Genomic DNA, 66523 nt, shown 5'->3' with positions numbered 1-66523 from the left:
AAAACAGCCATGGGCAGTAAGTACATGGCTGTGCTCCAATAACACTGTATTTACAGAAATATGTGGCTAGTGCCCTGGCCAGTGTGGCTTGGTTGGGCAACATCCCACAGGGTACAAGGTTGCCAGTTCAATTCCTGGTCAGGGCACACGCCTGGGTTGTGGGTTCAGTCCCAGTCAGAGTGCACACAAGACACATCCTGTCAATGTTTCCCTCCTCTAAAAATAAGTAAGTAAAATCATTAAAAAAGATGGGGAGCGATACATGTGGCTAGTCAGCTTTGGCCTGCAGGCTATATATAGTCATCCCTCACTATATCACAGTTCACTTATTGTGGCTTCACTGTATCGTGGCTTTTTAAAGCCACAATAAGTGAACCGCGATATAGCAAGGGACAACTGTATACTTCACTGGTGAGTACTCATATAGAATTGTGTATGTTAAAATTACATAGGTTTAAGAGTAGAAAGTGTTTGAGAGCATATGAAGTGTTTATAAGAGTGTGGGAAAGGTTAATAAGAGAGTGGGAAAGGTTTATAGGAGTGTGGAAAGGGTTTATAAAGTCTTAAAATATATGTAAATAATAAATATAACGCTGGTACTTGGCAGATTTTTACCTCTTGCAGGGGTCTCTGGAACGTAACTCCCGCGATAGGCTAGGGATCACTGTAGTTCGCTGGTCCCTGATACAGAGCCTGTGGATTTAGTTTAAAGAATTAGGATTCTAAATACAGTGGGAAAGTCCTTGCAGAATTTTAAGCAGAGAAGTGACATGGTCTAATTTATGTTTTGTTGGTTGATTCAGGGTTTTTTATTACTCCGATTGTTTTGTTTCCATGGGGGAGAGATGAATAGATGCCAGGAAGCCATTTTGGAAGCTGTAGCAGTTATTGAAGTCAAGCACCAATATGGCGATTAATGATGAGGATAAGAAGTACTTGTTTTCAGGGCATGTTTTACCAAGCAAACAGTGGTGCTTGTTGATGGGATACTGTGGCAGTATTTTGCTCTAACATCTATTTGACAAATATTATCTGAGACCTATGATAGACTGTATTTTGCTTAGCACGTAGGGATTCAAAAATGGAGAAAACGCTATCCATTTTTGTTTTGTTTTAGGGGGGAGTTAAATGATTTTACAGAGAGAAACATTGATTTGTTGATCCACTTGTTTATGCATTCTTGATTGTTTCTTGTGTTTGCCCTGACCAGGGATCAAACCTGCAACCATGGCGTATCAGGACGACACTAACCACTGAGCTACCCCACCAAGGCTATCCATTTCTTTAAGAGGCTTAGAAAGTAACTAGTTGAAGACATATTAAAAATGATTGTCTTTTTAGAAGGCCTTCCCAAAATCCTATTGGATACTTAAGTAACCTTCCAACTGCCACAACCAAATTCTGCCTGAGGTAAGGGGAGAATAGGTGTATGATCTTACTCAAAAGCACCTCTGTATATAGTATCTTATTTGGTCTGATCATTCTGGGATGAAAGCAGGTCAGATACTAAAGTTTAAAGATGACAAATTGATGCCGGTTGCAGTGTTCTAGCTGTACCAGAGGGCTTCTGATTATGAGTAAGCTCATCTAATTTTTGTCAGAATTGAAAGGTTCTGTTCCATAATTTATGAAATACCTGTGGTGCTGTGCTGTGTGGAAGATGCTAGGAATATGAATGTAAGGCAGCCAGCTGCCTATTAGGAATTAGTCTATTTGCTATTGTTATCAGGTACCTACTCTATTACTAGGTACTTAGCTTTTGATATATTTTAAGTGTAAGCTGAACAGTGTTAAACTAGTGGAATGGTGCACCTTATTTGTGGCTTTACAGTTTACCAGACTCTTCTTCCATTTATGCCATTGGCTAGCACATTCACACTTAATATATAAAGTAGGTATTATTTCTGTTTTATGATTTTTTTAATAAACTTCAGAGGATACAGCTTATCCAAGATTTCTCTCTTCTAAATGGCAGGCGCAAACTGACAATTTTGGAATTTTGCAGTATATCGGGGCAGAGAGGTGGGGGGGTGGGGAAAGAAAAACTAGAGATGCTGTGAAATGGACTAGAAATCACTTAACTAGCTAAAAAAGTATGTCATACCTTTACCTTGTAAACAGCAGTCAGGCCTTATTGGCCCTTGGGCATCAGTGTGGTGGTACAGGGTTCTCTTTGTAGCAGAGGTCACCCTGATGGAAAAAAGTGCACAATTGTCTAAATGAAGTAGACCATTTGCTTTGAAACTACATAGGTCATCAACTCATCAACTGAAACTGGGTTGCCTGTATAACCTATGAGGTGCAGAGAGAGAAAAGGATTTGCCAAGGTTCTTAATATACCCTGTGCTCAAGATTGATAACTGCAGCAGCTTGGAGAAACACATAATTGGAAAAGATGGTGGTCTCATATAATTTTTACCTGCTTCTACATTCAAATTTACCTGGCAGAGATTGTGAGGTAGTATTGTTTTGAATATTTCTCAAATCCCTCAAAAAAGTGCACAGACCAGTTGTGGTAGCAAAACAAAACCTTGGGCAACAGTACAGGAGAATTAGGTATCCCCATGAGCCAAAAGAAGGTATGTAGAATTAAAGCACCAATAGTGACAAGACCTACATGGTATCACATGTTCCAGGGGAAGCAATGGAACATCCAATGACCGCTCCAAAACAAGTACTCACTTGAAAGTTCAGTGAGCCAATTTGAGGACAAGCCAAAATTTGAGAAGGGTTTGCAGTGGGTACCAAGGGTGCTTGGTTAGGCCAAGGGTCTGGAGTAGCCTGGGCCCAAAATAACTTCTAACCAGCAAAGCCCCCAGGACAGAGCTCCACATTGACAAGTTAGTAACAGCAAGACAGTCAACATAAAGATGGGGTTTGGGGTTCATGTTCAGTGAAGTATTTGAAGGAGTGAAACTAAAATTGTCCCAGTAAATCCTGGATACATTGTCCTGGGAACACTATAAGGATATTAAATAACTTATCTTGTTCTTTTATTCCTGGAAGTTAAAACCTTGGCTGTTGTGGCTCAGTGGATTGAGCACTGGCCTGCAAACCAAAATTCACTGGTTCAATTCCCAGTCAGGGCACACACATGCTGGGTTGAAGGCCAGATCCCAAGCTGGGGGGATGTAAGGCAACCTACTGCACATTGATGTTTCCCTTCCTCCCTTGTCTTCTCTCTAAAAATAAAATCTTTTTAAAAAAGAAACAGTTTAAAGTCCTACCACATTCTGTGCTGAATTCAAACAATTGTTCGTACATTTCATATTTAATATACAAAAAATACTGTAGAAACTTGAAACTAGAAAACTCATAAATCATGTCTCCTGAAAATTGCAGAAAAACTAAAATACAAATATGGGTAACAGAAAGGACCCAGTCAAGTGCCAAAGAAATGAGCAGAATAATATCCCCACAGATGATAAAAGCATGCTAAAGATGTGCAGATAAGCAAAATGATGCATCCAAAAACTAGGAATATGGGGATACCTCAACTTGATAAGGAATGGCTACAAAAAACCTGTAGCTAACATCCTTAGATGAAAGAGACTAGAAGCTTTGATACTAAGATCAGAAATGAGCTAAGGATATTCACTCCCCATTCTCACAATATTTGTACTGGAAGTCCTAGCTAATGCAATAGGAACAAGAAAGGGAAATAAGTGTACAGACGGAAGAAGTAAAATTTTGTTCACAGATGACAGTGTCTTGAAGAAAATCTAAAAAGAACACTTGTAAAACTAATAAATGATAGCAAGGTTGTAGGATACAAGATTAATATACAAATTTAATCACTATCCTGTATACCAACAATATATGATTGGAATTTGAAAATTAAAGTAACATGTACATTAGCACCCAAAAGAATGAAACAAATCTAGCAAAGTATGTACAGGAACTATATGACAACTACAAAAACTAATAAGAGAAGAACTAAATAAAAGGATTTCATGGCCATGGATAGGAAAACTCAATGTTAGGAAGTCAGTTCTCAACTTGATCTGTAGATTCATAACCCAATCAAAATCCCAGCAAGTTATTTTGAGTCATACTAAGTTTGTGTTAAGTAAAAGAACCAGAATAGCTAACACAGTATCAGTAGAGAAGAACAAAGTCAGGACTAATCCTATCTGACTTAGAGAATTAATATAAAGCTACAGTAATCAAGACTGTTATTGAAATAGTAGACAAAGAGATCAGTGGAACAGATTGCAAAGCCCAGAAATATACCCACACAGTCGACCGATGCTTGACCAACAGAGGCAATACAATAGAGAAAAGACAAGTTTTCAACAAATGGTGCTAGACCAAACTGGACATCCACATGCAAAAAAAAAAAAAAATTCAAACACAGCCCTCATACCATGCACAAAATTTAACTGAAAATGGATCACAGACCTAAACGTGAAAAACAAAACAATCAAACACCCAGAAGATAACAGGAGAAAGTCTAGAGAGTCTGGCATTGACTTAAAAAAAAAAAAAAAAAACCTTAATGATATTCCCTTATTTCCCTATTCCCACCCCCACCCATTGGATTTTGTTTCTGGCATTGACTTTTAGTTGCAACACCAAACCACCATTCATGAAAGAAATAATTGGTAAGCTAGACTTCATTAAAATTCTCCACAAAAGACACTATAAAGAAAATGAAAAAAACTATAGTCTGGAAGAAAATATTTGCAAAATACATATCTGATGAAAGACTTAAAACTCAGCAATAAAACAACCTAAAGCAATCTACAGATTCAATGCAGTCCTTATCAAAATTTGTCTTTTTTTTTTTTACAGAAATAGATAAGTATTACTATAAAGCCTTAGTAATCAAAACAGTATGGTGTTAGCTTAAAAACAGACATAGATCAATAGAACAGAATAGAGAGCTCAGAAATAAACCCATACATACATGGTCACTTTTTTCACATTAGACTTTTTAATATTTCTTAAAGTAATTATAGTGCATTTAGGAACCCAACCTTCCAAACCCCACTAGGAGAGCCCCTACCCATACCCTCCTACCCCTTTTGAGGGCCCCAGGGTATAGAGTGGAGGAAGGAAGGTAACTGCCATCTAGGACTGACCCCAGAGACTTCCTGCCCTGCCTCACTCTCCCCAGAGGTTAGGGGTTAACACCCAGGCACAACCCTCCATGAGCCCCTCTGTCCCTGCCTGTGCACATATACATACTGTGGTTCCTCACTGAGTTGTTCAGCTCCTGCAGGACCTCTACTCAACAGCACCGAGTGGGATGGGGGCAAAGAGGTCTAAGCTAAGGATACCCTGAGAAGGAAGAGGCTCCAGCTATAGAATGTTACAGAAATGCAGGAGGGATAGATTGGGGGCCTCCACCTCATTCATCTCCCAGAGAGTCTCTGGCAGTCCTCAAATTCCCCTGTGGCTGGTGATTATAAGCAGGAGGGTAGGAAAGCAAATGTTCCAGGCATGCTTCCCCTTAGGCAACCCCAGGGTCTGATGATAGAGTTCTGAATAGGGGCTATGTCCCAGCATTTGGAAGGCTGGGAACAGGGCTCACAACCAAAAGGACAACAAATTTAAAAGCAAAAAATCATCAGAACTGCCAGAAAATCAAACTGTGTGGAAGTCCAACAACAAAGGAGTTAAAGAGAAACATCAAGACCCGTAGGAGGAGCAGAGACATGCAACTGGAGTGGAGAGGACTCAAGGCAAGGTGGCGGCTGGAGGACTGGGCTGGTGAGGTGGCAGCAGGCACTTCCACATTTGCGTTCAGATAAATTGGGAGGAACGACTGGGGAGAAAGGCAGACCGCACAACCCAGGGTTCCAGCACAGATAAATAAAACCTCAAAATCTCTGACTGAAAAAACCTGTAGGTGTTGAGGCAGCAGGAGAAACTCCCAGCCTCACAAGAGAATTCATTGGAAAGACCCACAGGGTCCTAGAACATACACAAACCCACCCACACAGGAATCAGTACTAGAAGGGCCCAATTGGCTTATGGATAGCGGAGGAAGTGACTGAAAACAACGGGAGATCTCAGCAAGCAGCATCATCCCCTCTCAGACCCCTCCCCCACATACAGCACCACAACACAGCCATGTGCATTGCCCCATCTTGTTGAATACCTAAGGCTCCACCCCTTACTACATAACAGGCATGCTAAGACAAAAAAATATGGCCCAGATGAAAGAACAGATCAAAGCTCCAGAAAAATACAACTAAGCACTGAAGAGATAGCCAGATGCAGAGTTCAAAACACTGGTAATCAGAATGCCCACAGAAATAGTTGAGTATGGTCACAAAATAGAGGGAAAAAGTGAAGGCTATGAAAAGTGAAATAAAATGTACAGGGAACCAACAGTGAAGAGAAGGAAAGCAGAACTCAAATCAACGATTTGGAACAGAAGGAAGAAATAAATATTCAATCAGAACATAATGAAGAAACAAGAATTTTGAAAAATGAAGACAGGTTTAGTAACCTCCAGGACAACTTTAAACATTCCAACATCTGAATCATAGGGGTACCAGAAGGAGAATAGGAAGAGCAAGAAATTGAAAACATAATGGAGAACTTCCCTAATCTGGCAAAGGAAAATAGACTTCCAGGAAGTCCAGGAAGCTCAGAGAGTCCCAAAGAAGTTGGACTCAAGGAAGCACACACCAAAGCACATCATAATTACATTACCAAGATTGAAGATAAGGAGAGAATCTTAAAAGCGGCAAGAGAAAAGGAGACAGTTACCTACAAATGAGTGCCCTTAAGACTATCAGCTGATTTCTCAAAAGAAAGCTTGCAGGCGAGAAGGGGCTGGAAAGAAGTATTCCAAGTCATGAAAGGCAAGGACCTACATCCAAGATTACTCTATCCAGCAAAGCTCTCATTTAGATGGAAGGGTAGATAGATAAAGTGCTTCCCAGATAAGGTCAAGTTAAAGGAGTTCATCATCACCAAGCCCTTATTATATGAAATGTTAAGGGACTTATCTAAGAAAAAGATCAAAACTATGAACAGTAAAATGACAACAAACTTGCAACTATCAACAACTGAACTGGAAAAAAAAAAACAAAAACAAACTAAGCAAACAATTAGAACAAGAACAGAATTACAGAAATGGAGATCACATGGAAGGGAGGGGAGAGAGTGCAGGGGAAAGTACAGAGAACAAGAAGCATAAATGGTAGGTACAAAATAGACTGGGTGAGGTTAAGAATAGTATAGGAAATGGAGAAGCCAAAGAACTTACATGTATGACCCGTGGATGTGAACTAAAGAGGGGGAATGCTGGTGGAAGGTGTGGTGCAGGGCAGAGGGGAATAAAAGGGAGAAAAGTAGGACAACTGTAATAGCATAATCAATAAAATACATTTTTTAAAAAATACTGTAGGAGGGCCACATGCAGGTGGTGAGGACCAGCCAGTCTGTGTATAGAGATTACGGTCAATTTTTAACAAAGGTGCCAAGAGTATACAACCAGTGCTTGGAAAACTGGACATGCAGAATAAAGCTGGACCACTATCAAACACCATACACAACCCTGGCTGGTGTAGCTCAATGCCTTGAGCATGGGCCTGCAAACGAAAGCATCACCAGTTCAGTTCCCAGTAAGAGCGCATGCCCGGGTTGCGGGCCAGGCCCCCAGTAGCAGGGCGCGAGAGGCAACCACACATTGATGTTTCATCCCTCTATTTCTCCTTCCTTTCCCCTTTCTCTAAAAATAAATACAATCTTAAAAAATTTACACCCAGACACAAAAAAATTAACTCAAATGGATTAATAAGACAAGTTTAAGACTGAAATCATAAAAATATGAGAAGAAAACATAGGTGGTAAGCTCTGTGACAGCAGTTTTGGGGACAATCTTATGAAGCTGACACCAAACAAAGGCCAAGAAAACAAGCAAAAATACACAAGTGAGACTACTTCAAATTGTGAAGCTGCACGGCACAGGCAACCTATGGAATGGAAGAAAATGCTAGTCATATATCTGATAAGAGGTCACTTGTATATGAACTCGTACAACTCATAACAAAAAAAGTCCATTTAAAATGGTTAGAGGATATGAATAGATATTTTCCAAGAAGACATACAGATTGTCAACCTGCACATAAAATAGTGCTCAAACTTCACTAATCATCAAGAAAATGCAAATCAAAACCATAATTAATTACTCAAAATTATACATGTGTAATATTTAGCCCCATACTTACACAATAATTTAAGACACATCTTTACTAAATAAAATTTCATACAATTTCAAACAGAATCATCATGAAATATCGCCTCGTTCCTGTCAGAGTGGCTGTGACCAAAAGGACAAGTGGCAGCAAGTGTCAAGGAGGGTGTGGTGGGAAGGCACCCCTCGAGCACTGTTGGTGGGAGTGCAAATCACTGCCACTGTGGACAACAGTGTGAAAGTCCCTCAAGAAATGAAAATAGAACTGCATATAATCCAGCAATCCCACTCTGGGTAATTATCCAAAGGGAAATAAAAATGCTAACCAAAAAATACCTGCACCCCCATGTTCATTGCAGCATTATTTACAGTAGTGGAGATATGGACACAACCTGAGTATCCATTGAAGGATGCATGGATTTTTTTTTAATGTGTAGATACACACAATGCAGTGTTATTCAGCCATAACAAAGAAAGAAATCCTGGCATTTGCCACCACATGGGTGGAACCTTGAGGGCATTATTCTAAATGGCATGTCAAAAAGATAAGTACCATGTGATCTCACTGATGTGTAGAACCTTAAACACAAGAATAAAGTGAACTCATGGCTACAGAAAACATATGGGTGGTTGCCAAAGGCCTGGGTTGGGGCCTGGGGTGGCAAGATGGGTTAATGTTATTGAAACGTCGAACTTGCAGTTTTAGAATAAGTCTTAGTGATGTACAGCATGGTGACTAGTTGATAATACTGTATGTGTATTTCCAGGTTGCAAAAAAGAGTAAATCTTTAAAGTTATCATCACAAAATTTTGTAACGGTGGTGAAGGATGTCAGACATTGTGGCTATCATTTCACAACAGGTACATATATTGAATCATGTTGTATACCTGAAGCTAATGTTTTATGTCAGTTATATCTCAATTTCAAACAAACGGGGTGAATGCAACAGTGTGTGTGCATAGCCTTCATGCTTTAGATCCAGCCTATACTTCAAACCTTATTTCCTCTACTTAAATCTTTTATGTCTCCCAATACAATTATAATTTCCTTATGGTCAGGATTTTACTGTTTATTCTCCACAGTTTTGCATACAGGATATGCTTAATTATTTGAGAAAGTGACAGAAGGGATGTGAGAGGGAAAGGAGAGATTTAACCTCCTGGAGGAAATAAGTGGATTTTCCTAATATCTTAGAAGATCCAGTAGATAAAGTTAAGGTCGTAAAGTACAAGTTAAGGAAAACTCCTACTGAAAGAAACATGAAAAAAAAAAAAAAGAAACAATGGTGAGGAAAAGGGGTTGTGTTCAATTTACTAATGAAAGCTTTAGTGAATCAATCGGCACATTGGTTTTTAAAGGCTCTTCTTAAAGATGCATAAATGTTAAGGTCCAATGGTGTTAATACCTACCAGTAGGTATAAACCTACTAGAGTTCAATAAAGTTTCATGTGTGGTTAAATGCAGAATTTTTTTTTAAATCACATCCCTGGCAAGAAAACAACCATTTCCTTTTTAAATGGCAAAAGATTTGAACAGACACCTCACTTGCAGATGGCAAATAAGCATATGAAGTGATGCTCAGTATCATATCATGTGGTCCTTAGGGAATTGCAAATTAAAACAGTACTGAGCTGTCAGTAGATAACTGTTATAATGGCTAAAATCCAAAACACTGACAACACCAAATGCTGGTGAGGATTGGAGCAGCAGGAATGCAAAACGGTACAGGTACTTTGGAAGATAGTGTGGCAGTTTATTTTTAAAAAACGAAATATACTCTTAGGCATATGATCCAGGCATCGTACTTATCAGTATTTACCCACAGAAGTTGAAAATGTACGTCCACACAGAAACTTGTACATGAATGACTACAACAGTTTATTAATAACTGCCAAAACTTGGAAGCATCCCAGAAGTCCTTCAGTAGGTGAATGGACACATAAACTGGTACAATGCAGAAATGGAATATTCAGCGCTAAAATGAAATGAGGTTATCAAGCCATGAAAAAAACATGTTGAAATGTCTATCATTATTGCCAGTAGTAAGAGAAGCCAGAACTGTATGGTTCCAATTACAATCATGCACCACAGAGCAATGTTTTAGTGAGTGACAGACCACATACATGATGGTGGTCCCATAAGATTCTAGTGGAACTGAAAATTTTTATTGCCTAGTGACATCGTGGCTGTTCTAACATTGTAGAGCAGTGTGTTGTCCTTAGGTTTGTGCTGATGCTGGGCTAACAGTAATGCTAATGATGTAAAAGTATAGCACATACTAGATGTTTTGTGTACAGTACATGATACTTGCCAATAATAATACATTACTAAGGAACTGGTTTATGTATTTACTATACTATATGTTTATTGTTATTTTAGAGTTTACTCTTTCTACTTATAAAAAAAAGTTTGCCGCCCTGGCTGGTGTGGCTCAGTGGATTGAGCATCGGCCTGCAAACCAAAGGGTCGCCGGATCAATTCCCAGTCAAGGCACATGCCTGGGTTGTGGGCCATGTCCCCAGTAGGAGTGTGTGAGAGGCAACCACCCATTGATGTTTGTATTCCCTCTCTTTCTCCCTCCCTTCCCTTCTGTCCAAAAATAATAACTAAATATTTTTTTAAAAAAAGAAGTTTACAGTAAAATACATGCGTGTTTACGCCAACAGCAGCCTCATCTCATATTCATTGCATGCACCTTTTGATTGTATTTTCTTTTGTGCTTGACTTAATCTTGTGTCGTTTTGTGCAGTGACATGCTGGACTGACTTGTAACCTAGGAGCAGTAGCTATGCCCCATAGCCTAGGTGTTAGGGGGACTATACCACCCAGGTTTGCGTAAGTGCACTCTGACGTTCGCACAAAACGAAGTTGATGACCACAGTCAATAAGCAGTGCAGACGGTAGATGACATTCTAGAAAATGCAAACTATTGGAACAGTAAAAAGATTGGTTGCCAGTGGTTTGGGTTAGAGAAACAAATGGACAGGGCACAGGATTATTCGGATGGTGAAACTATTTTGCATGATACTGTAACAGTAGGTACATGTCATACATTTGTCCAAGCCCATAGAACACACACCACCAAGAGTGAAGCCTAATATAAACTGTGGATTTGGGGTGAAGTGATTCGCCAGTGTAGGTTCATCAAGTAGTAACAAATGCACCACTTCCGTAGCGGGTATTATTAATGTAGGGGACAGTGTGTGTCAGGCAGGGAGAATATGGGAAATCTCTGTACTTTCTGCTCAATTTTGCTGTGAACCTAAAACTTCTCTTTTAAAGAGGTGACAAATATAGAAGACAGGCAAAAATAAAAAGACACAGCAAGTGTATAAAGACAAAAACAAGGGAACAGAACAAATGTCAAAAATTACAATTCAAGAAAGCATTCCTGAAATATTTTAAACTATAAATTGGAAGAGCATATTGCATACCTAGTAAATTTTACCCAGAATGACCAAATACCAAGACATCCTAGTAAAATTGTGGGAGCTTAAAGAAACAGAAGAAATTTTGGGTGCCCAGGTCCCCCACAAAGTTACTTATAATGGAGGGAAAATTAAGTGTTGGCAGGAACACTCAATGGCAAAAGAAAATGGATTGATATAGAGACTGAGCCTAGAGTCTCGTACCAGTTGGATTGACTTTCCAGCATCGTAGCAGCAAACTCTCAGCACTATGCCAGAACTTGGGGGCTTTTATTTCCATTAACTCTTCCTTAGGACTCTATTAGAAACTGAGCTTGTGACAACCAAACTGTCTTGAGAAACATAACATAAAGTCTGGTATTGGGTTAACTATGTCATTAGCTACATGCAGAACTAAGATTAAATGAGGGATATAAGGAAACAGTGTAGTATAAAATGGTTTATGTGATCTGGGCAATTAGGTAACAGTGTGACTATAAAAATAAACAGAAAATATTTTTTGGTAATCATATCATTGGTAGTATATCTGAGAGCTTTAATGTAGGGAAAAGCAAATGAATCCGATGTCCTTGAGAATCGAATTCTCAGTGCAGGGGAATGAGGGAATATATATGTTAAAATATAAGATGTTAAGCCAAAACCTTCCATGTATCACTATTAACTCATGAGGTATTTTATTATAGTAGATAAGTCACATATCTATATATGTTTTGTGTCTATGACATGTACACTTGCTCCCTCCCACTTATATAGTGTCTGTGTCTTAGCCTTGTCAACTGGGAAGGTTTAGAAATGGGGCTTCTTAGAGAAATGGCTGATTCTGAGGGAGGAAATAAGTGTACAAGACCAGCCCGGAACATGTTATACCAGAGAGCAAGGGTATTATCAGATAATTATGGTTAGGTTTAAAAGAATCATATCAACCTAAGGCACCTTCTACTGACTAACAATGGGACATTTTAAGCATTAATTAGGATAATAAATATAGTGGACCAAATACATGAAATATGCTTAAATCCACGAGTTCTAGTGGTACAAGACATAATCATTGTTCATCTCTGGAGGTGCTTTCCAGCACCTCCGGATCTGTGTGTATGCCCACAGCTGCCTCAGCAGTTGTTTCTTCTTCCTTCCTTCCTTCCTTCCTTCCTTCCTTCCTTCCTTCCTTCCTTCCTTCCTTCCTTCCTTCCTTCCTCCCCCCTCCCTCCCTCCCTCCCTTCCTTCCTTCCCTCCCTCCTTCCTTTTCTTTCTTTCTTTCTCTCTCTCTTTCTTTCTTTCTTTCTTTTTCTTCTTTCCTTCTTTCCTTCTTTCTTTTTTTCTTTCTTCTACCTAAGTGAACTTGAAAGCTGCTTCAAACTAGAACTCTATGTGACACTTTCAGTCTGGTGAAATCTACCAACTTTGTCCTCCTGTTACCATTAGTCACTTCTCAAGTGAGAGTTCTCTGTGTCACCTGGCTGCACAGTGATCTTTACTCTTATAATGTGTCTCTGTCCCTTCCTTTCTACCACACTCTCTGGACACCTTTTATTTCTTTGTTTATATGTTTGTTTGTCTGTCTGTCTGTTTGTTTTTTTGTTTGGAGAGGAGAACAAAGTATTTTATTACCAAAAGTTCAAATAAAGGAAGTCTCAAGCCTGATGCAACCTGGTAATGAGACACTAGACATGGAAGCCTACTGTCCCATTAACAAAACCTACACATGAATCTACACATTGGGTCACTCAGAGATGTGTCTTTTCCTTGCTATACAAACCTTCATGTTGTCTGTTGGCATTCACTGAGATACAGTTCTCTCCCCTTAGGACACCACCACCTTTGCAGCCCTTTTAGTGGAGACTGTTCCTTCTCTCCCGTCCTGTTGCATGGAGGTTCTCCCCCAATGTTTCCAGAAAAATACATCTTGTCTCTCAGATAAAAAATTCCTATTGCTCTTGAAGCACACGGCGTCCAGTTTTTGCACTGTTAACCCTATTCATTGCTGTCATCTTTCAACCTTCCAGTCACTCTCATTCTTTGATTTGTGGATAAACTGACTCCTCTTCATTCCAATTTCTGCCATTTGGGTGAACATCCTAATCAGGGTGCTTTGCAAAGTATTCAAGAGTTACCCAGGATAGCCAGGCCAAACACTGAGTTTTCTAACCATAATCTACTGTCCTCCCAGCTCTTTCATGCAAACTTGAGTCCCTTAAGTCCCTTAGTTTCTCTATATTCTCCATCTGCCTGTCCCATTCTGGGCTCTTCTTTTTAATACCCAACCCACATGTCATTGCGAATCTCTGAACCACTCGCAGGACACATGGCTTACCTTGCACCTACCTCTCAATCTACCATCAACCTTCTCTGTGCCCACCCTTCTGTCTGTTGGTGCTACCACAAATTCATGGTCATCCATTAGTCCTTTACATATACTTGGACAGCTCCTTTAGCAACTCTTCCAGACTTTCCTCATTCTTCTCAAACCCCCTGCTCATTCTCTTCTCTCTGAGTATCCAATCTTGCCTCCTGCTTCACTGAGGAAAGGATGTTAACAGGCAAGGGATCCCTAAACCTCACACTTCCCTCTACTCTAAAAAGAGGCTTCCTATCCTCTTCCATTAGTCAACCTCTCTTTATCATTAAATTTTTTACTGGCCATGACCTATGAACAACCAGAACTCTTCAATATTTAAAGAAAGAAATTCCACATTCTCTGGATTACATGCTGATCCTTGCCCACTACTGGGCCACTTTGTATACTTTATATTTCCTGAATGAATCCAGTCATATCCCCTTATCTTCACTTCTTCAAAAAGTGATCTTCACGCAGTCACCTCCCATTCTCTCCCTGAACAGACCTCAGTTTGGCTCTCCTCACACTTCAAACATGCTCTTCAACCATGGCATCTTTAATCCCAAATCCAGTGGATACATTTTTCAGTCCTGAATTTTGGACCTCTCTGTTCCACCTGACTACTTGGCCATAACCTAGAACTCTAAGGCCTTGTTTTTCATAATGGTACATTCTTATGGTCCTATAGCTTTTTCATTGTCCCATCCTTTTGGACAGCCATTACTCTGACCTTTATATGTTGGTGTTTTCCAGCATTCCATAGCCCCATGGTCTTTTTACACTATACAGTCACCCTAAGCAAGCTCATCTGTGCTTTACATTTCAACCATCACCTGTATGTTCATGTTTCTGACCAGGTCTTTTTCTTGAGCTCTCAAACCCATAGAAGTCAGCTAACTACTGGAAAACTACACTGGGTTGCCCCACATGCATCTCAGACTTAGCATGTCTCAAAGTGAACTGATCATCTTGTTCCCCTGCGATACTGGTAAATGTTCTTTTTAATTGTCCTCCTGATGCCACTCTGTATTCCTTACCACCACAATCAATCAGTTACCAAGTATCCTCAATTCAACTTCCTAAATATTGAACGTTTTACCTCTCAGAGACACTGCCACCACCTTGCTTCAGGCCAGACTCCTGATTTCCCTTTAATTAAAATTGTCTCTCTCTAGTTCAGTTAGTTATAACATCATCCCAATACACAAAGTTTTTTGGTTTGATCCCTGGTCAGGGCACATACAAGAAGCAACCAATGAATACATAAAATGAATGGAACAAATACCCTGCCTGGTGTGGCTCAATGGATTGAGCACCGGCCTACAAACCAGAAGGTGGCAGGTTCGGTTCCAGGTCAGGGAGTAAGCCTGGGTTGTGGGCCAGATCCCCCATCTGGGGTGAGAGGTAACTGATCAGTGTTTCTCTTCCTCTCTTTCTCCCTCTCTTACCCTCTTTCTAAATATAAACAAAATCTTTTTTAAAAAATAAATCAAACAATAAATCAATGTCTCCTTCTCTCTTAAATACATAAAATCAAATAGTCTCCCTCTAATTAGGCCCCCTACCACTGAAACCAGAGTGATTTTTCTGAAATGCAAATCTAATTGTGTCTCTTGCTGCTTTAAATCCTTCCATGGTTCCCCATTGCTCTCAGGTCTGGAGCTCTGTCATCCTTTGGCCTTTGCCCATCTCTCCAGACTAATCCCTGACCCTCCCTGCCTCACACTTTACAGTTCAGCATTCAGTTCTCTGCACAGACCATTCTGTTTTCTACCTCAAGATCACTATCATCATCCCCCTTCATTCAGTGAGGATTTAGAGAGAGGGGAAGGGACTTGTCCAAGGCCACACAGGCAGAAAAAGGTGGGGCCTTGCTTGCTCTAGTGAGAGCCCTCAGTCCAAAGTCAAGCCTATGTGATCAGGCATGTGCAGACACTGCCAGCTGCCCATTTCATGCATTCCCTCCTTTCCCCTGGTAACGGAACTTCAGTTTTATTTGGGGATGCAATGTGCCCAGTTAACAGGATACATCTCAGCTAGGTGAGCTATATGATTCAGTCTTATGGGATTTCTAGAAGTCTCCTTCAAATGAAATGTGAACCAAGTGACCAGAGGCCCAGCAGTCAGTTTGGGGCATGAGATTACCTTTGAGGATGGAAACCAGGATTGGAGTGGCACTCCAATCACACCGTGATCACACTGTGGTCCAGAGGGGTCATGGTCTGGCTTCATAGGGCGGGAAAATAAACTATGCTGTTAAGTCACAATAGAAGAGCTCTGTTGCTATGCAGCCAAACCTGGTTCAAAGAATTGGGCTGAATTTCATCCCCCATGATCCCCCGGGGGCCGACTCAGAGAAGAAGCCAGCATGGGTGATATAAAGTGTTTGTTTATTTGAACATCATTCCACCTGTACTGAAGCTCAAATCCAGCAGCAGCAGAAGGGGTCTGGACTGAAATAAGTGTTACCAAATTGGACAATGAACAGTGAGGACACAGTCAGACAGAACTTACTAATGGGGTGTAGACAACACCAAGCTATCCTAACATCACACAGCACAGGCCCTCTGAGGTCTGCTGGTCAGAGCTCTGGGAAGGACTGTGGCTCCCTTGTTCCCTTCTCAGGAAACTGCAATCCCACCCAGAGGCTAGCCCTGAGCCAGGCAGGGGCCTGTGGAAGTTTCTTGTGCTGGGAACAGCCCAGCTTCTCCAGAGAGAGGGTCTCCATTTCTCAGTCCACACTGGAAACTGGAGAAGGGGGATTCCCCCAGGTCCAAGCAGGAATCTCAAGTGAAGGCAAGGAATTCCCCCCCACAGCCTTGTCTATAAACTCCCAACATCTTGGATTTTCCAGGCATGAAAAGGATCTTGATTCTACTCATGGTCCTCACACCCTCAGGAAAAGTGTTTTCCTCCGTGGGTACTGGTCCCCAAAGAGGAAAGTTTTCGCATCCCAGGGCCCCAGAAGGACTCGACCAACTGGCGCTCTAAACCACGTCTAAGATGCGGCCATCTTGGTCTGCCCTGCAAGAGTCCTCAGACCAGGGCAGAGAAAGCTGGGGAGTGCCAGCCCCTCTGACGCAGTCACAGTCAGGGCAGGAGTACCTCAGAAGGCCCACTCAAAGCTCAGCTTTCAGGCCCAAGAGAACAAGACAAGTTCTTCTGTCTCCTCCCGAAGCCTACATACCAATGCCTGCCTGGGGTAAGGGCATTCCACAAATGTCCCCTGGTCATTATGGCTTCCTTGCCCCAGGAGCCATCTGGGCCACACTTAGGCTTTCCCTGGGGTCCCTGGCTGGAGCATCTGTTATCTGCTCTGTGCCCACCTTTGCAGAAGCCTCAGGGACAGAGCTATGGTTTGGTACCCACTCTAATTTCTTTCCCTTCCCTGTGTTATCCTGGTGTTCCTTCAGCCCACCCAACCCTGCTTTCCTAGCCAAATTCTTTGCCAGAGCAGCAGGTGGCTGAGTAGACTGCCTCCAAAGGAAATTAACCTCCCTCTTCTCTACCACTCACCCACTCCAGTGGCACTAACCTGCTCAGCAAAATCATCTGGGCTATTCCCTGGATGTGAAGGTGTTGGCTACCTGGACCCCTGTCCTTGGCCTCTGAGGAGGTAGGTTCTAACCTCTCCAGGAGACACAGGGGTCTGGCAGCCCCTTGGGTGGTCCCCTCACACAGCGCCCAGAGCAGCTGCTCCCTAATTCCTCAGCATCCTGTTGCCTTCATCCTCCTCCTCTCCTTCCCCCTCCATTTCTCCCCACATTCCCGCTCCCACAACCCTTCTCTCCATCTGCCTCCTTCCCTAGCCCTAATCATTCTTCCATCTTTCCAGTCTCCTGTCCTCCCCCATCCCAGATTCTCTGTCCCTCTGGGTCCCCCCTCAGTTCACTCTTCCTCTCTCCTTTCTCCATTTCTGTGCCTCTCTGGATCCCCCACCTCCTTGCTCTGCCTCTGCCTCTCCATTTCCCTCTCTCCTGTCCCTTCTACTCTTTCTCCCTCCTCCACCTTCTCCCCATCCCCAATCACTTGCTTCAACCCCTCCCTCGCAGCCTTCCGACACTGGGCTTTGGTTTGGACCTGCCCCAGACTCCCTCCCTCTCACAAGGCTCCCTGCCCCCACTTTTTCCACCTGGGATCCTGGTGTCCAGCCCCACCGGCTGGGGAAGGTGCCAGCAGGGGGACTGCTGTGCAGCGCTTGGTAGGAGCAGGAGAGGGGGGCCCAGTACTGGGTAGAGCCTGGGGGAAGGTGTTTGCCCAGAAGGAGGGAGTGAGAAGGGTATGGGGGTGGAGGTCAGGACTTGGGAAGCTCCAGGTTTCCGGAATCCTACCAGGACCCAGCATCCAATCCCAGTTAGGAGCCAGATAGGAGACTAGGGCATGGGATTTCTAGAGTCTCTCTTGGAAGCCCTCCCTCTCAGGTTCAAGTCCAATGGAAATGGACACAAGGTTGGCAAATACATGGCACTCACTGATTTTCTCCCCTTCTTTGGCTGAGGCCAACATAACAAAATGGTGGGGCCTCACGCTCCTCTCCAGTGGGCCTGGCAGCCAGAACCCGCAGACAGAAGCAGACACACACTGGAGGAGGCGGCCTGCCTCCTAAACTAGGGCCTGAAGGGGGCTGTCCACACCCCCGGCCAGATGGCTCTACCGCCAGGTCCATGTGGCAGCGGCAGCGAGGGGAGTCCAGAAACACCTGGAAGTCTCCCTTATTTGCTCCCTGCCAAGTGGGAAGGAGATGCTCCCCACAGTGGGAGGAGAGGGGAGAGATGACTTCCCACATACTTACACAGGCACACACGCTCACACACGCACACACACACACACTCATGCCTCGGCTCATTGCCCCCTGCCAAACCCTGGCCATATCCCAAGGCGAGAGGTGGGTAAGGAGGAAGAAGAGGTGGGGACAGGGTTACAAGGCCTGGGGATGGGGACAGGGGGTACCCTGTTCAGAGGTGACCTGCAAGTTCAAGTTATGCAGAAAAGTATCAAAGAGGCAAGATAGTCTCTGCCCTTAATCCAGGGTCAGGTGGCATGAGACGGAGCAGAGGGGTGATATCTCTCCCCCAGTGCCCCACTGTTAGGCCCCCTCTCCAACCTCCAACCCTAACAACAGGGCCAAGGAGTCTGTGCCGTACAAAACAGGCTGGGGTCAAGGGTCCAGTCAGTGGCGAGACATCCCAGCAGAGAGGCCAGGCAAGCCCCAGCTGCCCAGATCCCAAGTGTCTCCTCCAGTTGCCTCAGAGCCTGTCTGTCTTTTCTCAGACTCTGGGCTGAACAGGGCGCCAGTTGATAGGGAGACCCTGTGCTTTCTCCCTCGGTGCAGCTCAGGCTCCTTTGGGAGAACTGGGAGCACCCTGGAGCAGGGGCAGAGCCCTGATGAGGCCTGGAGCTCTGCAAAGATGTGATGGAACCATTATAGGCAAAGGAAGAAAGGAAGGAAGAAGGGAAAGGAGGAAGGGAGGAAGGAAGGGAGGGAAGGAGGGAGGGAAAAAAGAAAAGAAAAGGAAAGGAAAGGAAAGGAAAGGAACGAAAGGAAAGGAAAGGAAAGGAAAGGAAAAGGAAAGGAAAGGGAAAGGAAAGGAAAAGGAAAGGAAAGGAAAGGAAAAGGAAAGGAAAAAGGAAAGGAAAGGGGAGGAAAGAGTTGGTAGCCCTGGGGCAGTGTCTTGAGTAAGTTTCTGGGAGGAGGGACCAGAGGAGGCAAGGATACAGCCAGGCAGCAGCTCCCAGACTGAGAGAGCCTGGGGCACTGGAATCACAGCGCCTCCTTCCCCTGGAGACTGCAGAGCCCCCAGGCCAGGTGGGGAGAGGGGAGGAGACCCCAAGGGATGTCCAGCTCCCTTAGGTCAGTTGAGGGAGGGGCACATTCAGGCCTTGCTACAGTCTGCAGGACCTCTCCCCTCCTCCAGGCCACACCCAGCCCCAACAACTCTTCAAAGTCTGGAGCTGGCAGGTGGGTAGCAGGTGAGAAGTCAGTCCGAGATTGGGATCCTCCCTCCTTAGCTTGAATGGAGGGTGAGAGGCCAAGAGATGGGACACGCAGAGGGCAGGTCAATTCCTGGGCTGTGATCCTGGCCTTCAGGGTCCCTGTGAGTGAGCGACAGGACAGGGAAGGACTCCCCAGCTGGAGACATCACCCCCTGGCCGCAACACGGAGCTTACTGTAGAACTCACAAAATCTAAGAGAGAGAGAGAGAATTGGAGAAAGTCAGAGACCACCAGGGCATTGGAGTTCCCCTCGGTCCATTCTCAGGGCAAAGCTTGGCGGAGGGGTGAGCTACACAGGCTCTGAAATCCCACCCAGGCCTCTGACCCGCTGGATGGCTTTGAGCGGGCCAGTGGACCTTGCTGAGTCCCAACTTCCCTGTCTGCAAGTCAGGCAGAACAACCTCATTCACAAGGTGCTTCTGAGGGCCAGGGAGACACAAAGAATGCCAGTCAAGGACTCAACACAGTGTTTACATATTACCTGCTGGAAATTACACCAATTTATACTATTTTTTACTTCTGTATCAGAGGTCTTTGGCTTAGAACTGAATTCACTCATCTTAAGCTCTTAGTGAGGGATGGAGATCCCTGGATGCTGATGTTACTTTTTTTTTTTTTTTTTTTTTAACAAGCAACAATACTCTTTAATTTTTTTTGTGAAGATTATAGTTTGAAATCCCAACATTTAGATATACAAAATGAAAATGAACTTTTAAATTAGTTTTACCTGATTTTGTTTTTTACTTTTATTAATGTGGCTATTATAAAATACAAAATGACATGTGTTGTATCTCTGAGACGGAGCTGGTCTGGAAGAGCCAGATTTTTCTGTCTTTAAGAATGAACTATTTCCTTGTCCCCTGACCTGGGGATTTCTCTCTTGTGGTAAAATGCTGGTTGGTCTTCCTGTCCTCCCTTTTCTCATTTAGGAACTATACCTGTATCCTTCTTAAGCTGACACTACATATTTTCTCCTCAAGACCAGGCTGCATGCAGTTACATCTTGGAATGTGTGTATCTTGACCTCAAATTCTAAACAGGAGCTTCTTTCCCATGAACACCTTTATTTCTGGGTGTTTTTTCCACCACCATTAAACATACATCATTTTATTATTATATGTTTTTCTTTTTTAATTAAATTTGTTGGTGTGATATTGAGTAATAAAATTTGTATGTTTCAAGTTTACAATTTGATTTTGCACCATATGTATATTACATCATGTACCCACCACTCAAAGTCAAGTCTTCTGTCACCATATATCTCACCTCCTTGAGCCTTTCCTACACCCCCACCTCTCCTCCTCCCTCTGGTAACTACCATCCTGTTGAGTGTGTCCATGAGTTTTGTTTGTTTGTTGTTCTTGTTTGTTCATTTGTTGCTTTCAGTTTTATATCCCATACATGAGTGAAATCATATGGTTGTTAACTTTTCTGTCTGACATTTTGCTTAGCATGATTTTCTCATTTTTGTTATGGCCGAGTAGCATTCCATTGTATATCTGAATGGTCAACCTCATAGTGCAACGGTAGTGCATCTGACTCCTCAGTGCTTTTAATTCCTACTTCTGGAAAGGAGATCACAGGATATTTAGAAAAGTATTGATTTTATCTTGATGTGGCAACATTTCTCATCCTTTCCCTTGATGGAATTTATATATACCTGAGACCAATGAAATGGAGAGTAAATTCTGACAATTTAATATAATTCTGATACTAGATGTATTTTTCATTGAACGTCTTATAATGTTATAGTGGCACAACTCTATCTAGTTGAAGTAAAAAATTAATTAAAAGAATGTCTAGACTTTATAAAACAATGAAGTTGTATATAAGGCAGGCATATAGGAAAATCTCAGGAAAAATTAGAATAGGATTTGAAAATTTATTAAAATTCTTCTCTTCATTTAATATATTTAATTTCTCTACTTTTTCTGTTTAATTTTTCTAACTTTTGACCTGATGTTACTTTTAACACTGAGATATTAGGGCTCTTGGGGAGGGAGGAGAGGATGCCAGTGGGGCTACCTCAAGCCAGTCACATCCCAGACCAAATGCCTATAGAAAGGGTAGATGGCTTAGACATGCACTTCTGGATCCTGCCACCAGAGGGCAGGCCCTGACTTCATACCAAGACCACAGAAACCACAGGGGATCAGGGTGTCCAGGGGCAGGAGGCTCAGAACTTAGGTTAGCAGCTAGCAGCCCAGGAAGGCCTGAAAAGGGAGTAGGAGTGGGGAATAGCTTGGCCTTTGGACTTGGAACTGGGCTCAAATTCTGGCTCCACCACTTAGGTGACTTTGGGCAAGTGAGTGAATTTCTCCAGACCTTGACCTTCTCATTTGTAAAATGGTGATCCTGATGCCTGCCTGACGAGTCGTAAGGAGTGGCTGCCTTTACTGAGCATTCACCACATGCTCATTTACAGGCATAATCTTTTTTATTCCTCACAGGACAACTCCATAAGGTAATACATTCTCACCACACTCATTTTGAGAAGTGCAGGAAACTGAGGCTTAAGGAGGTGGTCACTTCTTAGCTCAGCCTGCTTCCAGCACAGATAATCTGCCTTCGCAGTCCAAGGGTTCCACCACAGTACTAAGTACCTCCTGCCAAATGAGACAGTCTCACCACCATGTTCTCTATTTTATAGATGGGAAACTCCAAGAGATAAATATAATAATGGAAAGTGCTAAACATAGACCCAGCTCACGCTAATAGCTCGAGGAAGAGTGTGACTACAAAAATGACTGTTTCTTGGGGCAGGGAACACACACCTAGACAGACAGGGGTCTGTGCTTTGATGCCATACAGTGTCTCCCCTTGCTCAGCGGGCAGGGTGGGCCCCTGGGGCAGAAGGCCGACCCTCCCGTAGAGAGCGATCTGGCACTATCATTTCAATGGTATGCACAGTTTCACTTCTGGAAAGACACCAAGAAGATACTTGTATATGACATGACAGAGACAAAGATGTTCATTGTAGCACCGCCAGTAATAGTAAAAGCCTGGAAGCCTCACTATTAGCCCCTAAAAGAATGAAAAAAGTACAGTTCCTTTATTTTATGCAATGCTAAGCACTGGATAAAAAAGGCAAGGCGGTTTTGCATGAAATGATAAAGAGAGATCTTTATCACATGCTCCAGAGTGCAGCACCAAAAGCGATCTGAGGAGGGGTTTGTTTAGGATGATACCTGTCTTATGTCATAGCAGCTCTTAATGCCACTCTGTTTTGTGAAGAGGCAGATCAGGTTTGAGGATGCACAGGTAAGCATGACAACAGTGGTGACCCTTGAGGCTCTGGTCTTATGTGTAAGTTTTCTTCATTGTATTTGAATGTTACTTGATACATACAATAACAACATATGCAATATACTAGATATAAAGCACAATTCAAGAACTATCAGCCTACCAGTAATTTGTGCCCACCTACCTGTCTGCCATCTCCTGCTCCTGGCTTCCCCATCCACCCCAACACATGCAACCACCATTCTACCGTTTGTATTTCTCATTTCTTTGATTTAAAAAAAGGAACAGTATTACCCTAAATATGTGTATGTTTAATCTACACATTGCTTAGTGATGCTTGGTTTTTGAGCTCAATAAAAATCTCACTGTGTTGGCCCTGGCCACATAGCTCAGTTGGTTAGAGCATCATTCCCATAGCCAAGGTTGTGGGTTTGATCCCAGACAGGAAATGTACAAGAATCAACAAATGAATGCGTAAGTAAGAGGTACAACAAACTAGTGTTTCTCTCGCTCTCTCTAAAATCAATCAATAAATAAATCTTACCGTGTCATCCTCTGGAACTTGACCTGCCCCCTCCCCAGCCCCAATGGTATGTCTTCAGCGTGCACCCATTCTGTTTCTATACTGAAGTTGATTCATTTTCAGTTATGAACTACTCCGTGATGTGAATGCATCACCATTTAGTTATCCATCCTTCTGTGAATGGCCACTAGGATTATTTTTAGTTGTCTTCTAACTTCAAACCGCTGCCAAGAGCATTTTTGCTCGTTTCTCATGGGTTTATGCTCACAGGTGGGTTTGCTGGGTCACAGGCACGCAGATGTTTGGCTTTAAGTGATAGGTCAGATTGCTTTCTAGGTGGTCGTACTGTCGGTACCATCCCCAATTTCTGCCTCACTGTTGACTTTGAAATTGCCCTGCCGGGAAAGCGCAGGTCCGACCCCCGACCCCACCCCCGACCCTGCAGCCGCCCACGGGAAGCGGGAGCGCACGTACCTTTGTTGTCTTGCTTGAGCTCTTCCTGCAGCAGGTCTGTTTGCCGGTTGCCCAGCACGAAGGCTAGGAAGGAGAGTGAGGGCGTTGAGATGCCGATGATGGCCAGGATGTACGCCCAGCGCACCGAACAGTCCCCCAGGGAGTACTTCCCGGTCTTGGCCCCGCACATGTCCCGGATCGTCTCGGCGTCCCAGCCGTCGGGGAAGATCATGCAGCCCAGCACGAGGCACAGAGCTGAGGGCGCGCGAGGCCCAGCCCCGCCGCGGTCAGGAAGGAAGAGAGAAGGGGATGATTACTTCCCAGAGCCCGAGGAACCCAGGAACCCTCCTCACTCCGCTCATCAATCCAAGATCTTGTTAACTGATTCCTGTGGGTTCCAGAAACTCTAGGGCCTGGGATGACCTACTGCCTCGCAGAGCAGAAGCTTTCCAGAACGCACAATGCCCTCTCGCGCCCCACCAAAGCAACTCCTTCTCCAGGAAGCCTTCCGGAAATGTGAGAAAATAGCAAATCATGGACACCCCCATAGCTCCCTTTAGCATGTTGGCCGTATTTACCCTCTCCTATCTTCATCACTATTTATTTAGATCGTTCATTCAACAAGTATTTATTGAGCGCCATTTTTCTTCCCATGAAGATGCTGGAAATGCATTCTCATTCACACATTGAGTACTGTGCTCAGAGAACAGACTGGGGTGAGAACTATAGGGTCTGACCCTGGCTCTGTTAATTATTATTATCAAAACTAGTCATACTGATTAAAATAATAATCACAAATAAGGAAATAATTGGGGAGGAGATGGCTTGGTTTCAGATGAGGGGAGAAGGGGCAAGGCCAAAAAGGGACTCAACGCGTTTGAGTCCCAACGGGCCCCGGCTTACTCCCTACTTGGCACCTACTCCCTCTGGGTTTCGTGACCCACTTTGGTCAATTTCTGGGGCTCTTCCCAGTGTTCAGCGTAGTGGGTGGGACTCAAATGTAAGCTAATCAGCACATTGCATTTCTCTGACAACTGATTGGCTCACATAGGGGCACACGCCCCACGCGACCAATCAGAACCAAGCAGGCTCCTTAGGCCCAGAGGCTGTGACCTCTGCGCTCGCCCCCCGTAGCGCTGTGACAGTGCGCTTCGACGGCGCCCTCTTAGTGTCTGCGGGTCCCGCCAGCGGCTGCGCTACTGCGTCTGAGCCCCGAAGGTCCCACACCAGCCCACTGGGTGTTTAACTGGGGATCAGATGACAGCGATGACAAAGTGGGGGGTCAGTTCTGCCCACTGTCCATGAGCCCCGTCTAGTCCCCAGGATCAGGAGGGGACCCTCGGCTTTGCCACCTTCCTCCCTAGGTCCCAGGCTCCTGCCTGACAGCGAGGTGAGGCCCTTCTGTCTGTCCCTTTCTCGCTTGGCTTCCTGGGGCCTCACCCGCCCTCCGTGCGACAGACGAGTCCCCGCTGCCCCCCTGTGTTTCCGCGCGCCCCCAGGGCCCATCCCCAGCATCGCGCTCACACTCTTTCTTCCTGGGCCCCGCCCCTCCTCTCCTCTGGCCTCCTTCACAGGCCTTTCCTCTCCCCGTGGAATACCTGGCCACCTGAGGGCTGGGGAACGCGCTCCTGCAAAGGGAATGGCAAGTGCAAAACGGCCTGAGGCGAGGATGAGATGGGCGAGTTAAAGAATTCAACAAGTTAGAAAATGCCCTTAGACACCCAAATAGAGAGGGAAGCTGGGGTGCGGGTGGGAGATCAGTGCTGTAGATGTAATTTCGGGAGCTGTGAGCACGCAGATCCCTGGGGCTGGACATCACGGAAACTGGAGAGAAGGCTCAGGACTAAGCCCTGGGATGCTCTGGCAATTAATTGCTCGGCGGGAAAAGAGGAGGAACCTACGGAGAAAGCTTGACCCATCCGTCTCCCCAGACAACCCTGACACTTTGCTCCTATTGGAGTGGGGAAGAGAAACAAACTTCAGGGTGAGGCCGGGCGGGGGGCGGGGCTGAGAGGGAAGAAGCGGACTCGGCGCAGCCCTTCACCCTCCGCGGGTGGGTGCGCTCCCGCACGTCCACCCCATCCCTCTCCACCCGCCAGCAAGAGGCAAGAAAGAGGAACGATCCTGGTTGGAGCGCAAACCCAGCCGGCCTCCGGCCTCCTCTCCCACCCTCTCGGTGTCTCCTCTCCTGCGAGGGGGAGCGTTCCGAGTCGTGAGAGAAATCGATTCAGCTTCCAGAGCTCCCAGCCGCGCCGCTGCAGCTCCTGCCGCGGGTCAGAGAGAACCCTCTGCAACCCGCGCGCCTCTCTCAGCGAGGTTTTCTTCTCTTGGCTCTGAGCCTGCACGTCGTCCTCTCTGTCTCTCTCCCTCTGCCTCACCTCTCTCCCTCTCTCTCTCTCTCCCTCTCCCTCTCCCTCTCTCCTAGCGGGTTTCCATTCCTTTCTTTCTCCACCCTTCTCATGTTTCTCCCTGCACCTGTCTCTTCACATCCCCGTGTCCCCTCTCTCAGGCTAGCCTGTATCTTGGGCGAGTCTGTGTCCACCCTCGCGCTTTTCCTCTTCTGTTTAGATCTCTCAGCATTTAACATTTATTCAACACCCCATCTCTCTCTTCCTTCTCTGTATCTGTCCCTTGGCCCTTTCCTTTCCCTGGCTCTCCTTTTGCTCACTTCACGTACAAATTCTGAGTTCCAGGCAGGGTGCGCTGCGCAGGGTGCTGGGGACACTGGCAGGCATGGTTTCTGGTGTAGGGAGCAGAGGTGTGTGGGGAGGAATAAAATCAAGTGCACACACAGTGCCTGGAAGAAATCAGGCTAGGGGCTGAGGCCCTGAATATCAGGGTGCTCAGAGGATGCTGGCAGGGGAGCCTCTCCCCCTCTCTCGCTGTCTCTGCCTCCTTTGCTCTGCGTAGTCGGTGAGTGTGTGGCCCCAAAGGCTACTCTGGGAGTGGGGAACATCAGAAATCAACTGAATGAAGGAAAGCAAACCCAATGGGTTTCCCTGGACCCCAGGGAAGATCGGAAAAGACCACTAGGGACTGCCTAAACCAGGGAAGTGACCAACAGGCTCAACCACCAGGTGATGTAATAACTAGGAGCAAGGCAGCCTTCCCCACCCCCATTTGCTGGATGAGGATGGTAACGCTGAGTTCTTTGTGGAGTCCAAGTTCAAGTCTCTTTTGAAAATAGTCCGCTGCTGAAGAACTGGCTGCTTCAAGCAAGGCACAGGCACAAATGCAGGGTGCAGCATGGGGTAGGGGCTCTCGGCTGCAGCATTTCTGATGCTTGGCCTGATGATTCTGCATGACGGTCGGTCCTGTGTGTTGTGGGATGTCGAGCATCATCCCTGGGCTCTGCCCACCTCGTGGCAGTGGCACCAGCACTCCCAGTCATAATAAAACTGCCTGCAGACATTGCCAAATGTCCCCTGGGGGACGGAACTGTCCAAGGTTGAGAACCACTGGTACAGGGGAAGGGGCCCTGGGACGGGGCATGTCTCCCTGCTCCAAGAAGTCAGGACGTGTGACAAAATTGAGATCAAAAATATTAATATTATTAGTAACATGATTATAATGCTAGCAAATAATATTGAGTGCTGAACTATGTGCCAAGGGTCTAAGCTCCCAACATTCACGATTTCGTTTAACCTTGTAACAAAATCTGTGAGGTGGGAATAATTATTGTTCTCATTTTACAGATGAGGATACTGAGGCTCAGAAGGACCAAGTTATCATATCCAACATCACACAGTTAGGAAAGGGTGGGATCTGCATTCAAACTGAGGCAGTTCTTTACTTAATGATTTTCTCTGAATGGATTCATTTTCTTAAAGTAGAGGCATTTACTTACAAAGTAAGATTTACACTGTCAAGGAAAAGGAACCAAGATTATTTGCCATAAATAGAAGGAAACTATTTATGAACTATTTATGTAAATATAAGTATAATGAAACCAAAACAATGTTCTTAGATTCTAGCTGCACGCTTTGCCTGCCAAATGCTCTGAGCCTGAGGGCTGCTCCCTCATTTAAAAGTCTTAGCCTGTGTGAAAGGAGTTAAAGACACACGAGCACCAAACGGAGCCTTTTTCCTCAAAGTTATGAAACACGGTCCACCTTGTACTGCCTCAGCAGGAGGCTTAGCTCCGTCTCTTTTGTGCACAACTATGGGCAAAATCAGTCCACCTCCCTGGGCCTCAGTTTTTGTCACCTGTAAAGTGGAAGTCATGACATCTGCCCTGTTCATTCCACAGAGCTTTTGTGAGAATCAAATGACAGAAGGTGACTGGCAAATTATTAAGGGTAATGTGGAGGCAGGTCATGGCAACTCTTGGCCAAGTGGGGAAAAAATATTGAACAAAAGAGCAGAGTGGTTTTCCAGAAATAAAAGACATGTTAACAATGACTGCTGAGGGTAGAAGCTGAATTTTTACATATAACCATGACATAAACCAATAGTTTACTACAATATCTGTTTAATCCCCTCTTTCTTACCATCAGAGCCCCAATTTTTAGCTGAGAACTTGTCTATTGAAAATAAAGACCATGCCCTGGCTGGGTGGCTAAGTTGGTTGGAGCACTGTTCCATAAGCAAAAGGCTGGGGGTTTGATACCCAGTCGGGACACACACCTAGGCTGCAGGTTTGGTCCCCAGTCAGGATGCATGTAGGAGGCAACCAATCGATATTTCTCACATTTATGTATCTCTTCCTTCCTCTCTCTAAAATAAATAAACATATTTAAAAATTTTTAAACCCTTAGAAAAAGGAAAATAAAGACCACATTTTCAAGTCTTATTTGCAGCTGGATAACTAGGCCACGAGACTAAATAAAAATGCCTTCAGATGTGTTATGTATCTGTTATGTGTTATAAACAGATTTATAAGGATGCTAGAGTATGCCCTTTGCTGCCCTTTTCTTCATTCATTTCTCCATCCTGCTGACTGGAATGCAGATGTGATGGGTAGGGTCCTAGCAGCCATCTTCAGAATGAGGGTAAGGGCTATACTCCAGGAGTGGTGGAGCAGAGCTCTGGAAGGAGCTACTATACCATCTCTGGACTGCCTAACTCTTGGGCACTGGTTTTACAAAGAGACTAGAACTGAGAGTAATTAAATCACCATTATTTGGGGTTTTCCTATGGCATACAGCCAAGCCTAGTCCTAACTGATATGTTTTTTCCTTCTGAATTTTGGTATCATGTGTATGCCTTAGGAAAGAAAATTTTAACTGTGTGTCCTTGGGCAAGTCACTTCACCATTCAGAACCTCAGTTTTGTCATCAAAGGAATGGCGATATCAAGGCCAGAGACAGACTGGGTGGTCGCTGTCATCACTGTAATGGCGATAGGCTCTAGTGTGGTGTGAAGGTAGCACATGTGGAGAACTAACAGTGGTGTCCATAGAAGTCGAAGTCGTAAATGCACTTATCTCTGACTCAGAAATGCATCCTATGGCTAAACTTGTGCATGTACCCAAAGGATGTGTACAGGGTGCTTACTGAACTTCCTTTTTTATAACAAAAAACTGAAATGTCTACTAAGAGGAAATGTTAAGTAAAGCATAATGTATATGTACCATGGAACACTACATAGACATTAAAATAAATGGAGAACAACTGTGTCATCATAGAAAATCTTCTAAGATATAATAAGTCATTTAAAAATCAAGGTACAGAATTGTCTATATAGTGTGATCCCATCTATGGTTTTTAAAAAGTATGTCCATAACTATGGAATGCTGGCAACATTTAGAAAGAATGGTAGCTCTATAAGGACTGACACAGCGAGGTTTCTGAGACATGCTGTCTACTGAAGCCAGCAGTCATAATTTTTATCAAATCAACATATAGCCAGTGTTTTCCTGTGCCCTACACGGTTCTGCTTTATGTGTATGAAATGACGGTTTTCCCCCTTTGGAAGGATACAGAAGCCTGGGAGGAAGGAAGGAGAGAGCACTTACTCTTCATTCTATACCCTCCTGTACTGTTGAAAGTGTTTAATATCTGCGTGTATTACTTTTATAATAAAATGATTTTATCAAGTCCAATCCTTTTCCACCTGTCAGGTCGTGAGATGCTCTTAAACTTTATTTTTTTAAAGATTTTATGTATTTCTTTTTAGAGAGAGGGGAAGGGAGACAGAAAAACAATAATGTGCAAGGGAAGCAGCAATTGGCTCCCTCTCACATGTCTCCAAACGGGGACCTGGCCCACACCCCAGGCACGCACCCTGGAATCAAACAGGCGACCCTTCAGTCTGCTGGACAACACCCAACCAACCAAGCTACACAAGGCAGCGTGATCTTAAGTTTTTAAGAATTAGTAAGTGAAAGGAGAGCTAAAAGGAAAGATAATACTTGAGCTTGGGGAATAAAATTAGGATGAGACTAAGAAGTGGTAAAGAATTAGTAAGAGAAAATATACACAGGTGTTTTGGTTTTTGTTTTTTTGTTTTTGAACCTGTGCTATAAATGTGCCTTGAGATAATTTTTTAAAGATTTTTATTTATTTATTTTTCGAGAGAGGGGAAGGGAGGAAGAAAGATGGAGAGAAACATGGGTCAGTTGCCTCTTTCAAGCCCCCAACCAGGAACATGACCCACAACCCAAGCATGCTCCATGACTGAGAATCGAACTGGTGACCATTTGGTTCACAGGCATCACTCGATTTACTGAACCACACCAGCCAGGGCAGTTTCTTTTTCTTTTTTTTTATTGATTTTGCTACTACAGTTGTCCCAATTTTTTCTCCTTTGCCTCCCTCTACCCAGTACGCCCCATTGCCTACAGCAATCCCCCTCCCCACACTCCTTAGTTCATGTTCATGGGCCATACATACAAGTTCTTTGGCTACTCCTTTTTCTATACCATTTTTAACATACCCGTCTATTCTGTACCTACCAATTTGTACTTCTTAATTCCCGCACTCTGCATCTGACAGATTGCTTATCTCCATTTTGTTTTCTTTGTCTCCCCATCTTGGCAGCTTCCCCATGTTTGTTTCTATGTACTAGGTAGAGCTGCTTTGACTTCTTGTGTTAGTGGCATGGCCTATGCTAGAAAAGCACACTGGCAAGTTGAATGGGGCAGAACCTTAGATAATTGTCAGGACAGGTCAACCCATTCAAACCAGATTGATGGAGTCTCTGATGTGGTGTTGCCACTCTCTGCGGCTGTGTGTGGGGGAGGGTTCAGGAAGGGGACAATGCTGCTGCCTTGCCTCTGGAGTTTTGTCCAGGAGAAAGCTGTCCCCTGGCACTTTCCCTGATGCCAGACACTTCAGTTTCTCCATGTATGCTGCTGGTGCCCTTTCAGTTGCTACCCTGGTGCTGAAGCCTAGAGGGAGTGAGTCTGTGTGAATCCTAAGTCTGTTGCGGGACCTTTAAGAGGAGACTTCTGAGAATCCCACAGTTCTCTTTGCCGCCCCAACGCCCACTGATTTTTATAGCCAGAAGTTATGGGAACTTATCTTCCTGGCACTGGAACCCTGGGCAAGATGGTCTAATGCAGGGCTGGGATCCCTTGCTCCCGAGGTATCCCTCCCAATTTTTATCCGCTACACGTGGGTGTGGGACCATATATTCAACATCTCTGTCTCCACACCTCTCCACACATCTCCGTGTCTCCACCCCTCCTACTGGTCTACATGAATGTGACTTCTTTAATTCCTTGGTTGTTGGCCTTCCATACAGCTTGATTTTCTGATAATTCTGGGTGATAATTGTTTTGTAGTCTAGTTGTAATTTTTGCTGTGGTTGTGTGAGGAAGTAAGCTGTGTTTACCTATGCCTTCATCTATATGTCTTTTTAAAGATGCATTTTACACTTAGCTATTTGAATAGTTTTATTATAATACCATTACACCATCCTTGAAGGACATCCGCTGAGCTGAACACTCCTAGAAGGAGGCCTCTATTTTTGTTCATCGCCCCAGCCATGCCTGACACACCACAGCTAACACTCATTACTGGGTGGTTAGACTGGATGTTCCCCAGGGCTTTCTGTCCCTGAGCAGACTCCCGAGAAGCTTGCTAAAGACTTAATTATATTACCACAAAATTCATATGTGGAAGCCCTATCACCCAAAGTGATTGATGGCATTTGTTTTTTTAACATATTTTGTTGATTATGCTATTACAGTTGTCCCATTTTTTTCTCCCATTTATTCCCTTCCGCTATGTATCCCACTGCCCACAAGCATTCTCCCTCCTTAGTTCATGTCCATGGTTATATATAAGTTCTTTGGCTTCTCCATTTCTTACACTATTCTTAAGTTCCCCCAGTCTATTTTGTACCTACAATTTATGGTTCTTATTCCTTATACCTTTTCCCCCATCCTCACCCATCTCCCTCCCGCTGATAACCCTACATGTGATCTCTATTTCTGTGATTCTGTTCCTGTTCTAGTTGTTTGCTTAGTTTGTTTTTGGCTTTGTTTTAGGTTCAGTTGTTGATAGTTGTGAGTTTGTTGTCACTTTACTGTTCATAGTTTTGATCTTCTTTTTCTTAGATAAGTCCCTTTAACATTTCATATAATAAGGGCTTGGTGATGATGAACTCCTTGATCTTGATCTTATCTGGAAAGTACTTTATCTGCCTTTCCATTCTAAATGATAGCTTTGCTGGATAGAGTAATCTTGGATGTAGTCTTTGCCTTTCATGACAGAATACTTCCTTCCAGCCCTTTCTTGCCTGCAAGATTTCTTTTTGAGAAATCAGTTGATAGTCTTAAGGGCACTCATTTGTAGGTAACTGTCTCCTTTTCTCTTGCTGCTTTTAAAATTCTCTCCTTAGCTTTAATCTTGGGTAATGTAAGTATAATGTGCTTTGGTGTGTGCTTCCTTGAGTCCAACTTCTTTGAGACTCTCTGACTATCCTGGACTTCCTGGGAGTCTATTTTCTTTGCCAGACTGGGGAAGTTCTCCTTCATTATTTTTTCAAATAAGTTCTCAATTTCTTGCTCTTCTTCTTTTTCTGGCACCCCTATGATTCAGATGTTGGAACACTTAAAGTTGCTCCAGATGTTCCTAAGCCTCTCCTCATGTTTTTGAATTCTTGTTTCTTCATTCTGTTCCAGTTGAATGTTTATTTCTTCCTTCTGCTCCAGATCATTAATTTGAATCCTGATTTCCTCCCCTTCACTGTTGGTTCCCTGTATATTTTTCCTTTATTTCACTTTTCATAGCCTTCATTTTTTCCTCTATTTGTGACCATACTCAATCATTTCTGTGAACATCTTGACTACCAATGTTTTGAACTCTGCATCTCATAAGTTGGTTATCTCTTCATTGCTTAGTTCTAGTTTTGGAGCTTTGATCTGTTCTTTCATTTGGGCCATTTTTTTTTTTATCTTGGCATGCCTGTTATGTACTAAGGGGCAGAGCCTTAGGTATTTGCCAGGGCAGGGCAACCCACATGGCTGTGTTGTGGTAGTGCATGTGAGGGAGGGGTCCAAAAGGGAACAGTGCAGCTGACTCGGCTCTCTGCAGGCTTGTGGCCACTTCTCCCACTACCCACAAAAAAATTGGGCCCTTTTGGTGCTGATGCCCGGGTGGGTGGATTTGTGTATGTTCCTGGACCCTGTAGGTCTCTCCAGTGAACTCTCCAGTGAGGTTGGGTGTTTCTTCTGCCACTCCAACCCCCACAGGTTTTGTAGCCAGAGTACTAAAGGCTTTATTTGCCCACACTAGAACCCTAGGTTTCATGGTCTGTCTTGCTCCTCAGTTGTTCCTCCTGGTTTATCTGCACACAAATGTTGGACCACCTGTTCAGCCCCCCACTACCTCTCCTGCATGATCCTCTTGTGCGCATCTTCTCCACCCCAGCTGCTCATCTCTGCCCCTCCTACCAGTCCAAATGAATGTTTCTTCTTTAATTCCTCAGTTGTTGGACTTCCATACAGTTTGATCTTCTGGCAGTTCTGATTACTTTTTGTTTTTAAATTTGTTGTTGTCCCTACTTTTGGTTGTGCGAGGAGGCAAAGTGTATCTACCTATGCCTCCATCTTAGCCAGAAGTCTCCCAATGTGATGGTATTTGGAGGTGGGTTTTTGGAAGGTAATGAGAGTTAGATAAGGTAATGAGGGGGGGGCATCCATGATGGCATTAGTGTCCATTATAAGAAGAGAGACCAAGGCTTGCTCTCTCTCCTTCTGCTATGTGAGGACACAGCAAGAAGGCAGCCAGCTAAAAGCCAGGTAAGTAGGCCCTCATCAGAACTCAACTGTGCTGGCACCTTGATCTTGGCCTTCTTACCCTCCAGAACAATGAGAAATAAATTTCTGTTGTTTAAACTGCACAGTGTATGTGTGGTATTTTTCTTCATTAGCCTAGCACAGCTGACAAAAGATAAGGGCTACTCCCCTCGCTCTGATATGGCCTCTCTGATGTGCCACCTCATGCTTTTTTTTGCCTGGGTCCCTCACACCCAGACTCTAGTCGACAGACCCTAAGCTGGATTGTGAGGGATAGGTCTCTGTTGGGCCAGAAGCTCAGTGTATGTAGTGTGAGTGAAGCACAATGAGGAGCTGCCCCCCTCACCACCCACAGGTCCCCACAGGCTCTTGTTAGGTCCCTCCTCAGCAAGGGAAGGAAAAACGCCTATGGATTCAGAGGGGCAGGGCTAGATAGGGCCCTTTACTGTGGATCACAAGCTTCAGAAAGCTTGTTTGCCAAAATACCTCCGTGAGCTGAGCCTGCATAATCATGCCCAAGCCATTCTCTCCTCCAGTGGGCTCCCAGTGGCACTGTGCAACTGTGTTCACCACAAACAAGAGGCTAGATGGTGCAGAGCCCCAAACTGGAAACAACCCAAATGCCTATTCACACTGTGAGGAGAAATAAATGGTACAGTCTTATCCAATGTAATATTATACAGCCCTGAGCATGAACTAAGTGTTGTTATTGCACAACTTAGGTGCATCTCATAGTGATAACATTGAGAAAAAGTGTGATTCATTTACTGACATTTTGAACAAGACAGTGGTTATCTGTAGGGGCATTGATTAGAAAGAGACATGAGGGTATTAATCTGGATGCTATTACATAATCATGGTCACTTTGCAGAACTTCTCTGAGCTGTAGACCAGGTGATTTTTGCACTTTTCCATAAGTATGTTATACATATGGACTTAAAGAGAAAGCTGCATACTACTGTATATAATAAGTAAACCCAAATGCCCACTGATAGGTCACTGATTAGAGCATGCCCATGCAGTGGCACACATGGCAGTCACAATGGGAGGGAGGGAGATTTTTTATTGTTTATTCTCACCCGAGGACATTTTTCATTGCTTTTAAAGAGAGAGGAAGGAGGGAGGGAGGAGGAGGGAGGGGAGGGAGGGGAGGAGGAGGGAGGGAAGAGAGAGAGAGAGAGAGAGAGAGAGAGAGAGAATCTAAAAGGAAAAAAAGAAGCTTCTGTGTGAGAGAGAAACATTGACTGGCTGCCTTCTTGTATACACCCTGACAGGGGACCAAACCCACAATAGACTCGGAGAAAATATTTGCAAATCATATATCTGATAAGGGACTTGTATCTAGAGTGTATAAGGAACTCTTACAACTCAATAATAAAAAGAAAAATAACTCACCCTGGTCAGGTAGATCCGTTGGTTAGAGCATCGCCTAGACATGCCAAGGTTGCAGGTTTGATTCCCAGTCAGAGCACATACAAGCATCAATGAATGCATAACTAAGTGAAACAATAAACTGATGTTTCTCTCTCTCTCTAAAAATCAATAAGTAAAAATTTAAAAATAACCTAATTTAAAAATTATAAGAGCAAAAGATGTGAGTAGACATTTCCCCAAAGAGGATATACAAATGGCCAAGAAACACAGGAAAAGATGTTCAACACCAGGCAGCATAGAGAAGTGTGGTACTCACATCCTCCCATAACCACCACGTCCCAAATGAAAGAACAAAACTTCAGAAAAAGAACTAAACAAAATGGAGACAAGTAATGTACTAGATGCAGAGTTCAAAACACTGGTTATAAGGATACTCAACGAACTTAGGGGAAGAGTAAATGAACTTAGAGAGAACTTCAAAAGCATAAAAAAGGACATGAAAACAATACAAGAAAGAACTGGTTCTGACTATGAAGGATACACTAACTGAAATTAAGAATAATTTACAGGGAATCAACAGTAGTGAAGTAGATAAGGCAGTGAATCAAAAAAGATGAGGATCATGTAAAGAGCCTCTGGGACAACTTCAAACATACCAACATTCACACCATGGGGATCTTGGATTAAAGAGGAGCAAGAAATTGAAAACCTATTTGAAAAAATAATGACAGAGGCCCTGGCTAGGTAGCTCAGTTGGTTAGAGCATTGTCTTGATACACCAAGCTTGTGGATTCAATCCCTGGTGAGGGCACATACAAGAATCAACCAATGAATGCATAAAAGGTGAAACAACAAATAGATATTCTATCTCTCTGTAACTCTCTCTCTCTCCCTCTTTCTCCCCCCTCTCTCTCCTTCTCCTTCCTCTTTCTCTCTAAAATCAATAAATAAAATTTTAAAAAAAATAATGATGGAAAACTTCCTTCATCTGGTAGAGAAATAGACATACAAGTTCAGGAGGCACAGAAAGTCCCAAGCAAGTAGAAACCCAAAGAGGCCACACCAGACACATCATAAGTAAAATGCCAAAAGTTAAGACAAAAGAATCTTATAACAGCAGAAGAGAAAGCACTTAGTTATCTACCAGGGAGCTCACATAAGACTGTCAGCTGACTTCTGAACAGAAACTTCCAGGCCAGACAAGGATTGACCAAGAAATATTCAAAGTGATGAAAACCAAGGACCCCAAACCACGATTACTTTTCCCAGCAAGCGCTACTTATTATTTATAATTGATGGGCATATAAAGAGCCTCCCAGACAAGAAAAAGCTAAAAAATCTCATCACCGCAAAACCAGTATTACAGAAATGTGAAAGGATCTTTTGGAGAAGGAGGAGGAAGAAGGGAGGGGGAGGAGGAGAGGAGAGAGAGGGGAACAAGAAGTATCAGAAGAACAATAAAATGGCAATACATACATATCACAATTGATCTCTAAAAGACAAAAGAAATGAGCAAGCAGAAACGCAAAACAGGACTCATAGATATGGAAAACATTTTGATGGTTGCCAAATGGAAGGGATGGTTGAGGGGCTAGTGTAAAAGGTATAAGGATTACGATGTAGAAATTGGTAGGTATAGAATAGTCATGGGGTGTAAAGTACAGCATAGGGAATATAGTCAATAACATTCATAATAACTATGTATGTTGTCAAGTGGGTAGGAGATTTATTGGGACAATCACTTAGTAAGCTATATAATGCCTAATTACTGTAGTATACACCTGAAACAAATATAATATTGTTATGTCAATTATAATTGAAAAAATGATTTTTAAAAATAATAAAAATAAAATGAAGGTGTTCATGATCACACTTTCACCTCCTTTTATTAAGGCCCAAATATGTGCCTCAAATCCATTTCAGAACTTTAGAAATCAATTTTGATTAGTGCATTTTCTGTCTAAATAACCCCAACTTTCTAAGTTGAACTGAGATGATGATTACTTCATATTTCTCCTTTTAAGACATATGTGTAGCCCTAGCTAGGTAGCTCAGTTGGTGTCATCCTGTTTTGCCAAGGTTGTGGATTTGATCCCTGGCTAGCACACATACAAGAATCAGGAATCAACCAAAGAATACATCAATAAGTGGAACAACAAACTGATCTCTCTCTCTTCCTGTTCCTCTTTCTAAAACTAAAAAAAAATAAATAAACAAACAAATAAATAAAGATATATATGTAAAGCCATCATTCAATTACATTTTCTTAACAAAATTATCTTCACAACCTATTTTGTTTATCTTTTAATTTTTTATCCTTACTCAAGGACGTGCTTATTGATTTTAGAGAGGAAAAGAGAGGGAGAGGGAGAGAAACATTGATGTCAGAAATATTGATTAGGTTGCCTCTCCTATTTGCTCTGATCAGGGACCAAACCCACAAATTAGGCATGTGCCCTGACCAGGAATTGAACCTGTGACCTTTCAGTTTATGAAACAATGCTCCAACCTACTGAGCCACCCTGATATTGGCCAGGGCTGCTTATCTTTTAATTTTTATGGTGTATTAGAAAATTTATTTTTCATTGCTTTCACAATAATCTTTTTTTAGTACTCTGGTAACAGTTGCTGTAATATGCCAAGAAAGTTTTTCTTGAAAAAATTTTTAATGTAGAGGAGAAATAATGAGGCCAGAGATTACTGATTTCAGGGATGATGTTTCTCAAGGTGAAGTCTATGATCAAAAAGGCCTTCCATGCCCCCAAATATCCAGGTTTCAAATGGACTTAGTGTTCTACCTTTTAAAGAATAATTTCTTAGTCCAGCACTGAATTTTCCTTGTAGTTTCTATTTTATTTTGTACAGTAAATATGTAGAAAATTTAAAACATAGAAAAAACACAAGAAGAAAAAATGATTTGTAATCTCCATTGAAAGATAAATACTAATAATATTTATGTATATATTCTTCCTATATAACACAACTTCTAAAATAAAATGGAAACATGCTGGAAAAAAATGTTCAACAGCACTAATCATAGAGAAATGCAAATCCAAAACCACAATGAGACACCACTTCATACCCAGTATGATAGCTATAATCAGAAAGTCAGATAAGGCCCTGGCTGGATAACTCAATGGGTTAGAAACATCATCCCAATACACCAAGGTTGCCCGTTCAATCCCTGGTCAGGACACATATTGAGAATCAATCAATGAATACATAAATAAGTGGAACAACACATCAATGTTTCCCTGTCTCTGTCTTTGTCTCTCTCTCCAAACAATAAATAAAAATATTCAGATAATAGAAGTGTTGATGAGGATATGAAGAACTGGGAACCCTCAGATACACTGCTAGGGGTAATGTACAATGGGGCAGTCAGTTTGGAAAACAATGTGGCGGGTTTCACTCAAAATTTTAAATTCCAGAGTTGCCACTGAGCCACCTATTCCACTCTTAGGTATTGTACATACCCAAGAAAAATGAAAACCTGCGTCCACACAAAAACTTGCACACAAATGCTCATAGCAATACTCATAATAGCCAAAAGGTGGAAACAACCCAAATGGCCACCAACTGATGACTGGGTAAATAAAGTATGATCTATTTACAAAATGGATTATTGTTCAGCCATAAAAAGGAATAAGTATTTGATACATGCTACAAACATGATGAGCCTCAAAAACATTATACTAACTGAAAGACGCCAGTCACCAAGACCACATATTGTATTATTCCACTTATATGAACTATCTTGAACAGGCTAATATATAGAGGCAGAAAGTAAATTAGTTGTTGCTTAGAGGCTAAGCAACCTGATGGAGAAATTAGTTAGGAAGTGATGGCTAAATGGCATGAGGCTTCTTTTTTTTTTAGATTTTAAAATTTATTTTTTAGAGAGAAAGGAAGGGAGAGAGAAAGAGAGGGAGAGAACATCAATGTGCAAAAAATATATCAACTAATTGCCTCTCACACGCGCCCCAACTGAGGCCCTGGCCGGCCACCCAGGCATGTACCCTGACCAGGAATCAAACCGGCAACCTTTCAGCTTGTGGAATGGCACCCAGCTCCCTGAGTCACACCAGTCAGGGCACGAGGCTTCTTCTTGAATTGACGAAACATCCTAAGTTGACTGCAGCCATGGTTGCACAAAACCTGTGCATATGCTAAAAAACACTGAATTGTACTCTTACATGGCTGAATTGTATGACATATGAATTATAGCTCAATAAAGCTGTTATCAAAGAAAGCAGGTGGGCAGTGTAGTCTCTCTCTCTCTCTCCACTCATTCTGAAGTCTCCTGCCAATACTTCAGTGCAGCTAGATTCTCCAGCTTCAGTCAACCTTCAGAGGACTACAGCCCCCACTGAGGTCTTTTATTTTTTTGTTTAAGATTTTATTTATTTATGTTTAGAGAGAAGGGATGCGAGGGAGAAAGAGAGGAAGAGAGGCATTGTTGTGCAAGGGAAACATCAATTGGTTTGCCTCTTGAAAGCACCACCAACCAGGGACCAAACCTGCAACCCAGGCATGTACCCTAACTGGGACACAAACCCACAACAAATGGCTTTGTGGGACGAAGCCCAACCTGGCCAGAGCCCCCCACTGAGGTCTTCCTTGCAACTTCTCAAGAGACCCCTGAGCCAGAACTACTCATCTTAGTTCCCCCCAAATTCTGATGACTCAGAAACAGAGATAATATATGCTTATTGCTTTAAGCCATTAAGTTTAGGGGTACTTGTTATGCAGCAACAGATAACTAATTTATGTTTTAAAATGTTTGTTTGCATTTGCTTGTATATTTATGTGAATTTTGGAAAGGATGCCCAAGAAACTGGTAATAGTGATTGCCTCAGTGAGGATCAGTGAGCGATGGAAGGCAAGAAGGAAACATGTCTGATTGTGTACCTTTTTACCTTTTGAATTTCAAATCACATGCATATATTAAGTTTTCCAAAGGTAAATAAATGTCTGGAAATTTTTTAAACAAAACACAGCCACACAACTATCTGTTGCCTACAGGTAAAGCCTAAATTCCTTACCATGGTTAGAAGGCCCCACAATCCTTCTCCAATCTCAGCTCTCGCTGCTCCTTGCCCTAATTGCTTGTAGTCCCCAAAACACAGCAGCCTATTTTCTACCTCCATGCCTTTGATCATGCTTCCTCTTCTGCCTGGTTCCCTTTCTTCTTCCTTCCCATCCTTTAAGACTCAGCTCAAATGCCATCACTTTTTGAAAGACTTTCCTGGCTGTCCTTAATCATGTCAGAAGTCCCCTTTGTGCCCCCAGAAGACCCCTTGCGTGACTCAATCACTTCAAGTGTCATACATGATGGGATGATCTGTTTTCCTCCATGCCTCTCCCATTAGGCTATGAGCTCCATGGGAGTGAGGACTCTTGATCAGGATTCCCAGAACATAGCATAGTGCCAGACACACAGAGGATGCTGTCCAGTAATGACTGATGTGAGAAAAAGGGAAGAGGTTGGGGAGGGAGGGAAGGGAGGTGGGAAGAAGGAAAGAAAGGAGGGAGGGATAGCTGGGGTAGGAAGAAAGATGAGGGAAGGAGGAAAAGAAATTCCCCAATGTGCTCAGCCAGTGTCATACACATCGACAAAGACTTACTTGGATGAATAAACTCTTAAACCAAACCTGAAACAAACAGCAAGAATGGGAAAGAATGTAGATGTATATTCCAAGCTGTAGTGACAGGAACTCTTGTCATTGCTGTTGCTAGCCCAGAGTCCCCGGCTGAGTAAGGACACACATCTGGAAGGCTGGAAGATCTCACTTCTCGATGACCATCCAGCCCATCTCCTCACACACTCTGTTCTCTACTGTGATTCCAGAACCAGGCAGAGCCTGGAAGCTAGTAGGCACTCAATATTGAATGAACTGTGGTCAGAATCATCCCCTTTCGTGGATAGAGGGTGGTCACCCTGTGCCATGAACTAGTCTCTTCTCTCTGGAACTCAGTATTTATTTTCATCTGTAAAGTGAAGGAGTTGGGCAAAGCTGATTGGTAAGACCCTTTCTGGCTGATAGTTTATGACTTCTCAAGGCCTTTGATCACCTGTCCAAACTCTTCACCTGAGCATCAAGGACCCCTCACAACTACTCTTCACTCCAAATATGTCACAGGAATAACACTAACCATTTATTGAGCATTTACTGTACACCAGGAACCATTTTACACTTGTCACTGTGTTTATTTCTTTCTACCACTTCTGAGATAGGTACAGTAACAATCTTTAGCTTATAGATAAGGAAACAGAGACTCAGAGAGGAAAACCCACTTATTCAAGACCAAACAGCTGGGAAGTGGCAGAGCAGGAATTCTAAGTCCCTCTGTACTTCAACCACTGCCTCCTCAGACCCTCAATCAGGGCTTCCAACCTGGTGGTCTACTCCAGACAGCAATCTCCCTTTGGCTAAGCTCACCCAGCCCACAGGTAAACACCGAGCACATAGAGCTTACAGCTATAACTCATAATTTGTATATTCATTTCCAGGGTCCCCGTTCAGTGGTAAGAGCAGGTCCTATATCCTTTTGGACTTGTGTAAGTTTCAGCTCCACTTTTCACTAGATGTGGACCTTTGGGCAAGTCACTTTAACAGATGAAGATTAAATGACATAATGGAATGTGAAAATGTCTAGCACAGAAGCGGCACATTGTATGTTCTCAGTAAATGGGAGAGTCAGGTCAAAGTTAGCACAGATGACCCGAGAAGTCCTGAAAAGCTGACCCCTAACTCCATATAGAGTCACCTGGGTCTTCCAGTCCTCTCTACTCGTGCTTTCAACTCTTCTGGCAAGTATATCCTGCCATGATCTCTACGTTAATGCTCCTTAACTAAACCCAAGGGCTTTAGAGTCAGAAAGACTGTTACAATCCTGGCTCCATCACTTACCACCTGTGTGTCCTGGACAAAGACTTTTTACTCTTTAAGGTTCAGTGTTTCTCATGTATAAATATCAATAATGGCATCGACTCCATAGGATTAGATGATAGTATGCCTGTAAATGTTTAGCAAATGGTTTAGCCTATAGTACAGGCCTAGAAAATGTTAACTATTTTTCCTGAATAATAATACAGTCATAGCAATTTCAAACTGCCTACTGATTAGAGTTAGAGTCCAAATTCATTGACTCAGTATTGAGAGCCTTCCATATTGTGGCCCCATTGTTGCTTCCTGGCTTCTCCTCCCATTATTCCCTTATGTGGATGTCACACTGAATCCCAATGTGGCTTTTTCACCTCTGTGCCTCTGCCCATGATCCTCCTTTTCATTCAGAATGCTTTCCCACACCTAATGCCTATCTACACCCTGCCCACTCAAGCCTCACCTTCCAACTAAGCCCACAGCCTCTTTGATTGCCCTGAGTTTCCACTTCTGTCTGCACATGTCTTACCTAGAGTATCACTCTTCCAGTGGTTACATTTGACTTCCCTTTGCCAAGAATTGACCTTTCTGCACTATTAGTCCATGTGTTTCCAGGGGTGGGCATGTGGCTGAAGTCTTAGACAAAATCACACTGATTAATTAAGAGATCCACATCTGGCCCTGGCTGGCGTAGCTCAGTGGATTGAGCATGGGCTGCGAAACCAAAGCATCGCAGGTTCAATTCCCAGTCAGGGCACATGCCTGGGTTGCAGGCCACGGCCCCCAGCAACCACACATTGATGTTTCTCTCTCTGTCTCTTTCTCCTTCCCTTCCCCTCTCTAGAAATAGATAAATAAAATCTTAAAAAAAAAAAAAAAAAGAGATGTACATCTGACCAAAGCTTAGCCAATGAGAATCAGCCCTGGAACTTTTGATGAAGCCAATGAGTAACAGATGTTCTTTTCAATGGGCATGCTAAGCTATTGCAATGCAATTTCAGAGTCACTAGTAGTCATATTTACCAACCTTCAAGAGAGAAGTGGACTTAAAAATAAGCCACACAGAAGAACCAAGAAATGGAGAGAGAGATGTTTGAATGGCATTATTGAGCATCTGGATGCATTAATCCTGAAGTCAGATACTCTTGACTTTTAAGTTATGTGAGGTACTTAAACAACAATTAAAAATAATTTTTTTAAAAAGTTATGTGAGATTAAAAACACTACACTCTTTATTTTAATCTATTCAAGCCAGTTTCAGTTGGATTTCTGTCACTTGCCACTGAAAGACTGCTGACCAATATAGTGATCCAATAAAATGGTAAGTTTTTTGTGAGCAGGGATTGCATTTATAGACTTAAAATCCCTATGGACAGGATGATTTCAGCATTGCAGCACCTGGCTTAAGGAGGATAACAAAGCAGGTGAGGAACAAAGGAATAAGTATCTCTTTGTATTTTCTCAAAGGTCCAGTGTTCTGCACTTGGGAGACTCTAAAATACTTGAATAAAAGTTCACTTGAACAAGAAACATGCAATAAGCATTCTAAATCTTATCTGAAACAAAAAGTCCCTTTGCTTCTCTGCAGTTTCTCTGAGGAAGACTGATTTTCTCACTTTCTGAATGGAATGATGTTGGTGAAAGAGTTTTCTAGGAGCACCACAGGGTGGAAAGAGATACTTCAAGTCCACTAATCTAATTGATTAGCACCCCCATCTTGTACAGGTGAGAAAATTGAGATTTAAGCTAAAAACAATAGCTTGACACTGCATGATAAGTCACAGGCAGTCAGCCAAGACCATGACTCATAGTCCAGTGCTCTGGCTTCTATTCTGGTGTCACTTTATTAAGCAAGTAGTATCAGTTTTCTTACCAAAAGATCTCAGAAATCTCTAAGCAAAATGGAATAAATTGCTCAACTCTGATAACAGCCCTCAGGGATGGGACAGCAACACAAGGAAGAGCACTGGGCTAGTTACTCCTACTTACTGGCTATGTGACTTATATAAGATTGTAACTTTTCTAGGCTCGGTTTTCTGGGGGCAGGGGAAGGTGGTGTTTGAAGGAGCTGATCTCTAAGATCCCTGAAATTTTATAAATGTATGGAGCCTGTTGAACAGTTCATCCACCACCCAAGATTAAATCCATATGGATTACAGAGAATTAAAGGCCAAGAGGTCAGCAACCCTCTGCAGGCTCCAAACTAAGGCTGAGGAATTGGGGGTTCCAACTGGGATATTCTTCCAACTTGCCTTTGGAAGGAGAATAGAATGGAAATACATAAAATCACTTTCTGGGTACCATGGGAAATAGGGAGAGATTTGGCCCATATCCTACAATTCTTTTTTCTCACCTTCTTCAAAGATTCTAAAAGACCCATATCTAAGTTGAATGGAGTGAAACATGCCCATGAAAATGTCCACATCTGAATAAACACTGTCTTCAAATTATTTCTTTTGGAGTTTGGGCAGTTCTTCCAATGGTATGGTAATTCCTCCCGCATTTGTAGAAGTCCTCTTGGGAAGCAAACCAGCTTCATGATTTTGCCCTCACACCCTGGCTTTCATCCCAAGTGACCAATTGTCAATTTTGATCACCCATGATATTTCCTGCACTTGGCCCTGAGTGACTTTCCATCATTTCTAAAAATCATAATCTTCCTTGAAGAAATGGAGGTTTCAGTGCACTCTCCCTCCTGGGAGCATGCCTGTACCTTTCACTTCCGCTCTTCTTCCCTCTCTAAGGGATCCCACAAGACTTGTAACCAGAGGAGACATGGGCAGTGGCAGCTCATCTCAGGCTAAACCCCCTGAACCTGTGTCAAGGTATCTTTTCTCTGACTCTTCAGTGAGCCAAAGAAGCTCCATCTTGGCTCATTTTTTTCCTATAACACTTCTAGAGAGTGAGAGCAGCCCCACCTAGTCCCTCTCCTGTTGTTTCTTCTATTCTAAGCCCTTCCTTGTTTCACTGTCCCCAGCTTTAATAAATGTACTCTCCAAAAAAAAAAGAAGATGGAAGTTTCTCCTTAATGATGACCTTCAAGAGAACACACCTCGTGCTCAAACATAATTCCCTACAATATTTCAGCAAGAGAAAAATCAGCAAATGATATAACACCTCCTCCAGGGAGGTTCTTTTGAAGAGGCCAACACTTGTTGAATACTTTGAGGTACTTATTTGAAAAACCATGTCTGCTGCATGATCATCACGTTTCCCTTCTCTATCTCACCCCTGGGGGTTCCAAACTTTTTCCTAGCCTTCATCAGCCCTCCTCCCCCCATCCTCTGGCCCCACTTTCCCCGGCTCAACTCTCTTCCTGCCTGCAATTAGGCAAATGCCCAACTTGCTGAACCTTCAAAATCTGTCTTCGATCGAAAGGCAGACAGGCATGGGGGACTTTAATGGATCCTGGAAAACTGTCTCAGCAGTTTTTATTCCAAAAGACCCTTTTGTGATTCTTGGGTAAGATGTCTGTATTAGCCAACATTTCAGAGGGGCCCAGGAACTCATTCCCATTTGGGAATAGCACCAGAACCCTCCTTCTTGCATTGGGTGAGGCTGGGTAATGAAGACCAGTCCAGTGGAGGCCCAAGTTGCCAGGTTCTGTCAACCACTCACATTTCAAACACTGAATAGACACTATAGACATCCTCCTCCTATAGCTTAGCACAGCACTTCAAAGTTTAACAAGATACACCCATTTGTTCTTGGAATCCTCTCCACTGTTTTATAGATAAGAAACCAAATCTCAGAGAAGTGAAACACCCAAGTTGATGATGTCAGAAAGTTAAAGGTCAAAGTCAGATCTCTTGAGTCCCCCATCTCATGCTTTTTCAATACAACAACAATTGCTGCCCTGGCTGGGTAGCTCAGTTGGTTTGAGCATCAATACTCCAAGGTTGCGGGTTGGATCCCTGGTCAGGGCACATACAAGAAGCAACCAATGAATGCATAAATAAATGAAACAACACATCGACGTTTCTCTCTCTCATTCTCTCTAAAAAACAAAAAAACATTTTCACACCTAGATTAACCCCTCATTATAATAGTTATTTCCCCTAAAACAGCCCAAAGAGTCTCAGGGACCCTCAGAGACTTGACATAATGCTAGCCCATCAGTGAATGCAGTCTGCCCATATCCAACCACACAGCCCCAAAGACCCAGTTCTAGGGCTATGACCCTTGCCCCAGAGAGTCTCTCTCGTAGAATCCTCCTGCCACCACGAGTGGCTGCTGAGGGGCAACCAAGGAGGTGTGTCTTTGGACAGAGGAGCAGAATCTGTCTCTGAGTCCTCCAAGAAAGGGTCCTAGAAGGAAGGAACTCCCGTCCCCGGCTCGTGTTCTAAATGTCCCGCCCCCGCCCCCTCCCCTACCTGCCAAGAGCTGCATCCAGGCGCAGATCTTGTAGACCGTGGCCGTGTTGCAGAAGAAGAAAGCGCAAAGCAGGTAATGCAGCCGAGGATCAGCACCATGGAGAGCAGCACGAAGAAGGCGGCTGCCTTGAAGGCGCCGGACGGGATGGTGCTGAAGTCGGTGAACGAGCCGCGGCAGGTGAGCTCGCGACCCGCCAGCCCGCTGCCCACACAGTAGTGGAAGAGGCCGAAGTAGCCAGGCTTGGGGGTGCTCACGCTGTCGCCCACCCAGTAGGGCTGGATGAAGACCACCACGTTGATGATGGCGAAGCAGATGGTGAAGATGGCCCATAGCACGCCGATGGCCCGCGAATTCCGCATGTAGTGCTCGTGATAGAGCTTGGAGGCCTCCTGCGAGGGCAGCATGGTGCCCGGGGGCGGGGCCGGCGGCGGCTGGCAGGGGCCACCGGCCCGGGACCGACCGCGGGGCTGCCGGGCGGGAGCTGGGGACGCACGCGAGAAGCCGCCCTGAGCCGAGGAACTCGGGAAGGCCAGACCTGGGGCGGGCAGCGCTGGGGAGACCCGAGGACTGCCGTGGGGAAGCTGGCTAAGGGTCACGAGAGTGCCGGGTTGGTGTCTGTGGGCAGGGATCTCCAGCTGGGGACTCAGGAAGGGGCCATGTGAAAGTTGGGGGGCTGGGTGAGGGGGCTGTGGTGAGGACAGGGGAGCTGCAGTGGAGGGGCCAGAAAGTAGTCACGGGGGAGTTGGGGAAGGAGCTTGGGGGCTGGAATGGGGGGGGGCAAAGAGGAGGGGACCGTGCGGAGATGGAATGGGAGTCTGGGACCGGTGTTGGAGGCTTAGCAGAGGAGCTGTGTGCAGGAGCTGGGAAGGGAATTTGGGGGCTGGTGCGAGGGGCGGGAGGTCTGGTGTTGGGGGTCTAGAAAAGGACTGTGGAGAGGGGGCAAGCGCTTCTACGAGAGGCTAAGGAGGGGACACTAGGGGTTGGGGGTCGGGGAGGTGATATGGGGGCTGGGACGGGGAATCGGGGTGGCCTGAGGGTCTGGGAAGGCGAAGTGCAGGGATCAGGGTGAGACCTGAGCGGAGTCAGGGGCTGGGCTGCGTCTCCGGGCTGCAGGCGCACGGGGGTCTCCAGGGGTCGCTCAGAAGCCGGGGCTGGATGGGGCTGGACGTGGGCTGGGAGGGAGCCTAGGACTGGCGGGCCCGGGCTGGGGAGAGCGGTTTGCAGGCCAAGGGGACGAGGCACCAGGGCCGGCGAGCCGCCTGGGCCGGGAGGGTTGGGCGGCGGGCGGGAGCTGTCCCTGGGAGCCGGAGAGCCGCCGGGCCCGGGCAGGGCCGGGGATGGGGGGGCGGCTGCCCCGCGCCCAGGCCGGACGCGCACGGAGGCTGCGGCCACGGGGAGGGGGTTGCGGGGAGACCAACCTGGGCCCGGTCCGGGCAGCGGGTCCGGCACTGGCACACCCTAGGCGCCGCAGCTCGGCGCTCCCAGGAGCAGCTGCCTCGGCCCAGGCGGCGGCCGCCGCGCGGCCTCCATCTTGCTCGGGCTCTCCGCCGGGCGCGCTCCCGCGCCAAAACGCGGGTGCCGCGCACTGGCGCGGCCGCGCGGAAGCTCGCTCCCGCCTGGGGCAGGAGGGGATGGGCGGAATGGGGGAAGGGTGGCGCGGTCCCCAGCGCGCCCCAGCTAGAGCAGTAAGTCCCCTCCACAATAGGGCCCTCCGGTTTGGGGGACTCCCTTTTTCCAGCCTAAGCTGTGGAACTGTGGGTCCCTGCAAAGTCCATGGGAATGGGGGAGGCGCCGAACGCGGTACTACTTGATAGGGTTTAAACTGATCTCTTCCTCCCAAATTACCTTCCTCGCAGCCTATCACAGTGCCTCAAGTTGCACCATCACGCTTCCAGTCCTTTGGGTCTTGGGGGCGTTGAAGGTTCCCAGAGTCTCCTAGGAAACTGCCAATACCCCCAGGAGAGGGAACCCCCTAAACCGTTAGCAGCCCATGCCTGTGGTGGGGATTCATTCGGTGCCAGCGCAAAGCACAGGACCCAAGGTGAGTATCAGGGGACAGGAGACGAGGCTGGGAACGCCTTGGTTACCCTCCCTACACTTTCCTCAGTGCCTGGCATGGAGTGGGCACATCATGAGTAACAAAGCATCCGAATCCAGGCTCAAGGTGAGGTCAAGAACACCCTAGAGCACCCCAAGAACGCTGGGGTGGGTCATGTCTTTCCCTATAGGGAAATAGCTTTGGCTTAGGATCTGCTAAGGGATCTGGGTTGGCGCTCCAGCAAACTGACTACTACTTGCTATCTCTATGACCTTGTACTTGTGCTCTCTGAACCTCTGTTCCTCCATCTGTAGAATGGGCAGATTAAACCTGAGGAAGAAAAGCGGGAGGGGGGTTTGAAAAATAACCTATTCTAGTGAGTTCCAAACACTAGACCTCAACAGGGGTCAGTCTGATGAAGTTCACATCTGTCTGTAGTGTGTGTGCGTTTCACAGGTAAAAGGGATTGGTTGTTGTTTTCCTGAGATTATGTACTTCCTGCTATCTTAGTGTAAAAATCACCCTTTTAAAAAGAAATGACAATGATAGTTAATGTCCTTCTTTTTAATGTCCTTCTTTGCCAAGATAAAAAAAGCCAGTGCTATTTTCATCCATATATATATATATATATATATATATATATATATGAAATCCCCACAATTTGGAGATCTCAGACCCACATGAGGTCATCTCACCTGTGGACAGAGTGCTCAGTAAGTTTGGTTACCTGCCACTGGTTCCTTGCAGAGGGCATCCTGTCTGTCTCCTGAAAGCCCTAAGATACTGGAATCATACACTGGAAGTGGCTGTGGAGAATGTCTCATCCTATACCTTTTCCCTCCTGACAGATGGAGAAAAAGGTCAAAGAGGGGGATTGACTTATACAGGGAGGCGGATAATCCTGCCAATTAGGCTGATCAACCTGATTCATGAATTTATTCACCCAGGAGATAAGCTTGTGATAAGCCCTGCTACAGGGAGAAGATGGTGAACAAAACAGACGTGGTCCCTGCCCTTCCAGAACTCACAGCTTCATTGCAGAGACAGAAGGTGCTGAAAGGAGGATGCAGGCAACTGGTCATCCTCAAAGAGCACCTGAAAGCCTCGAAGCACTCCTGGTTGGGTACTGTTCTGAACACAAGTTACTGGAGCCAGAAGCTCCATCTTTTCTTCTTACTTTGCCATGAATTACTGCCTTTTTCTCTATACTACTGAGCCAAACTAGCAGCTCAGGAGAATTACCATAGAAGTTCCCTTACTACTCTAGAGGGAAGAATTGAGAATTCTTGCTAAGATGGGCCCCCAGTTCCTCACTGGTTGTCTATTTTAGCTCTGCAGAGCAATGGTGCCTACAGAGCATTAAATGGTGTCTCATTTAATTTTCACAATAACCCTATGCAGAGATGTGTCCACCACCCAAATCACTTCTGACATCAATATTTTTTTTCTTTAAAGAAACTCCTTTCTACCTTACTCAGTCCCCTGGGTTTGGTGAGAGTTACCCCATCACCACCACCATACTTTTCTGAGAGGGGGCAAATAAGCAGGCCTGGACAATGAAAATACTCCATTATAGCATGCACAGTGATTGATTCAAGAGTGGGGCCCATATGCCAATCCGAATAGTTGAGAATGATTTCCAGTTTAACAAGAAAGAGGTGTTCTCTTTCTGCTGAGATTGTTGAGCTTGGGGAACTGTAAGCTTTAGCTTTGACATCTGAAGCAGAGAGTTTGTCTTAAAATAAGATGAACGTAGAAGGAAGTTAAGAAGTTGAGAGAGACAGTTCTGATGAAATAGTTTGAGCACCTAGATCCACCCAAGCCTGAAGACCTGCTTCTGGATTGTTCTGTTAGATGAGCCAATAAATTCAATTTTTGCTTAAGCCAGTTTGAGTTGGCTTTTTATCACTTTCAATTGAAATAATTCCAAACAACTTACCTACATCTCCCCTGAAAAAAGAGAGTAGGGCTGATATACTGGATTGCTTATATCATAAAAGAATGCCTGAATAGATGAGCTACTCCTGACATCTTGGAACCACAAGACCAAAATTTGAGCCCCATCTCTGCCACTGTTCAATGGTGTGACCCAGGACAATGATGCTCCTCTTCAGAGCCCTATTTTCTTCATCTATAAAATGGAGAAAATCTCCTTCCTACAGATGTTGTGAGGATTAAAAGAGATACTGGATAGAAAAGAGCTTTGTAAACTGAAAATGGCTTTATAAATGCAGTTGTCATTAAATTTTAATAAGTGGATTGCCCAAAGAGTAGAAATAGCAATGTATTAAGGCACTTGCTGAGCTGGGAGCTGCTGGGGCAGAATGTCTCCTCATTTTAAAGACGAACCTCAGTGCAGTTACAGAAAGAAAATTTGAGAACTTCTCATTGTCCTAAGAGATTGGCCAGACCAGAATGGAACAGTCGTGGGGTCAAGATGGGGACTATCAACTAAGGTAAAAATGATGTTGGTGCTCACTTCGGCAGCACATACACTAAAATTGGAACAATACAGAGAAGGTTAGCATGTCCCCTGCACAAGAATGACATGCAAATTTGTGATGCATTCCATATATTTTTTAAAAGATGATGTTGGACTGAGCATCATCAGAGAAGCCCCCAGGGCACATCCAGCCAATATCATCCTACCAAAGAAAGATGTGTGACTTGCTGAATACGCTTATGTCTAAGTTAAGTGGTCAGTTATGTTGAACAGTTATTAAGGTCTTAAAATATTCTAGGCTCCTGATCTTTGCTTTATGTGTATTGTGTTATTTAATTTTTAAAATAACCCTATGAGACTGTGTTATGGGTTGAATTGTGCCCTCCCCACCAATTTATATATTGAAGTACTAACCTCTAGCACCTCAGAATGTGACTGTGTTTGGAGATATGGCCTTTAAAGAGGTAATTAAGGTAAAGTGAGGCCATACGGGTGAGCCCCAATCCAATATGACTTTTTATAAGAAGAGATTAGGACCCTGACTGGTATGGCTCAGTGGATTGAGCCTTCCAGCTGATTGGATTCCCAATCAGGGCACATGCCTGGGTTGCAGGCCAGGTCCCCAGTAGGGGGCGCACGAGAGGCAATCACATATTGATGTTTCTCTCCCTCCCTCCCTCCCTCCCTCTTTTCCTCTCTGTCTAAAAATAAATTTTAAAAATCTTTTGTTTAAAGAAGAGAGTAGGATATACAGCACATAGATCAAGAAACAACCATGGAGGACACAGTGAGAAAGCAACCATAGGAGAGAGGCCTCAGAAGACAGCAAACTTGGCAACAACAACTTGGTTTTGGACTTCTAGCCTCCAGAACTGTGAAAACACAAATGTTTATTGTTTAAGTCACCTAGTCTGTAGTATTTGGTGTGACAGCCCTAGGAAATTAATACAGGTAGGCACTACTATATGGCCATTTTACAGAGGTTAAATGACTTGCCCAAAGTCACACCTCTAGCAAGTGGAGGAGCTGAGATCCCCAAGTAGCCTCCAGTAAAGTATGCATACTTAATTACTACACCATATAGATAATTGCATAGAGTGGATTCAATTCTTCTCAATTACTTTTTTCCTTTTTAAAATCCATATAATTTAGTTTGAGCACCTGCACTGGCATCAGACGTTTGGGTTCAGGTCTCATTTCTGCTCATGATTGTTGCACTTAAGCCTCAGTTTTGTCATCTGTGAAATGATCTGTAAAATAAGATGATGATACTAGTAGTATCTCACTCCATGTGTTAAGGAAGGTTGAATGAGATATTGTGCACTTAAAGTGCTGAGCACTAGGAAAACTTTCAAAGCTATTTGCTGTTATCATTGCATTGCTAGAAAGTGGAAGTTTCAGGATTCAAACTTGGGACTGGTTTGGTCAAAGCTAGTGCACATAACTCTTACATTGAACTGTTCAAACTTGCTGAGCCCTTACAGAGAGACATGGGAGCTATGCAGTCAGACAAATGGGCATTTGTATTCTAACCCTAATATCCAATGCCTAATACCCAACAGCTTTGTGGGATTCCAACACCTTTGTGGGATTGAGTAAGTTATTTAAATTTTCTGAACCGCACTTTTAAAAAAAGATTTTATTTATTTATTTTTAGAGAGGGAAGGGAGGGAGATAGGGAGAGAAACATCAATGTGTGGTTGCCTCTCACACTCCCCCTACTGGGGACCTGTCCTGCAACCCAGACATGTGCCCTGACTGGGAATCAAACCGGTGACCCTTTGGTTTGCAGGATGGCACTCAATCCACTGAACTACACCAGCCAGGGCTGAACCTCACTTTTGAATCTATAAAGTTGAACTAACAACTCTTTAACCTCACATGGTTTAAATGAGGTAAAATGTGAGATGTTGGTTACATAGTAGATGCTCAGTAAGCATTAATAGAGAGGATTTTATCTTTTTTAGGTTCAGTTCTAAAGACAAAATGCAACCAAGGAGGAATATAGTATAAATTACCCTTTATTACCAGCATGTGTTTCTGCAGAAATTTAAAGAAAGCTGGCAACAGTGAAGCCATGTTACAAACCTTAAAGACATTGAAGTCATTAAGGTCCCTGAAAATGTCTATAAGAAAAAAAAATTACTCTTAAAAACATCCCTTATTTCACCCCATTCTGTCATTCTTAGGTACTAAAGTTTAAGAAAACTGAGATGTACTAAAGAAGAAACAAAAGGAAATTCCATTTTCAGGTATGGAGCCATTCGTACCATTCTGCCTTAAAATATCATTAATTTCTTAAAAATGGGGTTTAGGTGGAAAATTCTAAAGGGTTCATATTTACATGTAAGTGGAATTTCCTCTTTACTTATCTATAAAGTCTCCAAAACAAAAATAGATTATTGTTTGCTTTTGAGTATTAAATACAATGTCACCTCTTAAGGAATCAATCATTAAATGTGTATGTGAAACTGTAATGAAACATCTGTGGTCTCTGGCTGGGTGGCTCAGTTGGTTGGAGCATTCTCTCACACACCAAAAGGTTGCTGGTTTGATTTTTGGTCACATACTTAGGTTGCACACACCTAGGTTGCAGGTTTGATCCCTGATCAGGGTGCATACAGGAGACAACAGCTCAAAGTTTCTCTCTCTCTCTGTCCTCCCTCTCCTCACTTCTTCCCTCTTCCTCTCTTCTTAAAGTCAATAAGCATATACTTGGGTTAGGATTTTCTTAAAAAGTAAAGTCCATGGGGTTTGTCCAGCATTCCTTTTCCCTTTTTTCTGGTAATAGTATCCAGTTTCTCTTAGAAAACTGCCACTCCTTTTCCCTCCCTGGACAGCATGGAAATGGGTCCCAGGCCAGGCAGTTATAGCACCTGTCTTAGTCAGCTCTGGCTGCTATACGAGGATATCACAGACTATGTGGCTTAAACAACAAATATTTCCTCCTCACAGTTCTGGAAATGGGAGATCAGGGAAATGGTGAGAGCTGGCTTCCTGATTGCTGTCCTCAAGTGGCAGAGAGAGCCCTAGTTGTCCTCTCTTTATAAGGACACTAATCATATTTTGGAGGCGCTATCCTCATGACTTTATCTAAACCTAATTACCTCCCATTAATTTAATTTAATTTGCATTTCCCTAATGACTAGGGATATTAAACATCTTTTTATATGCTTATTGTTTATATATCTTCTCTGAAGACATGTCTATTTTCTCATTTTTGTATTGGGTTGATCAATTGTAGGAGTGCTTTCTTTTTTTAGAAGAAGAGAGAGATAGAGAGAGAGAAAAGAACATTGTTTTGTTTTTCCACTTATCTATGCTTTCATTGGTTGCTTCTTATGTGTGTCCTGACTAAGGATTGAACCAGCATCCTTGATGTATTGAGATGATGTTCTAACCAATTGAGCTACACAGCCAGGGCTGAGTTGTAAAAGTTTTTATATTTTCAGAATATTAACTAAATATCACATAAATGGTTTGCAAATATTTTCTACCCTTTGATGTACAAATGTTTAAACACTTTTTAAAATATTTATTTATTTATTTATTTATTTATAGAAACAGGGGAAGGGAGGGAGGAAGAGAGGAAGAGAAACAGCAATATGTGGTTGCTTCTCACTCTCCCGCCTACTGGGGACCTGGCCCTCAACTCAGGCATGTGCCCTGACTGGGAATTAAAATGGCGACCCTTCCATTCTCAGGCTGGCACTCTATCCACTGAGCTTCACCAGCCAAGGCAAATGTTTTAAATTTTGATGAAGTCTAGTTTATCAGTTTTTTTTATTTTGTTGCCTATGATTTTTGTGCCATATCCAAGAAATCATTGCTAAACATAATGTCATGAAATCTTTCCCCTATGTTTTCTAACAGTTTTATAGTTTTAGCTCTTACACTTAGGTCTTTGATCCATTTGAATTAACTTTTCTGTGTAATGTAAGGTAAGAGTCCAACTTCACTCTTTGCATGTGACTGCCTAGTTGTCCCAGCACCATTTATTGAAAAGACTGTCCTTTTCCCATTGAATGATTTTGGCACCCTTCTTGAAAATGAATTGACCATACATATGAGAATTTATTTCTAGGCTATTTTATTCCATCAGTCTGTATGTCTACCCTTATGCCAGTACTGCTGTTTTAAAGGAATCAATGGTTCAATGGTTTTAATCATGTTAAATCTTAACATGATAGATTGTTGCTTGTATGCAGAAGTTTCACTGTATTTTATTCATGTTTTAGGAAATTGTTTGAAGCTTGCTGTTGACATGTCATGCATTATAATTTCTCCCATGTAAATTAATGGGAACCAGACTTCTTCCTGTGTGTGTTTTCATAAAAAAATATGTGATTTCTAACACAGATTACTAAATAAGAGATTTCTGTATTTTATATCTAACCTTTATTGGTTATCCCTACACCTACATACATTCATACTTAACAAAAAATCTAAAGTAAATTAAGATCTCTATGTTCCTCCATACAGAAATGATCCTAGAATATTTTAACTTAGAACCACATTTTTCCAACTTCTAGTTAAAATCACAAAGGATAACTTCTAAAGGTCAGATTTATTGAAGTATAATTTACATACAATAAAATTCACATTTTTCAGTATTGACAAACACACGCAGTCTTGTAACCACTACCAAAATTGAGATATAGAACAATTCCACTGCCTCCCAAAGTTTCCTACTTTCTGTTTATTGTTGGCTCTTCACCGCACCCTAAATCCTAGACAACCATGTGATTATTTTTAAGTATGTTTTATTAATTATGCTATTAGAGTTATCCCATTTTTTCTCCCCTTTATCACACTCCACCCTGCACTCCCCTCCTACCAGCATCTCCCTCCCCTTAGTTCATGTCCATGGTTTGTACATATAAATTCTTTGACTTCTCCATTTCCTATAATATTCTTAACCTACCCCTGTCTATTTTGTACCTACCAATTATGCTTTTTATTCCCTATACTCACTCCTCCCCCTCCCCACTGATGGCCCTCCATGTGATCTCCATTGCTGTGAATCTGTTCCTGTTCTAGTTGTTTGCTTAGTTCATTTTTATTTGTTTTTGCTTTTTAAAATTTCAGTTGTTGATAGTTGTGTTTGTTGTCATTTTACTGTTCATCGTTTTGATCATGCTCTTTTTCTTAGATAAGTCCCTTTAACATTTCTTATAATAAGGGCTTAGTGATGATGAACTCCTTGAACTGGACCTTATCTGGGAAGCACTTTATCTGCCCTTGCACTAAATTATACTTTGCTGGATAGAGTAACCTTGGATGTAGATCCTTGCCTTTCACAACTTGGATTAATTCTTTCCACTCCTTCCTTTCCTGTAAGGTTTCTTTTGGGAAATCAGCTGACAGTCTTATGGGAACTCCTTTGTAGGTAACTCGCTGCTTTTCTTTTGCTGCTTTTAGATTCTCTCTTTATCTTTAATCTTGGGTCCTGTAATTATGACGAGCCTTGGTGTGTTTCCTCTTTGGGTCCAACTTCTTTGGAGCTCTCTGAACTTCTTGGACTTCCTGGAAGTCTATTTCCTTCACCAGATTGGGGGAATTTTCTTTCATTACTTTATCAAATAAGTTCTCATTTCTTCCTCTTCCTCTTCTCCTCCTGGCACTCTTATGATTTGGATGTTGGAATGTTTAAAGTTGTCCCAGAGGTTCCTAAGCCTCTCCTCATTTCTTGGAATTCTGCTTCTTCATTCTGTTTTAGTTGAATGTCTGTTTCTTCTTTCTATCCCAAATCATTGATTTGAGTACAGTTTGCTTCTCTTCACTGTTGGTTCCCTGTATATTTGTCTTTATTTCACTTTGTACAGCCTTCACATCTTCCTTTATTTTGCATCCATACTCAATCATATCTGTGAGCATCCTGATTACCAGTGTTTTGAATTCTGCATATGATAGGTTGGCTATCTCCTCGTCATTTAGTTCTTTTTCTGGAGTTTTTATCTGTTCTTTCATTTGGGCCATATCTCTTTGTCTTGAGTGCACCTGTTAAGTTTTAAGGGGCAGATCCTTAGGTATTTGCTAGAGTGGGGCAACCCACTTCAGTGCGTTGTGGTGGTATATGTGGGAGAGGGGTCTGAGAAGGAACAATGCCATTTGTTTGGCTCTCACCCCACTTTCAGTCACTTCCCCTGATACCCACAAGCAAATTTGGCCCTTCTGGTGCTGATTCCTGGATGGGTGGGTTTGTGTACATTCTAGGATACTGTGGGTCCCTCCAATGAACTCTCCTGTGAGGCTAAGTGTTTCTCCCATCACCACAACCCACACAGATATTTAAAGTTAGAGGTTTGGTTTCTTTCTTCCTCCTCCTCCTCCTCCTTCTCCTCCTTCTCCTTCTTCTTTTTAGATTTTATTTATTTATTTTAGACAGAGAGGGAGAAAGAGAAGGAGAGAAGCATCAGTGTGTGGTTGCCTATTGCGTGCCCCCTACTGGGGACCTGGCCTGGCCAGCAACCCAGGCATGTGTTCTGACTGGGAATGGAACCAGTGACCCTTTGGTTAGCAGGCTGGTGCTCAATTCACTGAGCCACACCAGCCAGTGCTACAGCCAGAGGTTTCGAGGCTTTAGTTTCCTGTGCTAGAACCCTGGGTTATGCAGTCTGTCTCACTCTCTAGTTGTTCCTCCCAGTTTACCTGCACACAAACATAGGATCACTCAGCTGCTACCTCACCTACCCACCCAGTCCATCAGCTTGCCTCCTCCTCTCCCCTCTGGCTGCCCGTCTCTGCCCCTCCTCCCATTCTGAATGAATGTTTCTTCTTTAATTTGTCAGATTTCCATACAGTTTGATTTTCTGGCAGTTCTGGTTATTTTTGGTTTTTAAATTGGTTTTTGTCCTTCTTTCAATTGTTGAAGGAAGCAAAGTCTATCTACCTACACCTCCATCTTGGTTGGAAGTCTATTTTTGATCCCTGTGGGTTTTGTCTTTTTAACAATGTCACATAAATGAAATCACATAGTATGTACCCTTTTGAATCTGATTTCTTTAACTTGGCATAATGCATTTGCAGTTCAACCATGCTGGTGGGTGTAATAGTAGTTAGTTCTTTTTAATTGCTGAGTAGTGATCCATTATATAGATAAACTATAATTTTTTTCTGTTCACCAATTTGAAGGTCATTTAGATTGTTTCACATTTTGACAATTACCAAAAAAGCTACTATAAAAATTTCATGCATAGGTTTTATGCCCACTTTCTATTGGCCTGTTCATTATCTCATAATAAAATTTTAAGAGTTCTTTATATTTTGTGTAAACAAGTCCTTATTAGATATGTGTGTTTTGCAAACATTTTCTCCTAATTTGTGGCTCATCTTTCTATTCCTTTAATAGTATCTTTTCAAGAGCAAAAGTTCTTCATCTTGGTAAAGGCCAATTTATCATTTTTTATTTTATGGGCTATATTTTTATATAATATCTAAAAAAATGTTTCCTGGTCTGGGTCATAAAAAAAAATTTCCTCTTTGTTTCCTTTTAAAGATTTTGTTTATTTATTTATTTTTAGAGAGAGGGAAAGGGAGGGAGAAAGAGAGGGAGAGAAACATCAATGTGTGGTTGCCTCTTGCACACCCCCTACTGAGGACCCAGCTGGCAATCCAGACATGTGCCTCAACTGGGAATCAAACCAGTAACCCTTTGACTTGTAGGCCTGTGCTCAATCCACTGAGCTACACCAGCCAGCGTTATTTATTTCCTTTTAGAAGATTTATAGTTTTAATCTTTACATGTAAGTCTATAATCCATTTTGAGTTAATTTTTGTTTATGATAAGTTATGATTGAGATTAATCTTTTGCTTATGGATATCTAATTGTTGTGGCACTATTTACTCAAAAGACTGTCTTTTCCCCTTTCAATAGTTTTTACACCTTTGTCAAAAATCAACTGAAACAGCACTGGCTGGGTAGCTCAGTTGGTTAGAGCATCATCCCAATACACCAATGTGGTGGACTTGATCCTGGGTCAGGGCACATACAACGAGCAACCATTGATGCACAGATAAGTAGAAAAACAAAATGTTTCTCTTCCACTCCATCAATCAAAACACATTGAGATATGTCTTCACACCCACTAGGATGGCTAAAATTAAAAACATAATAACAGTATTGTTGAGAATAAAGGAATTGGATCCTTCACACCTTGTTGGAGTGAATGTAAATGGAGGACTTTGGAAAACAATTTGGAAGTTTCTCAAAATGTTAAATGTAAGCCCTGGCTGGCGTAGCTCAGTGGATTGAGTGCGGGCTGCGAACCAAAATGTCGCAGGTTCCATTCCCAGTCAGGGCACATGCCTGGGTTGCAGGCCACGGCCCCCAGCAACCCCACATTGATGTTTCTCTCTCTCTCTCTTTCTCCCTCCCTTCCCTCTCTAAAAATAAATAAATAAATAAAATCTTTTAAAAAAATGTTAAATGTAATAATACCATATGGCCCAGAAGTTCCACTCCACCAATAGGTATACAGTGATTAGACCACACCCTCACTTCTGGGCCACACAAAGTCTATAAGAAGCAAAAATGATTGCCCCTAAGGAAATCTCAACCGCTAGCAGATGGCATAGACACACATTCTCACACTGGTTCTAAGCTGACCATCTGGAGCTTTACACACCCTGAGCAAAGACACTTCAACCTAATTCAGTGCTTTCAAAAAAGAGAGAGAGAGAGACTTCCAGTCAAGTTGGAGGTGTAGGTAACCACAACTTACCTCCTTGCACAACCACATCAAAATTGCAACTAAACTATGGAACAACTATCACTCAGGACCATCAGAAATCAAGTTGAATGGAAGTCCAACAACTACAGAATTAAAGAAACCATATGCACCCAAACAGGTAGGAGGGGCAGAGATGCAGAACAGGCTGGTCCCACTTCTGTGTCCAGTAAATAAAAATTTGGGAGGGATATCTCAGGGACAAGCAGTCCTAGCCCAACACCAGGCCCCCAGTCCAGGGTTCCAGTGCTAGGAAGATAAGTCCCCACAACTTCTGGTTGTAAAAACCAGCAGGGGTTGAGTCAGTGGAAGAAACTGCTAGATTCCCAGCAGTTTCTCCTTAAAGAACCCACACATAGACTTACTTAGGCTCATTCCCTCTCAGCTCCAGTACTGGGGTATCAGCTTAAAAGGCATTCCTGGCATACAGGGGAGAATTGAAGTGTCTGGCATCAAGGAAAGAGCTGGGGGACAGTTTCTCCCACACAGAAAGGCAAGCAGAGGCCATGTCCTTCTTCTAAACCCTCCCCACACAGAACCACTGAGCCAACAGGTGGATGCCATATCTGAGACTCCATCAACCTGGCTAACACTGTTTGCCCCATCCAGAAGATCTCCTGGAGGCTCCATTCCACCCAAATTACAGCCCATCCAAGCTGTTAAGAGTGGCATTTCCATATGAATGGCTAGTCTTGGCTCATGCTTCACATACTTCCTAAATCTTCTCAAATAAGCAACAACCAGCCTCAGTGAGTCCCTAGCCTCCTTATCTCTTGCTAAGTGACCCCTGCCTGGCACTAGAAACAACCAGCCTAGACTCAAAGCTTGGTTTTGCCTGGGAACCTCCAAGCCCAGCACAAGTAGCAGCCATCTCATATTGCTTTATAGCTCATGCAGGGAGGTCTTGGACAGAACACAGGTGGAGGCTGACCTGGGCCTGCACAACCTGGGAAACTCCAGAGCCTGCACACCCAGTGGACAGCTACGGACCACATCAGAGCACCACCACCCTGGCCCTGCACAGCTGATTCTCCACAGAGGGTGGAGATTAGTGGTCAGTGGTCACAGCTAGTCCTTGAAGCTGACTGCCCTGGATAAATCCCTCCCATTGACCTGCCAACAGCAATGAAGGCTCAATTACAAGAGTAAGGTATACTTATCTCACACAAAGTCTGCACCTTGAGTACCCAGCTTGGGTGGTAGGGGAGGCTGTGCCACTGGACCCTATAGGACATTTACTATATTAGGCCCCACTACCAAGACAGAGAGTTACAGCAGCTCTACCTAATACATAGAAACAAACACAGGGAGGCTACCAAAATTAAGAAACAAAGAAACATGGCCTAAATGAAAGAACAGATCAAAACTCCAGAAAAAGAACTAAACAAAATGGAGATAAGCAATCCATCAGATGCAGAGTTCAAAATACTGGTTATTACGATGCTCAAGGACCTTAGTGAGGACCTCAACAGCATAAAAAAGATCTAGTCAGAAACAAAGTTTACACTAATTGATATAAGGAACAGTTTACAGGGAAATGACAGTAGAGTGGATGAAGCCAAGAGGCAAATCGATGATGTGGAACATCAGGAAGCAAAAAACAACGAATTGAAACAACAAGAAGGAAAAAAAGAATCCAAAAACATGAGGATAGTGTAAGGAGCCTCTGGGACAACTTCATGCTTTCCAACATTTGCATCATAGGGATGCCAGAAGGAGAAGAGAAAGGGCAAGAAATTGGAAATCTACTTGAAAAAAAATAATCAAAGAAAACTCTAATTTGATGAAGGAAACAGACATGCAAGTCCAGGATGCAGAGACAGTCCCAAACAAGATGAGTGGAAAAAGGCCCATTCCAAGACACATCATAATTAAAATGCCAAAGGTTAAAGATAAAGAATCTTAAAAGTGGCAAGAGAAAAGAAGTTAGTTACCTACAGGGGAGTTCCCATAAGACTGTCAGTTGATTTCTCTAAAGAAACTTTGCAGGATAGAAGGGATTGACAAGAAATATTCAAAGTCATGAAAAGCAGGGACCTACAGGCAACATTGCTCTACCCAGCAAACCTATCATTTAGAATCAAATGGCAGATAAAGAACTTCCTAGACAAGAAAGAACTAAAGGAGTTCATTATCACCAAAACATTATAATTTGAAATATTAATGGGGCTTATTTAAGAAAAAGGTTTCCAAATGGGAGAGGTGTGTGTGGAATGGATGAAGAGGTGAGGGGATTAAGAAGTACAAACTGGTAGTTGCCAAATAGCCATGGGGATGTAAAATACAGTACAGAAAATGGAGTAGCCAAAGAACTTATACCCATGGCCCATAGACATGAACCATGTTGTGGAGATTGCCTAAGGGAGTGGTTATACTACAGGGAGGGGTGCAGAGGGGAAAAATTGGGACAACTGTAATAGCACAATCAATGAAATATAATAAAAAAGAAAGAAAAAAAGAAGCTATCAAGGCTTCAAATGATGTGGAGGAAATTTAAATGCTTATTATTAGTACTGGAAAAAGCCAATCTAAAATACTATATGATGCTAACTATATTACCTTTGGAAAAGGCAATACAGTGGAGACAGTGAATACTAGAAATATTCTATAGTGACATTTCTCATTTTCTCTGGCAGGGGCTGTGAGTACCACCAATTCTAGGTCAACTTTTAAAATCATTTCTTTGCTTCGAGTGGGGATGGATCTGACCCTTTATGTATCTTTGCATTTATAGCAAAGATTATAGATTCTCAGGTTAACTTTTTGACAATGACAGCAGGGATCCAAAAACTTTTTATCTATCCACTCTACAATCCATCTGTAATACTCTCCATCATAGCCACAGATGGCTGCAGCAGACATAGCCATGCCCAGAGAATAAGAATGGGGCACTTCCTCTTATATATCTCTTTCTATTAGGGATGATAATCTTTCCCACAGTCTGTCTGCAGACTTTTCCTCTGGTCTAATTGTCCAGAACTCTGTAACTCACATATATGTATCTGCAAGAGAGAATGGAAGAGTGAGTCTGGGTATTCTCCAGTTTCTATAGTGGGAGATGGTCTCTTCCAATGGTGGAGAAAGGAGAGGTACAAGATGGAAATGGCTTTTTGGTGGGCAACATTTCCAAGCATTTCTATGAATGTGGACCAGGAGAAAAGATATGTATCAACTCAGTCCTCCATATTGCTGAAATTCAGTGTTACTTTTTAAAAATATATATTTTATTTATTTACTCATAGAGAGAGGGGGAGGCAGGAAGAAAGAGAGGGAAACAACAATGTGTGAGAGAAAGAAATGTCCATTGGTTGCCTCTGGCATGCCCCCAACTGGGGACCTGGCCCACAATGCAGGCATGTGCCCTGACTGGAAATGAAACTTGTGATCTTTCAGCAAGCAGGCCAGCACTCAATCCACTGAGCTACACCAGCCAGGGCCCATATTACTTTTATAATTAGAATAAAATAGTGTTAACTTATCTTTAAATTGTCCCAAGAATCTCAGTCATTTTAACTATCCTCCCAGCCATCAACTCTAGTAAGAAACCCAATCTACTTAGAAAACTCAACTGATTTGGGTTGCCCTGCCCAGAAGAATACCTAAGGCTCCACCCCTTACAATGTAACAGGTGTGCCTAGACAAAGAATTATGGCCCAAATGAAAGAACAGATAAAAACTCCAGAAAAAGCCCTGGCTGGTGTGGCTCAGTGGATTGAGTGTCATCCTGCTAACCAAAGGGTCACTGATTCAATTCCCAGTCAGGGCACATGCCTGGATAGTGGGCCAGTTCCCCAGTAGAGGGCACTCTAGAGGCACCCACATAGTGATGTATCTCCCTTTCTTTCTCCCTACCTTCCCCTCTCTGTAAAAGTAAATAAATAAAATATTAAAAAAAAAAAAAACAGAAAAAGAACTAAATGACGAGGAGATAGCCAACCTATCATATGCAGAATTCAAAACACTGGTAATCAGGATGCTCACAGATATGATTGAGTATGGATGCAAAATAAAGGAAGATGTGAAGGCTGTACAAAGTGAAATAAAGACAAATATACAGGGAACCAACAGTGAAGAGAAGCAAACTGTACTCAAATCAATGATTTGGGATAGAAGGAAGAAACAGACATTCAACTGAAACAGAATGAAGAAGCAGAATTCCAAGAAATGAGGAGAGGCTTAGGAACCTCTGGGACAACTTTAAACATTCCAACATCCAAATCATAAGAGTGCCAGGAGGAGAAGAGGAAGAGGAAGAAATGAGAACTTATTTGATAAAGTAATGAAAGAAAACTCCCCCAATCTGGTGAAGGAAATAGACTTCCAGGAAGTCCAAGAAGTTCAGAGAGCTCCAAAGAAGTTGGACCCAAAGAGGAAACACACCAAGGCTCGTCATAATTACAGGACCCAAGATTAAAGATAAAGAGAGAATCTAAAAGCAGCAAAAGAAAAGCAGCGAGTTACCTACAAAGGAGTTCCCATAAGACTGTCAGCTGATTTCCCAAAAGAAACCTTACAGGAAAGGAAGGAGTGGAAAGAATTAATCCAAGTTGTGAAAGGCAAGGATCTACATCCAAGGTTACTCTATCCAGCAAAGTATAATTTAGTGCAAGGGCAGATAAAGTGCTTCCCAGATAAGGTCCAGTTCAAGGAGTTCATCATCACTAAGCCCTTATTATAAGAAATGTTAAAGGGACTTATCTAAGAAAAAGAGCATGATCAAAACAATGAACAGTAAAATAACAACAAACACAACTATCAACAACTGAAATTTTAAAAAGCAAAAACAAATAAAAATGAACTAAGCAAACAACTAGAACAGGAACAGATTCACAGCAATGGAGATCACATGGAGGGCCATCAGTGGGGAGGGGGAGGAGTGAGTATAGGGAATAAAAAGCATAATTGATAGGTACAAAATAGACAGGGGTAGGTTAAGAATACTATAGGAAATGGAGAAGCCAAAGAACTTACATGTATGACCCACAGACATGAACAAGGGGAGGGGAATGATGGAGGGAATGGAGGTAGCAGATTGAGGAAGATAAAGGAGAGAAAAAAATGAGATAACTGTAATACCATAATCAATAAAATATACTTAAAAATAAAACTCAACTGATTTAAATGTTATTTTGTGCAATGAAGGAAAAACAGATAATTGTTCTTTACTGCCATGTTTTGGGTCTTTACATTACTGTCTTTAATCCTTTTAATGACCCAATGACATAAATGCCAATGTCTCCATTTTATAGATGAGGAAACTGAGGCTTAGAGAATGAAGGTTGCCTTGGTCAAGGTCACAGAACCTAGAAACCCAGCACAGACTTGCCTGTCTGACTCCAAAGTCCATGTACGTTTCTTTGTGCCATTCTTCTTCCACTCTCCCCATCCCAGTTATTTGTAAGGATCTAAAGATTAGTAATGTAATTTTCTGGACTTCAGCTGGGTCTAAAACATCCATCTTGAAGGCAGAAATCACAGTGGAGATTCTTATTAAGTAATCCACCACACAGGCCCTTAATAAGCAATAGAAGTGAAATTCTACCAGACTCTGGGGATGCCATTTAGCAATATTAAATTTATGGCATAAATTAGTCTGGCTGGAGAGTTAATTCCCTTTCTGGTTCAGGCAGTTCATCATGAGAGTGATGTCTAGTGGGAACTCACCGTCCTGGCTCAGATTTTTTGTAGACAAGATTTCAGAAGAGCCAGACTTTCCAACAGCATCTCAACTGCTCTTCCTTGGCACTTTGCCCACTTGATTTCTTTTTAAAATATACTTTATTGATTATGCTATTACATTTGTCCCATTTCCCCCCTTTATTCCCCTCCATGCTGCATACCCCCTCCCACCCACATTCCCCCTGTTTAGCTCATGTCCATGGGTCATACATATAAGTTCTTTGGCTTCTCCATTTCCCATACTATTCTTAACCTCCCCCTATCTATTTTCTATCTACCATTTGTGCTACTTATTCTCTGTACCTTTTCCCCTTCTCTCCCCCTCTCACTCCTCTGCTGACAGCCCTCCATGTGATCTCCATTTCTGTGATTCTGTTCCTGTTCTAGTTGTTTGTTTAGTTTGGTTTCCTTTTTGTTTTTGTTTTAGGTGTGGTTGTTAATAACTGAGTTTGTTGTCATTTTACCATTCATCTTTTTTATCTTAGATAAGTCCCTTCAACATTTCATGTAATAATGGCTTGGTGATGATGAACTCCTTTAACTTGACCTTATCTGAGAAGCACTTTATCTGCCCTTCCATTGTAAATGAAAGCTTTGCTGGATAGAGTAATCTAGGTTGTAGGTCCTTGCCTTTCATGACTTGGAATACATCTTTCCATCCCCTTCTTGCCTGCAATATTT

General features: G+C 43.2%; 1 protein-coding gene, 1 non-coding gene and 1 pseudogene across 2 annotated transcripts; 2 read left to right on the top strand and 1 right to left on the bottom strand.

Annotated features, from left to right (window-relative positions):
* Nucleotides 1–19479: 19479 nt before the first annotated feature.
* LHFPL4 (LHFPL tetraspan subfamily member 4) lies at nucleotides 19480–47441 on the bottom strand. Its single transcript, XM_028518392.2, is given in 4 exon segments — nucleotides 19480–20104; nucleotides 24154–24387; nucleotides 46953–47015; nucleotides 47018–47441. Coding segments are annotated over 4 exon segments (738 nt in total). The 5' UTR covers nucleotides 47358–47441; the 3' UTR covers nucleotides 19480–20003.
* Nucleotides 47442–51462: 4021 nt separating this feature from the next.
* On the top strand, nucleotides 51463–51569 carry LOC114502244. Its single transcript, XR_003685074.1, has one exon. It is a non-coding gene; the product is annotated as a U6 spliceosomal RNA (small nuclear RNA).
* Nucleotides 51570–53458: 1889 nt separating this feature from the next.
* Nucleotides 53459–53568, top strand: LOC114502193 (annotated as a pseudogene).
* The last annotated feature ends 12955 nt before the right edge of the window (nucleotides 53569–66523 follow it).

The sequence above is a fragment of the Phyllostomus discolor genome, chromosome 7 (assembly GCF_004126475.2).
Source record: "Phyllostomus discolor isolate MPI-MPIP mPhyDis1 chromosome 7, mPhyDis1.pri.v3, whole genome shotgun sequence".
Lineage (NCBI taxonomy): Eukaryota > Metazoa > Chordata > Mammalia > Chiroptera > Phyllostomidae > Phyllostomus > Phyllostomus discolor.
Note: the sequence above shows the minus strand (reverse complement) of the source record. Positions and strands in the feature narration are given on the sequence as shown.